Genomic DNA, 68,352 nt, shown 5'->3' with positions numbered 1-68,352 from the left:
TTGGGTAAATCCCTAGCAGTGCTATTGCTGGGTCATAGAGGAATTCTATTGATAGTTTTTTGAGGAACCTCCACACTGTTTTCCAGAGTGGCTGCACCAGTTTACCTTGCCACCAACAGTGTAGGAGGGTGCCCGTCTCTCCACACCCTTGCCAGCATCTATAGTCTCTTGATTTATTCATTTTAGCCACTCTGACTGGCATGAGGTGGTATCTCAGTGTTAAACCACATCTTCTTGATCCATTCGTCAGTTGATGGACATTTAAGCTCTTTCCATGATTTGGCGATTGTTGAAAGTGCTGCTATGAACACTGGGGTACATGTGTCCGTATGCATCAGCACTTCTGTATCCCTTGGATAAATCCCTAGCAGTGCTATTGCTGGGTCATAGGAGAGTTCTATTGTTAATTTTTGAGGAACCTCCACACTGTTTTCTGGAGCAGCTGCACCAGTTTACATTCCCACCAACAGTGTAGGAGGGTGCCCGAGAAAATATATTTTCTATAAATCACCAGACCAAGGTGTAAATGAAATACAGTCTTAGGATAAAAGTATTTTTGGACCATAAATATTCTAGTATAAAGCTCTTGTGACTAGATGGTAAAGAACAGAATCAGAATCTAGGGTTTCTGGAAAAATGTTCTACCTTAACACACTGCCCCTTTAAAATAACCAAATACATCAATAATACAGAAATAAAATAATAAAATACCCACACTCATTAAAGTTTAGAGAAGTGAGTTTTTTAAAAGTCCCATATTCTCTAAACAAAAAGATAAAGACTATAAACAGTTTGATGGTATATTTTTTTATCTCATTTATTTTTCTATTCTAGTTTTAAAGGAAGTCATAATTGTACTAATGTAGCATCATACAATTTGAGAGCTTACTTTTCCATTTAATTTTATAATAAACACATACCATAGTTTTAAAACTTTTGTAAATATGGCTTGGCGTTTCATTGAATTGGATGTTCCATAGTTTAGAAAATGGTTTCTATTTTTGGTCTAATTTTGGAGTGAAATCCTCCAGACTTAAACATTTTATACTGATGTCTGAAAATGAAATAATTTGCCTTGCATTTCTTGTGACTTTAGGAGTGCAGGATTCATTCTACTTAAACTCAGTCCTTTTCAAGAAGAATCTTAAGAAAATCTCAATGGCAAAGTGTGAACAACCAAAAGAACTGCCAATAATGGGGAAAGAACTATCCTTATGATGTTGTAAGTCTCAGAGCCAGGGACTAAGTCTTGGGTATTTAAGGATTGGTTCGTCCAAATATCAGATGTGAAGAAGTCTTCAGATTCACATTTTTCCTGGATTAGCCAGTCTTTGACTCTTTATCCTTATATAGAAATGGCTGGACTGGTCACATTTTAAAAAGAAATGGAGAAAAATTTTTTTCAGGCCAAATCAAATTTTATGTTTCTGTTTCTCCCAAATTATTTTCAGATGCAAGCAAAAGCAAACCACACAGAAGAACTGCACACTGCAATGAAGCTGGAATGCAAGTCTTCATCAGAAGGGAGGGACCAAACTGGATAATTTAACCACAAAATATGTGAACCACAAACAAGTGTAAACACACAGGTAGACACAACACACACACACACACGCACATACACACTAACACAGGTCTGCCCTTCTCCTGCTAATTTTCATCAATGTAGTTTTTTAAAGAAAGCTTATTAACATCCCAGTAAAATTATGTAAAAAATTCATATTTCTCTACATGTTTAAATGCTTGGTTTTACAAATACTGTGAATATTTAAAAAACAGAGCAAAACAAAACAAAAAAAAATACAACCCATAGAATTCAGTTTTTTTAATGGTTGGGCCATAGATAGCCGATTAACATAAAAAATAAGTTCCCATACCTCAAATCTTCCTCTAGGACCCAGGCTCCAAATTTTTTCCCTAAAATATAGGTATTTTTAGCATGAATTGTATATTTTTCACTCTATCTTTTAGGCTCATTTGTGTAGAGGACAGAAAATTTCTACCAAATAAAGTTAGTGGTAAAAACACCCATCAGGTTACCTTGTTCTTGACTGCAAACAAGTTACAACTAGGCAATTAAAGTATAGTGGCCTGATACCAAATTGTAATTTCTGTGCTGGTTGCCATTAATTTTTAAAAATATGCAGTTATGCATAAATTATAGGTTTTTAGCAATATTTTTACTTTTTAATTTTCTCAGATAATTAACATTTTCACTAAGCTATGAAATCTCTTTCAGCCATCTTTATGGTAAAATGAGAAAGGTTAAATGACTTCCAAATCCTTAGGGAAAATAGTAATGCCTTACACTTATGACTTTGTAGTTAGTTTTCAAAGATCTTATGATATAAAATTATATAATTGATTCTGCTCATTTCTTCTTTATTCCTTCATTGCCTTATATGTGCCAGGATGAGATTAGGTTTCAGGGATTTCTACATTCATATCATAGCACATATCCATAAAGAGCTTTCATTTGTCTGCAGGTAAGCAGGTAATTTACAAAGATGATTGGGTATTTTTATTTTTGAAAATATGGTAGGACAGTTGTTCAGAAAAACTCTTTCAGGAAATAATACCAACAATTACTGACTGTTTGTGAAATAATATATTTTTGTATTACTTGTTTAAACTGGTGAGAAAGACAAGAAAATCTTGATGGATAGATAATAAGAGGTTATAAATACAAAGGAGTAGATTAGTTCCAAAATCACTCTTGGCCTTGAGGACATCTGCCACACTTGGTGACCCACAGCTGCATGGGCAAAGTAGAGACAAAGCCTAGAGTCCATGCAAGGGAAGGTATCAGAGGGAAAAAAATCCAAAACCAACAGCCTGCAAATGGTAACATCTCAGTAAATGAACAAGGAAAGAATAGTCTCAGAAGGAGATTAAAGCCATACAAAAAACTGTGAATAAGAATCACCAAAATAATCAAACTCAAAACACTGTAGCTTTTGAAAAGACATATACAGACTATGAAATGAATATCAGCCACATCTTTCAAGAAGCGAGACATCAAGATTATCAAGAAAAATAAATTTTTCAAAAGTCACTAGATGCATGTGAAAAAAAAGAACCAAATAATGAATCTGAAAATAAAGGCATTAGGCAGAATAGAGTACAGAGACAGAGTTTAAAAATATGAACTAGGGGTGCCTGGGTGGCTCAGTCAGTTAAGTGTCTGACTTTGGCTCAGGTCATGATCTCATGGTTCGTGGGTTCAAGTCCTGCATTGGGCTCTGTGCTGACAGCTCAGAACCTGCAGCCTCCCTTCGGATTCTGTGTCTCCCTCTCTCTCTGACCCTCCTCTGCTCATGCTGTCTCTCTCTCAAAATAAATTTAAAAACATTAAAAATAATATTAAAATATGAACTAAAGTTAAGCAAAACAGAAGATAGAGAAGGTGATCGAAGTTTCAGATGGAGAATGATAGATAGAGATAGATAATGATAAGGGGAGATAGAGATAGACAGATCTGACAGATATATAGAGACAAAAGAATGTAAACAAGGAAACATTCAAATTGTTAATGATTTGGAATTTTCAACTATCACTGATGGATATAAACTTTTAGCTTCAGGAAGTCCAAATATAAAAAGTACATCTAGATATACTGTCAAGCATAACACCAAAGACCAAAAGAAGATCTTAAAAGAGAAACAAGATAAAATAATTTCAAACAAATAAAAATTAAACCAAGCAGACTTCTCAATAATAACACTGGAAGCCAAAATAGTATCTTCAAAGCTCTGAAAGTAAAGAAATGTCAGCCTAGAATTTTATACTCAGTAGAACTATCTTTTGATAATAAGGATGAAATGAAAGATTTTTTTAGTATTCCAAAGAATACTTGAAATATAGAATACTGGAATTTGAGACATAATCCAAATTATAAAAATAATCTCCTGCATTTTGTTCTGCTTTATATTTATAATATACTCTCTCATTTCTTTTCTCACTTGAACCATTGTAATATGGTGATACTTCTGCCCCCCAAAGTTATGTTTTCATAAAATTGGAAAACAAGTTTTACTAATTAAGTGTTTATAATGACAAAAAATATATTATCAATCCAGTTGACTTGGAAAACACTGAAAAATGTGTAGAGGGTAAGAAATCAAAATCATACAATATCTCATTCCTTAAAGATAACTACTGTTAGTTAATATTTTGTTCCAAAATCTTCCTAAAATTTTCCACACAGATGTCTTTTTATAGTGTATTTTCCCTTGAAAACAGATCATAAGCATATTACTATGCCAATAATTTTTTCCCTATGACACTTTTATTTTTTTTAAATGATAGATAGCCCTTATCACATGAATCTTGCTTAATCATTAAAACACTACTTAGCTACTGTGATCGTTTAGATTATTAAACAGCAAATATTTGCTTCTCTCCCCTCTGACTGCAGATGACTTTCTAACACTGTTGATGTCAGGTTTGGCCATGGAACTTATTTTGGCCGATGGAAATTAATGAATGTTATGCAGAGATGATAATTGTGCTTGCCCAAGTTGGTTTGGCTCCAATGCCTTAATGACTCACTGCAGATAGATTCTGGTTCTTTCAGCTTGGGCCCCCAAATAAGCACATCTGGAACAGATCTGAACTCAAACTGGACCTTGGAGCCAAATACTGTCACCAGAGAGCAGCCCAGTCAAGCCTAGTCGAAATTAGCCAATCACAGTTGATCTGCAGATACATGAGCATTAGAATAAATGCTTGCTATTGCAGATAGCTGAGTTTGGAGATGCTTTTTTTTACATGCATTACTGTGTCAACATCTGATGAATACAACTGTAATTGAACACTGAGTTTTTTAAATAGTTTTTCTATTTTGAATATTGCTTCAATGAACATGTGACTATAGCTTTTTAAAAAAGTATAATTGTTTCCTTTTCACAGAGAAAGAATCTAGGTTTGGTTTAAGTTTGTACCAATGGTACACAGCTATTAAGTAGCAAAAATATAGTAGGAATCTGGGTTGGCCTGATGTGAAAGCCCATGTTCTTTATAAGATACTACATTGCCTGTCACTGAAATATGTTTACTCTTTTGGATAAATATATATTAAAATAAGTCAGGTGTATTATAGCATAGACTAGCGTTGACTAGCAATGTAAGTATTAGCTGATTTTTGTCTCATTTCATTTAAAATTAAATATTGCACTGACTTCTTATTACACAAAACACTGAAGTCTTTATAACTACCATTTAAAGCAACATTAATTTGGTACAATGTTATTTTATTTTTATTTATTTGTTATTTTTTTTCTTAAAGCAGACATTAAATCAAACATTACTAACAATTACCAGAAAAAACCTTGTAAGGAAATTGTAGGTTCCATATGAGAGTGAATGCCTTGCTAAAACTTTTATTTCTTGGTTCTCCTTTTTAAAATAGATAGTATTTTATTTTTTTATATTAATTTATTAAATACAAGCTAGTTAACATACAGGGTAGTATTGGTCTCAGGACTAGAACCCGGTGATTCATCACTTAAATATATACCCAGTGCTGATCCCAACAAATGCCCTCCTTAATGCCCATACCTCACTTAGCCCATCCCCCCACCCACATTCCTCTAGCAACCTCCAGTTTGTTCCCCATATTTAAGAGTCTCCTATGGTTTTCTTCCCACCCTGTTTTTATCTTTTTCTTCCTTCCCTTCCCCCGTGTTTATCTGTGTTGTTTCTTACTTCCACACATAACTAAAATCATGAGATATTTATTTTTCTCTGATTGGCTTATTTCGCTTAGCAAAATGCACTCTAGTTCCATCCATGTTGTTGCATATGGCAAGAGTTCATTCTTTTTTGATCATGGGGTAATCTTCTTTATCCATTCATCAGTCGATAGACTTTTGGGCTCTTTCCATAATTTGGCTATTATTGATAATGCCGCTATAAACATTGGGCTACAAATCAGCATTTTTGTATCCTTTGGATAAATACTTGGTAGTACAATTGCTGGGTCATAGGGTAGCTCTCCTTTTAACTTTTTGAGGAATCTTCATACTGTTTTTCAGAGTGGCTACACCAGTTTGTGTCCACTCTTGCTACTGCTGTCCAACATTGTACTGTAAGTCATAGTCTCAGCAATCAGACAACAAAAAGAAATAAAAGGCATATAAGTTGGCAAGGAAGAAGACAAATTTTCAGTCTTCACAGATGACATGATACTCTACATGTAAAACCTGGAAGATTCTATCAAAAAACTGCTAGAACTGATACGTGAATTCAGGATATAAAATCAATGTACAGAAATTGATTGCATTTCTAGACACCAATAATGAAGCAATATAAAGAGAAATCAAGAAATTGATCCCATTTACAATTGCACCAAAAACCATAATATACCTAGGAATAAACCTAACCAAAGAGGTAAAAGATCTGTATGCTGAAAACTACAGAAAGCTTATGAAAGAAATTGAAGAAGACACAAAAAACATTCCATGCTCATGGATTGAAAGAACAAATATTGTTAAAATGTCTCTACTACCCAAAGCAATATACACATTCAAAGCAATCTCTATCAAAATAAAACCAGCATCCTTCAAAAAGCAGGAACAATCCTAAGATTTGTATGGAACCACAAAAGACTCCAAATAGTCAAAGTAAATTTGAAAAAGAAAACCAAAGCCAGAGGCATCACAATTCAGGACTTGAAGCTGTATTTCAAAGCTATATAATCATCAAGACAGTATGGTACAGATGCAAAAACAGACACATAGATCAATGGAGCAGAATAGAGAACCCAGAAATGGACCCAAAAATGTATGGCCAACTCATCTTCGACCAAGCTGGAAAGAATATCCAATGGGGGGAAGCAATCTCATCAGCAAACAATGCTGTAAAAACTAGACAGTGGCATGCAGAAGAATGAAACTGAACCACTTTCTTACACCATACACAAAAGTAAATTCAAAATGGATGAAATACTTAAATATGAATCAGGAAACCATCAAAATTTTACAGGAGAAAACAGGCAGCAACCTCTTTGACCTCAGCCACAGTTGCTTCTTACTAGACATGTCGGTGGAGACAAAGAAACAAGAACAAAAATGAACCATTCGGACCTCATCAAGATAAAACATTTCTGCACAGTGAAGAAAACAATCAGCAAAGATAACCGATGGAATGGGAGCAGATATTTGCAAATTACATATCAGATAAAGGGTTAGTGTCCAAAATCTATAAAGAACTTAACAAACTCATTACCTAAAAACAAAAAATCCAGTGAAGATATGGGTAGAAGACACGAATAGACACTTTTCCAAAGACTTCCAGATGGCTAACAGACACATGAAAAGATGTTCAACATCACTCATCATCAGGGAAATACAAATCAAAACCACAATGAGATACACCTCACACCTGTCAGAATTGCCAAAATTAACAATTCAGTAAACAACATGTGTTGGTGATGATGTGGAGAAAGGGGAACCCTCTTACACTGTTGGTGGGACTGCAAAATGGTAAAATAGTCATTGTGTTCTTAGTATCACTGAAAGTTTATTCATATTTTCATAAACACACACAATGAGATAATACTTGAAAGAATATGATAGTGGCTTAATACTTAATACTTTTTATTAGGAATCTGTAATGTTCACATGATTCATGTGGCACAGGGTCATAAGGGAGTAATATACATCTTATGAACAAGCAGACATACATATTAGTAGCTCTCCAAAGAACCCCACGGTCCACTTACATTTGCTAAGTTAAACATGTCTAATATTGAAATGGTCCATTCAGAACTAAAGTTATGTCTACAAGTCAAGAGAATGCCATTCATTATTTATGTTCAGCAAATATCTAACTCGGTATCATGAGCTCAAGAAGTAAAATGAACTTAGAATAATTTCAACAGGCCAAAAAAGCATTTTCCTCATAAGTGCTCTGTACCAGAGATACAGATCTTTTAAACTTGGAGGTCTAGTGATATTATTGCCAAAGGGATTACGGCACTGGGGGTCAATCTGCAAATTCAACCATTTCTGTATGTGGTCCTTTTGTTACCTGACTACAAATATGCACTGACTACAAATATTTTGATTGGTTGGGTTCAGTCATAAAAAGAGAAGTTGAGTTACCTAAGTAAAAAATACAGATCAGCTTTATCTTTCACAAGCAAACCTGCCTAAAATAAAAGCTAACAGATCATTTCCAAAATATAACATGTATTGAAATGTGCACCCCAGTTCTGTGAGCGTGTACCCAAATAATGATGACTCAAGAAGGAATGAAATGCAAAACGAGAGACATGTAAACAAAGTCCTGAAGGCTAACAGAGGACAAAGTCATCGGTTAAAATTTTCAGAGAAACTTATTCATATATTTTCAGTTGTCTTAAAGGAGAATTACAGAGAGAAGTGATACTTAGCTGAGGTAGGAGTAGAAATTCAGAATAAAGGTATGAAGGAAGAAAATAAGCCTAGTTTAGAAACCACGTAGAATCTTGAGAGTTATGAGAGCTAATATAGGAAAAGTAAGTTGAATGTCCATGATGGATAATTCTATATATATCTATATATGAGTATGAACATATATATGTGTATGTATCTGTACCTATATATACTAAACTGAAAGTGTATCTTGACATATAATGCTTAAAATATTATAATCATGAAGGCTTATGCATGCATGTTTAAGAATTTTATGAGTTTCTTTTTTATTCCAGAGCAAGATGGCACTCATCCTTTATGCATGCCAATGCTATGACAGGTCATTAATTGGCACCTATGAGACAAGACATTGGTGTCTTAGCATTCACTCTTCATGCAAACATTTTCCACTAAAGAATTCAGTTCAAGAGAATCTCTTCCATATTAGCTTTATTTACTCTAACTAGTTAGAGACATGTGGGGCCAGTATGGGGCTTGCAGACATATCCAACTCCTCCGCAAGAAAACTCATGCTGAAGGGTGTAGACCTGGGTGATGACCAACTATTTCTCAGGCCTTGGGAACTGCTTAAAAATCATTGTTTACTCACTGAGCATCCAAGACCATGGATGTTTGTGGCATTTCCCATCACCCCAGGGATTCTCAGATCTTCTCGGTCCATGAATTGGCCATAAAGTGATGTCATAATGAATGCATGGGTGATGCACTGTCAGCTGGTGCTCACAAAGATAGGCAAAATCACAGTCCTGTCATATGCTTGCCTGCATTCCCAGAAGCACTTTTGGAGAGTCTCTATCAGCCAGATGTGAACTTAATCCACTGTAGGCAGCTAACTTTGGGCTGACTCTACTCCCACACTGCTGACCATAATCATTTCCTGCTGGGGGAACACTGCTCTCACTGCATGTGACTCTTTCACTGGTTTTCCTGTATTAGCTGCCATGTCAGGTTATAAAATAGTATTTTTACAAGTATAAAATCTGTAAGATCTCTATAAATGTAAGGTATTAATCAGTGTCCCCCAAATCCTTGCTTTACTGGTGTTTGTCTAGAGAAAGACTTCTTTTCAGGATTTATAAAATGGTATTTAAGGTCTCTGTAATAGGCCAACGAAGCTGGTTCCCATGGACAATTAATTTAGCTACAACCACTTGAGTAACCACATCCTACTTCATTTAGCACGTACATGGAGGGCAAGGAAGGTTCCACTCCCAGCAACAATAAACACGTGGTACTCACCTTACCATCCTTTTTAGATACCACTCCCATTCCTCCATCCTCAGCAATCAAATGGTATGGAAGTATATAACAAACAGGTGTCCTCTTGGCTCAAAAAAAGTAAATTCTTTAGTTTGTCAAGAAATTCACACTAGCTCTGGGAAAATGTTTTTGTTTTGTTTTGTTTTGCACTTAAGAGTTCTACCTAAAGATTCGTTAAAATTTCACTTCATTGAAGGAATTTGATGTGTCCCATTACAAATCTAGGTCAATTTGAAACATGATGCTGATGGCCAGTGGTTAAATAACCCATTTTGGGATGAAGTGAATTATTCTGTACTGTTTCTTACTCCAAAACAGTGGCTATCAAATGTCTCTTCTCAGGAACACACCAAGCAACAACATTTATGTGCTCAATGTACTCTCATGGGCATATGTGGATTTTCATATCATCCATAAACTTCCTTTGTCGAGGGCTGCAATGATTCAAGATCTCCACAGTTGTCACTGACCCATCAGTAGCAATCTCTCTCACTTGGTTTTGAGGCTGTGGGGATGTACAGTGTCTGAGTAGCTAGCTGCAACTCTATTCCCTCCTGCAAAGTACACCAGAACGCAACCAAAAGAGAGAGACACTACCACAAAAATCAGCATTAAAGGGTTCTAATTTATATTATAAAAATTAGCTCATTTACAAACTCAGTACTCTAAGATGTCTTTAAGCCAAATGACTTTATAGCAATTGAGCCATACAACTCAGTCCAAGACAGGAAGTTGAAAGTTGCTGCCCTGCACGAGGATGCCTGCCCGTGTTGGGCTTGCTGTTAGGATGCTGGTTGCTAAGAGCTCCATGCACTGTTGTGAAAGTGCTGGCCCCATTGCCGCACTCTGTTAAATCTCCACAGCAAAGTATGTGTGGAGGATGGAGAAGTGAGGAGATACAGCAGATATATTAGTTTCACTCAGGTCCAGTAATGGCATAATATAGATACAAGGTTGGTGAAAACAACAAAGATGAAAGGAAATTGGACCAGTGATTCAGCTCAAGGTGAAAAGTACCCCATATGGCTTTTCAGCCAGTTCCTCTTAAATGGGGGGCATCACAAATGGCAGTGAGAAGTTGAGAAGATCTGTTAGTTGTAGAAATAAATGGGTCATCAACCAGGAGGGGAAGAAACGGTTGATGGTCCCTGTAGATCATCAGAGACACAATAGCTTTGGGACTCCTGAAATTCTTTTGGCCTGAACATAATTTGTACTCTCTCTCTCCCCGCCCCCCCCCACAGCTCCTTCTCCCTCAATAGCTTCAGATCTGGAGATTCATTACATTTATGATCTTTGAATGAATGAGTGCCACTGTGGAATTAAATCATGTGGACTGGACTTGGCAAGCTCCTTCTTCCTCTGCTGCAGATGCCTATAAAGAAGCTGACCAAAGAAGGTGAATGTGGGACTCCAGTTCCAGTCATTTAATCCTGTTAATTCCAAAGAAACTTTTCCACGCCCCTTAATGATATCATACAGTAGATTCTCAGAGAAGTATTTACTCTGAGCAGCCACAACAAAACTTCCGGCTAAAAGTGCACAATCATGCATGCTCCTTCATGATGGCCTTGTCCCAACATAGGAAACAGATGCTGGCGATCTTTACATTGGTCTGAATTTTATAATTTCAATAAAGTATCAGACACCCCAGATTTACTGAAAAAAAAAAAAACTGGCCTAGGGTAAAAACCCAACTGGCTATCATAGCCCAGATAGTTTTGGTGTGTATTTTCTGGTGTCTGTGGAATCTGACTACAGATAGCTTTTAAAAAATAATGTGCAGAGCAACTCTTCATCTCACTTGCATGAAAACACAATGAAATGGCAGTCTGAAAATGTAATAATCTAGTCATAAAATCAATCCCTTCAAGACTCAGTTAAAACAAACAAGAAAAGCCTTTTCTTGTCTCTACACCAAGTCTGATAAGCATCTGAGACTACTCTATAAAATTTTCGTAAAGCACATCCCACATCCCGAGATGCTTTCATGAAACCAGTTCAAATAATTGCAGTCATTTTCCTCTTTTTATTGTTATATTAATACACACAGAAACACATACACAGGCCTGCACACACACAGACACGCACGCACATACTTCTGCACATTGTCCAGAGGTATTTGCTATACAAACATCCCATATCCTCACTTTTCTTTATCTTGGACCTGGGCACACAACATTTTTCAGACTTTTCAATAATATGCTGATAGTGAATTAGGCTTTTATATGATCTATGGATTATGTTCTTCCAGGAACTGCCAATTTTACTCTAAAGTGATTCCAGTACGCTGAAGGAGTTATTTCTACTAGAATGTGCTGAAGAGATGAATGTGGCTTCCATGCAGGGCATATTTCAACTTTTCCCAAATAACATTCTTGTAGAGATTAGAGGATAATCTGGCAGCCAGACCTAGCCAATTAAAACAGTAATTGAAATGTTTGAAAATGTTTTCCTTGGCAAAATTTGGTTATTTTGCTTCATTTTGGGTTTCCTTGAATAACAAAAAAAAAATAGGGTCAATCATAAGACTGCTAATTTATTTTCTTGGTTATCTTTTCTCATCAAACAAAAAAGGGCTGCTGTGTAGCTGAAATGAAAAACTGAACACTGTGGTATGGGGTGGAAAGAGGAGGCATGAGAATGTAGAGAATGATTCTGACACCAGTAACCTCAGCACAGAATATGTGGGAATTTCTGTTGTGGGTGGAAAAGGTAAAATGAGGAACGGGATTCAGTAGGAAATAAAAATACACCAGAGGCATCTTGTAACATGTAGGTTACTTTCCCCCCAGATTAATAGGTGCTTAAAAATCAAGACTTTTAATTTTCAGATATCAGAGATGAAGAACTAAAAAAATCAACTTATATGCCAAAATTCTCTTCCACTGAAGTCAGTTGTGTGATACTAAATGTTTAATAATCATCTCTGAGATCAGAGAGCATTTGATTTTTTAGCATTCACCAGTTTCCATGATGTAAACACTTTTATCGTGGTTAATTTCATTCTACCAGCTCAACATTCCTGAACAAAAGAGTTGGAAAGAGACAAGCAGAGTCCACTTTTGCAAGCACCTTAAGCTGCTCCTGCACACCACTGGGTGAAGTTATTGGTTTACAAAGGTTGCATGAAAATGCAACCTAGACTGAATTCGGGCAAAAATATTGATAAAGGCAATGAGTGAGCAAAAATCATTATCTCATGAATTAATGAATCTAAGTTTGGCTGACTGAAATTGTAAAACTTGAGAAAACACAAATCTCGGAATTGATTTTATAAGTAGAACACTTCGTTAAGCGTCAATCCATGCTTCTGTCCCTCTAAAACCCGATTTGGAAGTTCAAATCCTCTAAAGAATTCTGAAAACAGGCAGTGTATCCATTTTAGCATCCTCTTGGAATTGACAATTTCAAAATGCCAAATACTAGCAGGACTAACCCCACGCCTTAGATTCATGAGGGATGTTTCCATAAAGTATCAGTTCCTTGATCCCACCCCAGACCAACTAAATTAGAAGGCTTTGGATTAAGTTTGGCACTGATTGTTTTAAAAAGTTCCCCAAGTGTCTCTTTTGCCACCAACGTTGAAAACAACTACTCTATATATTTATTTCTCTACATCTCCACTGATAATGCTCTGAAGGGTGGTTATACCCCAGCTCAGTACATTATTATCTCTGGCTGGACTGTATATATAATTCACTCCCCCCCCCCTTTTAATACCTTTTCCCATCTCTATAGCATCAATAAAAGGCACGTTCAGTTTTGGATGGATTAAAAATATGTTAAATTATATATTCTGTTGGGCTCACATTTATTCTTATTTTCACATTTTTTGGTTTCAAACCAAGCTCAGAAATTTCTGAGATGGATCACATTTGACAGAAGCGTGTGCTAGTTAATCATGATTTTCAATTATCCCAGGGCACATGCAGAACAAATCACCTTTTAACTTAGAGGTGGAAACTAATTATAAATTTGACTTACAGAATGGTTACTACATAGGACTTATCTACATATATGCTGGTATGAATATTAGTATGCAAAGCAAAAAAAGGAATAAATGTTCCTACCTTTAAAAAAATATAAAAATATACTAAAAATATGAGTGAGGCTTTTAGGGTTTTTTTCCTGGAAGGACAAACTATATGATGTTATAGCCTAATTTTCTATGATTAATTTGCTTTCACAATTACATGGAGAAAAAAATCAAATTATTCCAAAATGAACCTGGCTTATTTTCCACATGCAGAGTCATCATCCTCAGTGGCGGCATTGAGCAAATTTTAGAATCTTGAAAAGACACACTATCTATGAATCTTGGAAAGACACACCTCATGTGTAGAAGTCTCTGCCACCCCCAGGCATGGCAACAGAGCCAAGAACAGCAAGAAGCACAACAAATAGCAGCTGTACTCTTCGCATGTGTGGTACCATTTAGGCTAATGCCCAGGATATCATATCATTTGTCCAAAGCGTACAGCTGCACCAGCTGGCAGACTGTTGAGAGTGGCAAAAACACAGAAGGCAGACACTAGCATCAATCCTCACCTCCCGCTACACTCCCTCCCTTCCTGCAGCACTACTCTGGGCAATGTTCACAGAGAGAGACAGCCCCAGCCAGCATTTGGGCAAAACATGTAATATAATTCGGCCAGAGAGCTGTGTCTTCACTTGACGCTGTCAGGGGTAGGTCTCCTGTGTGGGTATATCTGAAATGAAGTGTATTTGTTCCTTAGAGCTACACTCCAAGCTACCCCCAAACTCAGAGGTTTCAAATAGTAACCATTTGTTATTATTTACTTGTATGTGAGCAGATTAGGGTTCAGAGGATCTAGGTTGGACTTGGCCAGATGGCTTTGTTACTCACTGCGGTTCTGCAGATTGACCGAGGCAGCTCTGGCCTATGTGTATTCATTCTGGGGCCCAGTTTGCAGAAGCAGGAGCAAACTGGGGCAAAACTAATATTCCAGCAATGGCAGAAGTGCAAGGGTACAAAAGGAAATACAGGGCTTTCAATGTATATACTTAGAATTGGCAAATTGTCACTTTTGCTCATATACTATTGACTGAAACAAGCCATATGACCAAGTTCAAATTCAAGAGGTGAAGAACCATGCTTTGCCCATGAAGAGACCATGGCAAAGGCATAGATGCAGGATGGAGTAAAGAATTAAGTCCAATGGATCAATCCATCACATAAGCCTGTCAGTGTTTCTGGAAAAGAGTCCATGATTATGATGACGGTGATGATGATGATACACCTATATTTTATTATGCACTTACAATGGCTCAGGCACTGTTCCAGACTCTGTCATTTCATCTCTCTCTCTCTCTCTCTCTCTCTCTCTCTCTCACTCTCTCTCTCTCTCTCTTTTTATAAAATATCATTAAATCCTCATGATAATCCTACAAAATGAGTACTACTATATGCTCATTTTACAGACAAGGTAACATTGGTAGTAAAAGGTTTTATAAGCAAATATTGGGCCATTATTTAAGATAACAATGAACACTCATTTTCTTAAACTATTGTACAGGAATATTATATAGATTACGGATGGTACCTTTGGAATTTCCCACCTTGATATTATCTGTCTTGGGAGTAGATGTAGATGGCCTGGACCATCATGCCATGATTATATAGGAACAGGGACAAGAACATGTGTTCATCACTGGGGTTTACTTATGTAGTATGAATGCAATTATAGAGCAATGACTCCAAAATAAACCAGCAAACACCCCTGGCTCAAAAGTTGAAATCCTGCCATTTGCAACAAAATGGATGGAACTGGAGAGTATTATGCTATGTGAAGTACGTCAGTCAGAGAAAGGCAGTATCATATTTTCACTCATAGGTGGAACTTGAACAACTTAACAGAAGACCGCTGGTGAAGGGAAGGCGGAAAAATAGTTATAAACAGAGAGTGAGGGAGGCAAACCATAAGAGATTCTTAAATACAGAGAACAAACTGAGGGTGGATGGGGGAAAGGGGTGGGGGAAAGAGGAAAATGGGTGATGGGTCCTGAGGAGGGCACTTGGGATGAGCGCTGGCTGTTGTACGTAAGCGATGAGTCACAGGAATCTACTCCCAAAGCCAAGAGCAAACTGTACATACTGTATGCTAGCCAACTTGATGATAAGTTATATTAAAAAAATTAAAAAGACATAGTAGGATGAAACTATGATGAATTCAGTATGCTTTCTCTCTTCTTTCTATTGCTTTTAGGTTTGAAGCTTATCGAGATCTGTATATTGAGGGACCCCGCGGAATTGAGACCACTAATCCATTTATATCTCAGAGCATAAAAGTAAAGATTAATTCCGCAGAAAGGGGAGAAGCAGAAGCTACTATTATTCCTCCAGCAGAGGTTGGTGGCATGGAGACTGAACAGAGACACGGTGTTTCACAGCAGCTTCTGGGAATCTCCTGCAAACTGCCCACCTCACTGCCGCCAGCTGCAATGGGATGGTTGCTTATGATTCTGGCAGCTTCCTGGATTACCCTAAAGTCACAGAGGCCTACTCTGGCCCTCAGACCTCCCGTGCCTCCCAGACCTATGATTGCTGGGCAGTGTTTAGATGCTGGAGAAACAGCAGCAAACTAAGCAGACAAATCCTAGTCCTCAAGGAACTTAGTTTTAGTGTTGAGATACAGACAATAAAGATTTTGAATAAATAAAACACACAATACATTAAAGGAACACAGTTACTACCAAAAATAAAGTAGATAAGGAATTCTGAGGTGTAAGCTTGCAATTTTATATTTGTTTAATTTAACTTAATGTGTTTCAAGTTTTTATTTAAATTCCAGGTAGTTAACATATAGTGTCATATTAGTTTCAGGTGTACAACATAGTGATTCAACAATTCCATACATCATCACCCAGTGCTCATCACAAGTGCGCTCCTTAACCTCCGTGACCACCTATTTTAAGCTTGCAATTTTAAACAGGGTGGTCAAGGTAGGCCCTCCTGAGAAAGTGATATCCGAGTCAAGACTTAAAGTAGCAAAGAGCAAGCCATGCAGATAATGGATATGAGAACTTTCCAGTCGCTTCTGGAAACTATTTTTGCAAAGAACCTGAGGCAGGAATATGCCTGAGATGTTCAGTGAAGAACAAGGTCAGTATTACTCTGGGTACACAGTTTCTCTGAAGTAAACATAGGAAAGAAAGAAAGAGGAAATAAGTGATTTAAGAGTTAAATAGAGCAGGTAACTAAATAATAACAGATGATCCAGGTATTTATAGTTACTTGGATTTTTTCTATTTTATTAATTATCTCATTAATCAGATAGGTAGCTAATTTTAAGGAGAAAATATATGCAAATAGTAAATGTTCAATAGTACAGAAGAATGCATTGAGAAGTAAGCATCTGCCTTGCCCTTGCCTACAGCTCCCCACCCCAGAGGAAACAATGTTACCAGGTCATCTATATATCTTTCTAGAGACGTTTAATGACTTTTCTATTAAACGCCCCCAAGTGAGGTAATTTGGAAAAGTAGAATGTACTTTAGAGATCCGGACAGAATTTGATTTCATAGGTGCACCTTCATTTTTGTGCTATAATTATAGGCCCCCAGTGAGGATGGCAGCCCAAGTCATGCTCATCCCAGATGGGTGGGTGGGGCCTATCTCGTGAAGTCACCAAGTCCCCTCATTAAGAAGCTACCTCTTATGGCCAGGATTTATTTTGAGAACTATTTCTGTTCTCACCTCCAGAGGAAGATTCCATGACTGTCATTTCTTTTCTCATTTTCTCCTAAGGATAAGGAGTGATTTCACTTAGCACTTGAAAACAGATGTATTGAAGTAGAATAAAAAAAAAAAAACTGTAAGCAAAGAAAAAAAGTAAAATAAGATAATAATAAAGTAAAAAAGAAATGGAAATTTTCTGTGTTTCACCAAAGGATATGGAAAGGTGACAATAGGTTCTTTGTTTGATAAACGTTAGAAAGTGCAGGGCAAGCCAAGATTTTCCTCTGAGTGCAGCCAAATTATGTGTAATATACTTCAGGCTTTCAGACATTTCTCCTGCAAGTAAACAAACTGGAATCCATAAAACTCTCTGTAGTGTGTCTCCGATATTACAGCCGGTCCACTATTTTATCATGGGCCTCACAGTGTGATTCTGCTCAGTGAGATGTCTTGGGCAATTTTCTAAAAGTATTAAAGAAAGTGTCATATGATCATAATTTCTGCTGCTCTAATCTTAGTAGGATAAAGAAAAAGATGCTTTATTCTTCAGAAGGATTCTTACGATCCTAGCATTGCCAATAATGGCAACAAACCAACTCTTTATAATTACTAGTACATGAGGTTTCTCAATCCAGGTAATTCCAGGAAGATGCTAAATAATCACCACCAACCACGACCACCACCAACACCACCACCACCACCACTACCACCACTACCATCATCATCATCATCTCCTAAAGGTGAGGGTGAGAATGTTACCAACTGAATTTAGCTTCGGGTATTTTTTGTAAAGTCTGTGGCAACATGTCTCAAACTTATAAAAGCCACTAGAATGTGAGCTTCACGAGGTAATGTCTATTTCCATAATAGGAAATAATGGGGCTGTGCCTAGTCTTCATGGCATGGTTAATTTTATGTGCCAACTTGGCTAGGGCATGTTACCCAGATATTGGTCAAACATTATTATAGATGTTTCTGTGAAATGATTTTATTTTTTAATACTTAAGATTCTTTTCAATGTTTATTTATTTTTGAGAGAGAGAGACAGAGTGCAAGTGGGGGAAGGAAAGAGAGAGAGGAAGGCACAGAATCCAAAGCAGGCTCCAGGCTCTGAGGTGTTGGCACAGAGCCCAATGCAGCACTCGAACTCAATGAACTTGAGATCATGACCTGAGCAGAAGTCAGAAGTTAAACTGACTGAGCCACCCAGGCGCCCCAACTGTGAAAGTATTTTAAAAATGAGATTAACACTTAAATCAGAAGACTTTGGAAAAGCAAATGACCCTCCATAATGTGTGTGAACCTTGTCCAATCAATCGAAGGCTTTAACAGAAAAGAGACTGAACTGCCCAATCCAAGAACTCTGCCAGAAAGACTTCCTTCGGACTCAAACTGTAACTCTTCCCTGGGTCTCCAGCCTTGAGGCCTATCCTGCACATCTTGGACTTGCCAAGCTTCTCCATCACCTGAGCCAATTACTTAAAATAAATCTCCCTCTTTTTATAAATGTAACTAACAAGATATATACACGTCTAGGTAGTTCCGTTAAGAATCCTGACTAATACAATTTAGTAGGTACAGAGTAGTTTCAAATAGCATTTGTTTAAAACAAATGAATGAACGAAATACTGATTCATGAGACATGTATGTACATTTCTCCAGTGGATATGTTGTGCATATGTTCAAATTTTGATTTTGAAATAGTCATTAAAACCCGTGCTGCCCTAAATCCAAAATTTAGAAGTAAAATTTAACTGTTACAACTCTTGCTACTGTTTTGTTGATAACCTAAATAGGTGAAATGCAGCTTTCTCTACTGGTAGAGGAGAGGAGTGATAGCTTTATTTGAATTACAACACTCTGTTCTTGACCCCACTCCACAGTGAAGTTGCCAGAATTTAACTAATCTCCAAAACCCCATCTCTAGGAAGATTTTGTTCCCTCAAAATATCACTTTCTGGAAAATAGCAGTTGTGTATCCCTAGATTTTCTCTAATTTGCTGGATACAAACAGCCAATTATCGCAGCCAAATGATTATTTTCCATCAGGTGAATATTAGAAATATAATGCATAGTTCAAACAGTTTATTTGTGTCTTCCAAAATCAACTTCAACACACACACACACACACACGCACGCGCGCGCACGTACACATGCGCATGTGTACACATGCACAGCGCTGATGTACTAAAATGTATTTTGTTGTTTTATCTGAAAAGAACATCAGTGAAAGCAAGACAACAATGGTCTCTTCAGTAGGCTGAGCTGGGACTTGTTTTCTAACAGGCCATCTCTGAAATTAAAATATATCTTTGACTTGTAGTAGTGTTTCCAGTCTTCTTATCCCAACTTCTTAACTTAAAAAAATGACCTAAAGTCCATTTTCTATGCCTTGCTTGCCTCCCCTGACCCATAAAAACCATCATAAAATCTGACTACCAAACTTCTTTTTGCTTTGCAAAGTTTGTACCTACTCCTCTGCACTTACTCCACTGCACAAAGGGCCTCTGGATCTAGCAAACCCTCATGTAATGATATAGTCACTTCACACTCAATCCGAAGATTCAAATCAATTAATAGCAGTGAAAACATTTGAAAAAGAAGGCAGCAGATGTATTAACAATGCTTGAAACATGAGTAATGTAAACACAGCCTCCCAAAACAGGCGAAGAGAAAACTGTGATTGAGTAATGGTCTACTTGGCACCTTCAAATCTTAATCTACCTTAATCTTCCACTGCTATTGTCCAATTTGGGCTTCCTTTCCTGGCATAATTAATCTAGACTATGTATATTTACTATCAAAATATAACCCTCTGTGGATATAACCCTTGGATCTTGTGCTGAGATCCAAGATATAAAACTAATGTACTCATGGGTACTAATGGGTTAATACTTTGACACTGCCAGATGCCAACCCCCACACAGCGTTTTGGAGATAATGTCTTAAGCTGAACAGTGCAATCCCTTCGTTGGAATTTTAGTTTCTGATTGATCAGCAGAAAAAATATTTGGGATAAAAATGGTTTTTGAAACCCCCTAAATTAAGCCAACTGGGAAAGGGCTTACTCAGATTTCATGGAAAGTTTACTAAAATTATGATTTTGTCCGATGCCCAACAAGAATCTAAAAAGACCAAAACAGGGAAGAAGAGAGGTATTATAATGTTAATATCAGCTTTAGGGGAGAATTTTATCATTTAATAATTATTTCATTTCCTGTGTATTAAAAATTCTGGCTCCTAAAGTCACCCATCAGGAAATGCACCTGTGAGCCATGCTTCTGATCCAGGACAGGGTTGAGAAAGCCCTTCAAATGCAGCTTCCATGCAGAAGACCAAAGGGATAATTCAACTGGAATTCAGTGTGAAGTTGATGGGTTTTTGGAGTGATGGTGGGGTTCGAAGCCAATGGGCAAGAAAGAATTCTTGAAGATGTCTTTGCTGCAAAAATGTGATTTTATTAAAGCACAGGGACCTGTGGGCAGAAAGAGCTGTACTAGGGTTGTGTTATATACCTTCAGGTTTGGAGGGAGTTAGGGACAGTGTAAGTCTAAGGAATTTTGGAGGCAAGGTTTTGAGGACGTTGAGGGGTTAGTGGCTGTTAGGAAAATGTCATGTACTACTGTTTAGTAAAACCTCAGTCATGAGACCCTTCAGATGTGTACGAGGGCCATATGCTTGGAGTATGATTGCCAACATACCCTTGAGGGTTAAAGATAAAAGAGTTTTGCAAAGGAATTTTTATGTGTTTAAGGAGACTCAGAGGATCCTGGGGGTCAGGATAATGTAAAGCCAAGATTCCCTTTTGCCCCCAGCAAACTGTCATCAGATGATGCAGCTGAGCTCCTAGCGAAGGTCAGTCTGCCTGTTTCAAGGACTTGTTAATGGACTATAGGCAGTAAGAGAATTTAATTTTTTTCATTTGCCTTTGTAACTATATCACCATGGCAAGCACTTAAACCCCTTCCATCTTGGTGAGGGTGATATTAGGGCTCCAGGAAACAGAGTCTATGGGTTACTGGAGATGAGGCTATGGATAAGATTGTCCTTTTCTTTGTTCTTTTTAAAAAAATGTTTTATTTAATTTTGATACAGAGAGAGACAGCATGAGAGGGAGAGGGGCAGAGAGAGAAATACACAGAATCAGAAGCAGGCTCCAGGCTCTGAGCTGTCAGCACAGAGCCCGATGCAGGACCTGAACCCACAAATGTGAGATCATGACCTGAGCCAGTCAGAGGATTAACCAACTGAGCCACCCAGGTATCTCTCCTTCTCTTTGTTCTTAGGCAGCCAGGAGTGCTTGAGGAATATCATATATATCACACCTGGGTGTGTGTGAGGTGTGTAACTGTGCTAGCTTGTGCTTGGCCTTCAGCTGCCTTGTGCTCCCTCATCAAAATGAACAGATTATCCTCTGAGATAAAGGGAGGTGAGAATTCTACTGAACCACCAAAGCAAGCAGTTCTCAAGATGAAGGAAGGAAGGAAGGAAAGTAGGGAGGGCGGAATTCACATCTTCGACATTAAAGCTGTTGGGTATCTTCTAAACTCAGTCAGCATTATCCATTTAAAGAATTATAATACAAGAGAGAGGTAAAATTAGGTTCAGCTTTGCATTTGTGGAGATGAAACAGAACTTTTTCTAAGAGAAGTTAATAAACTCAAGATTAGATCTTTTTAAAAAGTCCTTAGTTGGAAAGATGAAATATATGAAACAGATTTGTTTGGGGAGTTGCTGTGTAAAGCCTCTGATATTGGGCTAAGTAAAGGAAAATGTTGGATCTTGAGTTTAATTTTTTAATTTTTTTTAGTGAGTAGAAATGAACTCATCTAAATAGCATTTCCTCTTTTGTACTTTGCCTAAACTATTCTTCTAAATTGTAATATTTAGCCATGCCAATTCCCAGAGATTCTCATATTTCTGTCTCAGTGCTGCTCATGAAATAAACAAAATTCCTACAAACTGGAGCTGCAGCTTAAATAGATTTATACTATTAGTAAAACTATGGTGCAGTAAAGCACGTGGCACAGGGAGCAAAGAGTCTGCACTGTAGGCTTTCTCTTCTTCTGGCTATCTGACAATGACCTCTCTGTGCATAGGTTTTCTCCTCACTGAAACAAGAGAGATGTAATAAATAACTCCTCACTTATCTTCCAACCAGTAGAATTTGTCTTTGTTATGTAAACGTAGCCTGATCATGAACAACAATCTCAATAACAGTGAAAAATGCAGAGTCACTTTTCAACCATTCGGAGACACCTGTGTTTTGAAAAAAAAGCTTGAAAATCATATAAATTTGTCCCCCATCTCCAGTCAGCACTGGATCATAACCATTCACATAGGCTCTCCCAGGCTCAGCTTAAAGATTCGCCTCGAGAGGCAAATTTTACAACTTCTTCTGTAACCTTGGGGCCAGAGAGTCTTCCTTGCTTCTGGTCTAACTTGCCTGGCTGGATTTTCATCTTATTGTCATGTGTTCTGTCCTTAGCAGGGAGGGAACACAATTGGACTGACCATTTAAGTGCTATCTATTATTAATCTGAGCCATGGAAAATTTGTCTGTACTAGAGTTTCTGTGGTCTTACGTTGCATGCCAGTGAAAAGATGGAACCTGATCCCCTGATGGAAAGTTCTCCTGTAGGCCGAAAACGACTGGATGATAAAGCCTAACAGGCTGGCAGGAACACCGAGCAGTTCTTGATAGGGGACACAGGGAGGGACATTGTTTCTCTCGCTGATTTGTCTCCTAGAGCTATAATGCACAGTGGTTCTTGACATCATGCATTCTAAAAACCCAAATTTGGAAATATTAAATAAATAAATTCTTCTAAAGTGAAATATGGACTCAGGAAATTGTGTTTTTAAAAGATGGCAGAATTTCTAAGTCCCCAGGGATTAAAAGAGGGAAAAAGTGAGGGGCGCCTAGGTGGCTTAGTCGGTTCAGCGTCTGGCTTTGGCTCAGGTCATGATCTCACAGTTCGTGGGTTCGAGCCCTGCACCGGGCTCTGTGCTGACAGCAGCTCAGAGCCTGGAGCCTGTCTTCAGATTCTATGTCTCCCTCTCTCTCTGACCCTCTCCTGCTCATGCTGTCTCTCTCTCTCTCAAAAATAAATAAAGCATTAAAGAAAAAGAAAAAGTGATGAAAGGGAACATAATGATATTGTGTAGCCCCACCGCCAGCTTTCTAAAAGGTGAACTTCTACAATTCCCATTTTGTAGACATGGCTGACATAACGGAATAGGAACCCTGCCAGAAGTGGATGCACCAAGAAATAGGCAATGTTGACAATATAAGCTGTTTTAAGAAGGAACATCACAAAATGTATCCAGAAAGTGCTTCCTTGTTCAGTTTCCCCCTCCTGTGAGTTGCGTGGCTGCCCTGTGAGAAGTCTGGAGGAGGGAACAGTGGTGTCCCCTAAGATGGGCTTTCCCAGCCTCTTCCAGAGCAGCCCAGGTCTGGGAATCAGTGCCAGGGGTGGGCCCCGGAGAGTTTTCCTTTCCCCATAGAGGCCATGATTAAGAAGGCATCTGTCTGTCAACAGAGGCTTTCAGCTGTATTTCCAGCCCAGCTTCCTCCCAGCTGACTCATCCGGTGATGCCACAATCTAATGTTTATGACCTAACAGTTGATCACCATGGAAGTAGCACAAACCTTAGACTGTTGAGGAGCAAAACCAGCTGTGAGATGCTGGATGGCTTAGGAAAAGAAGAAGACCCTTATTCATCGAGACCGCATGTCAGGACTGAACACCCTATTCCTCATGTGGGTACTTCCACTGGTTGCTAAAACTGATACTTGGATGCCTTCGTGCCTACTGGAGGACCCAAATAAGGATTTGGGGTGACCAAGTACAAACAAATGCCACGGCATTTAGAAATGAAGAGCAAGCAGCAGAAGGGAAAATGTGTATGTAGCAGTTTAATGAGGTCTGGATTACAAATGCTGTTTCCTTACCTTTTTGCCAGCATGTGGCAATGGTTTTCAAAGAGAACGAAAAAGTGCTGGATGCCAGGGACAGACTAAGATCCCCCTAAACTCAACCTTACAAACAGTCCTGTTGGTATAGTCACAAACTGGGAGAGTTAGGATCAATTTTCTGTTTATTTCATGTCCCCCCACCCCCGTAAAAATAAAAGCCAAAAGGAAAAACGAAAGCCAATGGCACAAAATAGCTGCTTTTTAGTAAAGATCATGGTATCAAACACTGGGAGTGGCAGGGAGTCTTGGCACAGATGTGTTAACCAGATGAGGGCAATGGCGTGGTCAAGGTGAAGTGAGTCTGCCTTCCTGGACTGCCCTTCCCAGACTAATAATCAAAAAGAACTGTCCTCCAGCCCCAAACAGCCCTGTACGAACAGTGTCTCCCAGTAGTGCCTGTGGCTTACAAGTAATGTGAGAGTCTTTTTATAACTGTTGAGGTTTAATTTAAAAGGAAGCTCAGAATCAGCGGTGAAGGGAGGGGAATGTTGTGAACTACAGGCCATCTGAAATGGGGAAAATCATAAATACCAGAGTGTCTGATTATTTGAGCGTCTCTTGAAGTCACATAATGAACCTTCTTCATGTTCTGCTTTTCTGGACTTGGCTCTCCCTCTGACAAATTTGCAGGCATCAGGGTCTGTCTGGAATTCATTCCAACTTGGAGGGATATTTTTTCCCTTGACATTTTGCAGCTGAGACAGCCCCGAGCAGGAAGCTGAGGAGCGTAACATTACCAAATATGTCCTTTCTCCTGCCCTTAAATTTTATTTCCACAGGAAAAGAAGGCAGATGAGGGCCAATGAGAGCTGGCCAATGAGAAGGCGGTCACGGTGGTGGCCTCTACTGGCAGTGGGGGGATAGATCCGATGCCATGTTTCACAAAAAAAGAGAAGCTATTCTAGGTCCCACCAGGTGAAATGTGTGCTACGGCTAGAGGAAGAAGTCTGACAGTTTCCTACAAAGTGCCCAGCTATTTCAGGGGGGATTTTTTAAATTATCATGTTGGTCTTATTTTCCCATTTGGCCTTCGTGAAGAAAGCAGGCAGTGTGGTATATTGCCTACATGGCAGTGCCTTTGACCAGATCACTTCACCTCCAGGGGCTTCAGATTCTTTCTTTGTAAAATGAACATTTGGATGTGATGGTTTCCCAGATCTCTTTAGGTTCCCAAGACTAAAGTCTGCAAGCTGGTTTGATCCAATGTCTCAATCACTAAAATAAATTAGACTCTATGCAGTTACATGTGCATGTGTACGTGTGTGTGTGTGTGTGTGTGTGTAGCTAAATGTACTGCTTCATAACTATATTATAAACTTATAAAATATATAAAATGTAAAATACAAATTAAAAAAGAGATCAACCATGTAAATTGTAACATATTCTATCTAAACCTCAGTAGTTTATCTTAAATATTCCGTAGGATATCTATGGAGATCATTGCTTTAAGCCACATTTCAGCTCTGCTTTTCTTTATGGGTGTAAGATATTAAACTATCATTTCCACGGGGGCTAAAAAAGAATATAAGTCAATAAAATGACTGTAGCTTGGATACATTTTGCTTGCATATTAAATACATAAGAAAGCTTTATTTAAAAAAATATAATCTTTTATGGTTAATCTTGTCATACCACTTTTAAAAGGGAATAGTTACAGAGAAATTTCTTTATTGAGAAGAATAGCAACGTAAATTTGCTGTAAATGACAATTGACAATCTTGAGTCAAGGAAATATTTGGGAGCAGTAGAAATTGAGGTAATCTGGAGTGTGTATGTTTTGTCCAAAGTCAGAGGCTGCTTTTCAGCTGTAGTGGGCTTTTGTCATATAGGAATGGAACCCTACTGCTGCCAAATCTGATTTTTCAAAAGAATTGGGAGACCCAGATTTTAATATGAAATGAAGTTAATTTCTCAAATTTGTTAAAAAAATTTCAGAGCCAAGCATATAATGATGAGGTATCCTCATTTAATGGGCAGGCCTGGAATGATCTCTGATCTAATACTCAGATGATTTAGCTCTGTAATTTTTTGTGATACTATTGGCACTGTATTCAGACATCCAAGTTCTGGGCAGGGTGGTTATGTACGTGTTAAGAGAGAAAAACATGAAATGTCATTTTGTTAAGATCATAATGTTTTTCTGTCGCCAGCTTTTCAAAAAGGGCCGCTTCTTGTAAGCTCTCAAGGCTTCCCAACAAATCAGTTATCTCTGTTGTTTAGTCATAAAAATAAGGAAAATATTACATTGCTTTTGATATATGTCACTTTTACATATGGAAATATAATAGAAAAAAAGCATTATCTTCAATCTTGATGTTTTATTATATCAGAGATTGGCAAATGTTTTCATAGATATATTTCAGTAAATATTTAGGCTCTGTGGGCCTAGTTCTGTTGCAACTAAATTCTGTGTTTCTGTGTGGCTGAGCCTGGCTGAGTTCCAATAAAACTTTATTTACACTAACAGACTGTGGGCCAGATTTTGCCAGTGGGCTGCAGTTTGTCAGCTCCCATATTAAGTCATTAGTTCTTCTAGGGTGTAACCTGTGTCTGATTCAACTCTGTATCTTTAGTCCATGCAATCCTGGCACAGGGGAGGCACTCTATGAATATTTGCTAAAATAAATTGAAGGGTGTGGAACTTAGCAGTTTATGTCAATAATAATTAGCTTCCCATTTGGGAGATAGAAAACCCACAGTAGAGTTTATGCGTGGTGTTCACCATGAGGCATACATGGGCATATGAATTCCCTCAGGGAATTTGTGGCTCATCCAAATGTTCTGAACAAGGGAAGGGGGTACTCAACCAGGCTGATGAAGCAACCTAAGTGACTGGTTAGATCCCACACAGACTGAAGGCCAAAGAGCAAGAGTAACAAGAAGACCCTCAGAATTGCATAGACAGGTTTCTTCCAAATCTTGCTTTTTAACAACTTAAATGACCAAATACCAAGCATCTATTGTGCCCTTACGCTATAGGACAATGGTTCGCAGAATTTTGGTCAGGGACACATATGAAAACGTTCCCCCAAACAGTTCTTACCCTTTTCTTCCCATTTCAAAATTTTGTTTTTACAACTTGAGGTATAACTGACATATAATGTTAGTTTCAGTTATAGAACATAATGATTTGATATTCGTATATATTATAAAATGATCACCACAATAAGCCTGGCTAACATCGATCATCGTCAGTTGTCATGTCTGGTTACAATTTCCTTTTCTTGTAATGAGAACCTTTAAGAGCTACTCTCTTTGCAATTTTCAAATAGGCGATATGGGATTATTCATTAGAGTTGCCATGTTGTATATGTTGTATATGACATTTTTCATGACTTAATATATTTTATAACTGGAAGTTTGTGCCTTTTGACCCCCTTTGCCCATTTATTTCATCCCCCAACCCCAACCTCTAGCAACCACCAATCTGTGCTCTGTATTTATGAGCTCGGTTTTTTGTTTTTTTTAGATTCCACATATAAGTGAGATCAGAGAGTATTTGTCTCTCTTTTATTTCACTTAGCATAATGCCTCAAGGTTCATCCATATTGTTATAAACATCAAGACTTCCTTCTTTTTTGTAACTATCATTCCATTATATATATTTTTTTCCCTTTATCGAATATTTTTTATTCATTCACCCATAGATAAACACTTAGAGACTGTATCCACATCTTGGTTAATTATTATTCTTACTATGAGTAATTCACCAAGATATCTATCTTCTCTTTGCTTATATTTGATTAATTTTTAGTGTCAGTCAAACTTTCTAAATGGATTTTATCACCCACTGGGTATGGCATTTGGTTTGATAATCATAGAGCAGACTCAGTTCTCACTCTAAAGGAATTTACACTCTAACTGGAGAGGTAAGAAATGTATATATCAACACCTAGGGAGCAGTATAACAGGAGATAAGTTACAGCAACTGTGGCATTTGGGGCTCTTTGCTGGTGATAGATGGAGTTTTAGAAACCATAGATAAGTGGTGTTATTGGTCTAGGCTGAAGCCTTTAAACATGGAAAATGTATCTGAAAGGAGGGGGAGAAATGAGGGAATTGGGATAGGAAATAAGTCTTCCAAATAAAAATGCAGCCCACAGCAGTTTCTTTTCTCCTGATTCCATTCCCAGGATGCAGGAGGAGAGCCTGAATTAACATTTAGCAGGGACTTGTTTACTGCAACAATATGTGAGAGGATTAAAGAAGAACGAGAGGTCCACATGATTCATTTCCAGAAACCAGATGAAATTATGGAACACAGTGGTCTGAGAAAAGTATGATTTTTCCAAGTGAAGATAGCTCTTTGGAGAAAGGAGAAAACTTTATTGGCTACTAAGATTTTTAAGTTAGGAAAATACAGAAGCACAATTTCCTTTGGTTGGGAGCTCCTCGTTTGTCAAATCTGTGGGTGTTTGGGGTAGATAATGGACAAAAGAATCAGATTGGGAGACTGTGGGTAGTCAAATGGTCAAGTGGATTAATTAACTTTGATAGCCACATTTAAATTATGAATAAAAACACCCAGGGGCACCCGGGTACCTCAGTTAATTAAGCATCTGAGCCTTGATTTTGGCTTAGGTCATGATCTGGCAGTTCATGGGTTCGAGCTGCATTGTGCTGATGGTGTGGAGCTTGCTTGGGATTCTCTGTCTCTGCTTTCTCTCTGCCTCTTCCCTGCTCTCTCTCTCTTTCTCAAAATAAATTAACTTAAAAAGCATGTTAATTACAAGAATGAATAAGCAAGGAGTGGAAGGGATGGAATTGGCAGAAGGGTCCAATAATCAAATATATAAAGCAATTATGTAGATTTTCATCAACATGAGGAAACTAGAAAACAAGGGGTCCTTGTTAGAAGAGTTTGAATGTGGGAACCAAGCCAAGTTGAAAAAAGTAATAAATAGAAATGCCTACAAAATAGTTTGGGACGGATAAATTTATTTGCTCAAGAAAGACAAATATACTTGAGAATCAGAAAACAAAAGACTTTATAGTATAGTTTAAGAGAAAAGAAGACAAGACATAGAGAAAATAGAGGAGGAAATAAATGTAAATGATGTAAATAGATACTGACTTTCATTTTTATATATGATTCTAATTTTATAACAAGAGAAAAAAATCATAACAATAATCAATATTTAAAGATCTCATTTTCACTTGGACAATTCTACAGTGAGGTTTTTACAGTGCATTTCCAGTCCAAAGGGCTTTATGAAATAAACAAACAAGAGAAATATGAAGACAATGAAGTAGAACAGATGATGTTTTATTACACAGATTATGACATCCCGGAAACCAATAGTCTAGTTTATAAGACACTTAAAGGAGGGTGGCTATAATTATCTCCCAATGATGTAAACTGCCTCATTTTCCTAAAAATGTAATTAATTTTAAGCCACTTTTTTAAAGTGGTGGATTATAACATCCATGCTAAATTTATCAGAAACCAGACTTCATTTACTTGGCTGACAGAATATGCTTCACACAACACATGTAGGAAACACCAGTACATTTTTAAAGCCAAATATTATGCTCTCAGAGTTTTTCATTTTCCAAGTGGTTTCATCCCACGTTTCACAGCATGTCAGGAACACGCAGAATCGTTAGCAGTGACAACGCTCAAAGTCGTGGTCTCAAAGTCGGGGCTTATTGAGCTTGGTTTCTTCAAAGAGCCACTCAAGATTCCTTAACTTTCTTTCAGAAGAAAAGGCCCAAAGCTTTACCCCACAACTAGTTAAGAAATAACAAGAAATAAAATCAAGCATCAGGACAGGTCTATATAGTTCGGGGTCTCTGAGAAAAGGAGAAGGTAGGGGCTCCCATTCTGGAACCTGGAAGCTCAGGTGCCTTGTTAGTGGGGACTCATCCTGGAGGATGATTCACTCGAAGAGTAAGTAGTAAAATAAAAAGGAGTAGCAGGAAGCACAGGCTATCCATCCCAGCGGTGGGACTTTTCCTTCAGAGTGGGGTCCCGTCTTTGTCATTTGCACTTGAGGACAAACCACCATCTTCTCTCTACTTTGGGCAACGAACAGATGGTTTTTACTTTTGATTATAGAAAAATTTCAGGGGCACCTGGGTGACTCAGTTGGTTGAGCATCTGACTTTAGCTCAGGTCATGATCTCATGGTTCATGAGTTTGAGCCCCGCGTTGGGCTCTGTGCTGACAGCTCAGGGCCTGGAGGCTGCTTCAGATTCTGTGTCTCCCTCTGTCTCTGCACCCACCCCCCACTTGTGTTTTCTTTCTCTCTCTGTCTGTCTATCTCTCAAAAATAGATAAACATAAAAGAATTGGGAAAATTTTTCTTGGGCTCTACATCAGCTCCCAATGTAGATTTAACATATTTGGTACACATCTCTTTTCTCTCTTTATCATCATTTGTTTACAGAGGTAAATTCATTATGAACATATATATTACATATGTTTGTGTATGGTGTGTGTATACAAGCAGACTAATTTGACATCCTATTTTATTATCCCCACACATAATTCATAAACTATTTCTGAAGTCCCATTAAATGAGGAGTGCAGTTATTATAAGGTGTTGTGGACAGCAAGCAGTGACCTTTGAAAAGTGAAGATTTCCCTAACTGTTTCTCTGGACAAGACCAACATTTACTCTGCATGCGTTCTGTACCAGAACTCATGGCATGAAAATCTCAGCAACAAAACTTTGTAAGATGCAGAACATAAAAATGACTGATTTTCTTCTGGAAAAGAAAATCCTCTTTAGAAAGGAAACGACATCACCAGAACCAAAGGCATGTAACCATATTTTCTGAGTGAATAGTAAGATATTTTCAGGCTAAAACGACATCACTTCCTTTTCTTGTTGAAATGTCACGATTAGTAAGCCAGGTCAACTAACCCTGGTCAAGTGCTGGGTCAACTGTGGTCAGCTGGACCCAGAAGTAAGGGTTGCAGGACTCAAGTTAAGAGTTAAGCTGGAATGTTCACTTCAGCAGCGCACACTAAAATTAGAAAGTACAGAGATTAGCATGACCTGTGCACCAGGATGATACACAAATTTGTGAAGCGTTCCAGGTTTTTTTCATGTTTTTTGCCTATTAAAAAATCTAATTATACCAATTGGTAAACTACTTAATGCCTATAAAACTAAAACAAGTAAAACTGGAGGCCAACATACCATATGCCCTAATATTTGAGTTATAAACCAAGCTAACACACTGTAAAAAATACATTTTGTTCGCTTACATTGACCTATGCAACTGTCATCATGACAAAATTGGTAATGTGTACAAATCTATGGTTCTTGTATGATTGAAGCCAGCGAATTATCAAAGACAATTTTTAGACATCTCAGTGTTCACATCTGACTGTTCTATTGATGGTCTAGTGGTATTTGGATGACTAATGCAATGGGTATAGAACTTTAATATCAATAGAATAGCAATATCAATTTTTTAATCCTGCAAAATGTTCCATAGCCACTATATGCATGTGTGTGCTTTGAATACACTAGTCTAGGAACATCTCTGGAACCATGATTCAGAACACAAACAAGAGCAAGAACAATGGCTGCTCATCACTACTGGAAAAGCACACTTTGGTATGAAAGAATGAATATGCATTTATAGTATCGGCAAGGAGGGATGTGATAATCAATCAATATATATTCTTGTTCTTAAGGGGTTCTGCTGTTAAAAGTCCTGCCTTCATACCAAAGTGGTTTCTCTCTCCACCAGCAGCAGAGACCCAGATACAGTCACTTTTTCTAGGACACAGGGCACAAGAGAGGTATGAACATTTCCCTGGAGCCTCAACAATGTTGGTCACAGCATGAATGTGTATGGGTACAGGTTGTACTGTGCAGGTTCTGAGTACTCCACCCACAGTAAGGGAATTTCCTTACAGAATTCCCACCATGTGTTTGTGATATATGGGGCTTGACGTGCAGGACCAACAGCAGGAACGCTTTCACTGGCATATGAAGTCAGTGCTGGATTCATGTTATTTCCCAAGCTCTTCCATAACGTGCAGAATCTAAACAGGCTTAAGGCACGAACAAGCTTCCACAGAAAGATGTTATTACGGGGTTCCATGAAAGACTAGAATCTGGCAATTGTACATACCACATGCATAGTCAAGGTGGCCACTGCCATGTAGGAGTTTAGTTGTAACTTCACTTCTAGCAAAAGGGCTTCAGTAATTTTTTTTCCTCATGAACATCGTCAAGTCAATTCCAGGGGAAACCAGGTTTTCTCCAGTGTTTTGTTTTCTTATGAGAATTCCTGATCTAACTAAACTTGACAACTCCTTGATCTTGAGTCTGTTTTCTCTACATCCTTTCACCCAAAAAACTCTTCTGTCACCACTGGTTTAGCTCCAGTTTAATTACAAGCATTTCAATTTCTGATCCATCAAAAGTCTGGTCTTCCCTAAGTATGCATTTCCCACTCCAGTCTCATAACACTTTACAGGCTCTGAACAATGGCTATCTGTTCCTTCCTGCGAGGTTTCCAGAAACAGGCTTTAGAGTGCTGCCATGTGTTTATCTTTCTTTACACTCCAACAAGCACCCCTCCGTGACTCACACACAGAGAGAGCCAAAAGCCCTGAATGGTTGTTTATTCTCACCAGCTGGATAACCCTGCACGTGGCTCTCAGCATGGACAAGGATTAGAGACACTGGAGAGGTGTGTCGTGTCGATTTAAGTACACACAAAACGACATCCACTTGTGCTTTGCTTAGACTCTTTCAGGAAGTTCAGAGTTAACCATGAAACTCAATTCAGCTTGTCATCTTTGTTCTTCCTCGTTTATGCCTGAATGGGAAAGGAAGGATCAGGTAGGGTGTCCAAGAGAAATACAAATACACTGGGCAATTGTCATCTTCAAGTGCTTGCAGCATAATATTCAGTCTTTAGGACTGATGCTCTGTGTATATGTAGCACATGATGCTTGATGGCATGATTAGATCAACTCACTACACCTGCGTCAGAGAAGATGCACAATCCTGTACCCTAATCCTGAATATATGTGAGCTCTAGGAATTGCTCATTTTAGAGCCTCCCCAGTCATCTTGTTATCTCCTGCCTCATTTTGTGGAGTTTTGTCCTATGCACACACAGTTTAGTATTCAGCAACAGACACGTGTTGAATTTCAGTTGTTTAAGGTTCATCTAGTGGGATGTCCAATAGGTAACATGGGTATGTGACCCAACGATGAGAAATGTTTGGAGATTTGGAGGTCATCAGGGTACGGCCCTGGAAGCTGTGGTTCTGGGGAATATTGCTCAGGCGAATAAGCAAGGGTCAGGGTGTCAGTTCTAGCAGGGTAAAAAGTGAAAAGTAGCTAACAAAAGAGTCTCAGATGCCATAGTTAGGAAGAGGAGGAGATCGAAAAGAAACTGGTCTCTCAAGATGTCGTTTATTAGAGATACCCATCACCCTCAATCTTAAGGAGAATATACTGCTCTGCTTGTAGAGGTAACAATTTTAACCTGCCCCTTCCTCTCAGACATCTGAAGAAGGCTGGGCAGGATCACAGATAAATCATCAGGACTAGCCTATGAAGAAAAAGGAGCATACACTGGATTAAACTGGAGAAACCTGTGGAAATAGATGGGTCTCAAGAATTTAACACAACCAAGTCATGTTCACTCTTGTTAACCTCAATTATGCAACACTGTTGTTTAGCTTTTTTTTTTTTTTAATTTCCAAAGTAATATGTAAGGGAATCCAAAACAGAGACATAAAGATTACAGCTCTTTAAAATAAAAAGATGTAAGTAGAAATGTATGTAGTTAATCAATAGTACCAATAATTTTTAAATGTACTTCTCTGAGTTTGACAAGTTTATACAATAAAGCAAAAGAGCAACAGTATATTTTTCTCCTGGGAACCAATCCTCTAGGTACTAGAGAAATGTAACCAGAAATTGCCCTTAAAAGACTACTGATTTGGTGTTTCCTTTGTGATTTTTCTTTATAGGATCACAAATGTTTTCAAAACAGCCAGACTCAGAATACTTCAATGCCATTGCACAAAACTTTTAAAGAAATGGAGGTTTTGGGTTGGGTTCAAATAGGCTTAGAGCAGTACTAGTTTCCTACACTAAACAAAAAAGAAAGTTATCTCCTTTGATTATCGAACACAAACTGAAGTTTTAGGCTTTGACATACAATTTGGCAACTGTAGATAGATGCCACCAATCAAATTAAAGCCTAGACAAAGTCAGTATTAATTGCCTTGAAATATACATGTAGGGACAATCAACATTAGAAAGAAATGTATTTGCATATGTAAGTTTGGGGGCTGTTAATCTTTAGAAGTGAAGACTCCTGTAGGAAGGATTACAAGGCTTTAAATGAGAGAATGCACATAAAGTACTTGCCCGAGGGCCTGGCATCTAGAAACACTGAAATGAGAGCTGTCATTATTATGACATCATGATTCCAGCAAGCCAATTCAATTATGTTATCCTTATTATAAATACTGTGAGATCTTATTTTTGCTTTCACTGGTATGATCTAATGAGTTGTTTCTAAAGATGGGTAGTGTCTGTAGTCTATGTGAGTTTAGGAAGGGGTAGATGAAGTTAAGCAAATAGAAAGTCTCTCCTTCAATTGTTTCAGTATTGAGAATGGGTACAGAGACACTGAGGGTAACAACTGAAGAGGGGCTCTATTAAGATGTTGCAATCTCTGTTGCTAAGGGTTCCCAGTCTCCTCAGGCCCACCTCTCTGAACCCCTGTGCCCAGAATGTGTCAGAGGAAGCCAGCTCTCCATGACCGCTACTAACCAGTCTTCTGTCTCTTTCCAAAGAGCAAAATATCTTGTCATCTCTTCAGGCTCATTTTTACTCCCTCTTCTGAACCCTTTGTACTGTTAGCCTCTATCGCCTTCTCTTTATCCTTACTGCTTAATCTCAATTCTAAATAGATGTTCCTTTTTCTGATAAAAGCCTAGAAATACCAAAATAGCTTTAGAATATACATCAATTTGGGTCACAAAAATCCTATAAATTGTGCTCTACTTCATTTTAATTTTCAGGGTTTTTTCCCCCTTGTGAGTCTCCTACAAAGTTTGATGAAGGTTGAATGCTGAGTGATTTACCAATAACATTTATTGAAAGAATGTTGACCATCCTACTTCCATGTTTTTGTGGTCCTAATGAATGTCCATTAAATGTGGACCTGAATGTCCATTAGATTTGGTTGCTTCCATGCTCAGTTCCAGGCTCTATCATCTTTTCCGGCATAGTCTCTCTCTGGACAATGCCATCCTTCCACGTATTTCAGTTATGATCTATATGCTGACGAGTTCAATATATTTCCAGTCTCATCCAATATCTACAGCACAAAGTACATATTATCAATTATCTTACTGCTCTTGGATATCCCACAGATACTTTGACCCTGATCCCATCATCTTCCTCCAATAGCTCAATTCGTTCTGCTTCTTCTATCTTCAGTGGAATCACTGAATTAGTCCATCCAGAGTCCAGACCAGACAGAAAAATGTCACCTGTTTCAACCCACACATCCAGTCCAGGCCTACTGATTTTATCCCAAGTATTTGCTCAGCTTTTCCATCTGTGTGCAACACCATTGCATTCCCTAGTCTTCGCCACTAGGGTTTCTAAACTAGCCTCTTTTAAAGAGCCTCGTAATTGGTCTCACTGACTAGTCTTGCCCTTCTTTCTCTACACTCCAGTTACTATGATCTTTCCAAACAACTGAGACATGTAAAAATTGAGAGTACAAAATGGGATTCATGTCTATTGAGAACTAATACTGAGTGTTTATTAGAGTTGTAATAAGATTCATCAGATCATCTGGAGTCCCGGAGAAAAATTAGCTCAGATTCACTGAGAGTTCTTCTTATAACTACTTATAATATTGACAGAAATTATTAAGATAAGGAGATCTGCAATGTAAAAGTTATTTTCATATTTGAAATAATTTGCTTTTTACATTGTGTTGACATACTCACAGTGCAAAAACTGTAGGGTTAAAGCTTCTTATGCTTTACCATGACTCAAAGGCAGCAGACTCAAACTACGCTAGGAGTGATTCCACACTCACTGCCATGCTCTTGCAGTTTTGTTTTGTTTTTTTGAGAAAGAGGGCCTAAGCCGGGGATGGGTCAAGAGAGAGAGAATCCCAAGCAGGCTCTATGCTTAGTACAGAGTCTGACCCAGGGTGCAATCCCATGACCCTGGAATCATGACCTGAGCTGAAATCAAGAGTTGGGCACTCAACCCACTAAGCTACCCAGGTGCCCCACTCTTGCAGTTTTTTTTAATCCAGTTTTGCTTAATATTTTTAATGAAACAGTAAAAAGAATTAATGTTATTAATTCTAAACCTTTGAATGCATATCTTTTTAATATTGTGTATGATGAAATGGGAAATATGCATAAAGGACTTCCGCTAAAATATGATGGCTGTCTTGAGGAAAAACATTTTGTGATCTTTTTTGAGTCAGAACTGCACTAAGAGCTTTTTTGTCAGGGAACATGATTTTCACTTAAAAAACTGACAGACAAGCTATAGTTATTCACACTTGGGAATTTATCAGACATTTTCTCAAAAATGCATTGAAGTGTTCCTATTACTCCAGGAAAAACAACTGACAGTTTTTGATACCAATGATAAAATCAGAGCGAAAGTGAAGATTAGGATTTTTGGTAAATTTAAATTTGTCATTTTAGTTGGATACTTCCCAATACATTAAGACTTCTGATGGGATGGATGCAAATATATTAACAAATGCAGGATATATATAAAATTTTAAAATAACACTTATAAATAATTTTAAATATATTTATATTTATAAATAAAATAATGAAATGTGTCAATATTTGTAAGATCTATATAACACTATTAACTAATATGTTCCAGAGGATATATGTGCGATTCTATAAAATAAAAGACAGAGTCAAAACATATCACAGAACAGTAGATTTTAAAGTAAGAGTATGAAAGTTAATCCGTATGATTTAAGACTGTCACTCTTCAGAAATTACCACTTCTTGATTTTTGATACAACATCAGAGAATATCCATGACTATGTAAAAGCACTATTAAAATACGCCTCCCTTTTTCCAACCACATATTTGTATGAGGGCAGATTTTCTGCATATGCTGTAATTCAAAGCAACACATCACAACAGATTGAATGCAGATGCAGGTATGACAGTCCAACTCTCTTCTACTGATCCAGATGCTAAAGAGATTTGCAAAAACGTCTAACAATGTCACTCTTCTTACTAATTTTTTGTTTGGAAAATACACTTATTTTTCATCAAGATGTGTTACTTGTATGTAATAGATTCATGATTTTTATTTAAAACTTAAAAAATTTAAGTTTGATTTATTTATTTTGACGGAGAGACAGAGCGAGAACATGAGCACAGGAGGGACAGAGGGAGGGAGAGAGAGAGAATCCCCAGCAGGCTCTGCACTGTCAGTGCAAGGCCCTATGTGGGTCTCAAACTCAGGACACCGGGAGGTCATGACCTAAGCCAAAATCAAGAGTCAGATCTCATCTGACTGACCCATCCAGGCACCTTACGATTTTTTTAAAAAATGAGTCAATCAATAAACACTTTTTCTTTTTTTGTTTTAGCATCTAATATCGATTGATATAATAGCAATAGATAGAAACCCACATAAACAAAAGCTGTTTGGGGTTCTTAACAACTTTTAATATTATAAAGGCATATTGAAGCCAAAGGTGTAATAACCATTACCTTTGGACAGTAAATTTATGAAGGCTAACCAACATGGCAGGTAATAAATAGTGGAATGGCTTAATTTGAACAATATGAACCAATGTAAACAAAATGAAGGAATGACCCCCGGGAGTACTGTTGAAAACTTAAGGACTGTCTCCATAATATGGGAAGTCAGTAGAAAGTGCTCGATCCTCTCATTCTGCTGGTATTACCTCTTTAGCCCCGTCATGTGACAAAGAGCATCAATATGGCACCATTTCCAAGCACAGCAACCACAGATACGTAAACAACTTTCTGCTACTTTCAGGGAAGTCAAAGGATGGGACAGGGCTGTCAATGATGTTTACATGGGGAGAATTCTCTGTCTTTCATGTGGGTAAAAGAGTCTTGATTTTGCCAGTGCTGCCCAGAAGGTGGGAGAGTAGATGCTTTATGTGAAATGGAAACTCTCTTTCAAAGGTTGCAGGACCCAAAGTGGAGTGGGAAAATGGGAAAAGGGGAAATGGAGGCAACAATCCAAGAGGTAATATTTCTGAGCACAGAGATGTAAATTACATTCTCTAAACTCAGTGATACTGTGTTAGGGTTCTATATCATCAGTTTATAACTGCCTAGAGTAGATTTTTAAGTGGGCCATTTGCAACAGTTACCAACATGAGTGAAGGTAATCTTTTTATTTTTATTCGATTTAAATTGTGTATATAAGTGGCACTTCTTGGAGAAAGTTTCAGAAACTACGCCAATCTTTCAAGCCAGATGGCCAGTATTACTATTACCACTTCAATTCCGTATATGTAAACACTAGACACGATGTTTGAAGTGCATCTGCAATAAATCTAAGGAAATAATTCAAGTTTATTGAAGATCAGGCCAATTTATCTTCTATTTGGCTGTCTTGTTTTTCAGCTCATGCATATTAACAGTATGATGTGAGTGTGAATTTACTGAAGCACAAGTCAAACCTGGGATTTGTGTTTTAACTGTGACAACAGACTCGCCCAAACTTGTACTGACTGAAACTCACACCTCTTTCTTTCTAAGCATATCCCGTGGTCCTGGATATTTGAATGTATCTACTTTCAAATTTCTGCAAAGACATTCCCCCATTTATGAATAATTGTGCTTCCCATGCAAGTAAGTGAAAAGTAAGATTGTTTTCTCCAGAACAGCAGGCAAACCATTATAATAATCTAGAAAACCAAGATGTCAAAAATCTGTTGAGATCATGTTTGGTCAGGTCCTATTATGTACCTACCTCCCTGTAAGAGGGATCTTAGCAGCTTATTTTCATTTGGCTCTTAGTTTTCCCACAGGGTATATTCTTTAAAAGCACTTACATTTTGTTTTGTTTTAAGCTATTTTGCTTTTAGTTTTAACACCCTACTCCCATGCCTATTTTCTATGAGTCCTAGGTTCCAATGCTGTCTTGGGTATCTGACAGTAAGAAGAATATTACATTTTAGAATCCAAAGGAACAAAATTCTTACTGTTTTGCAGAATAGGTAAAAACAAAGAATCTAATTTCCAGATCATTTGAATATATATACTTTCAGAGGTATTAGGTTCTCCCAGATAAAGCATTCTCATTTTTATTCATATTAATTTCTGAAACAGAGACTAAAATATCTCAAAAAGCTTTCCAAGAATGTTATCTTTTTACACTCAACTCAAGCATTCTTTGCCAGCTACAAGGCTCACAAAGCTTATTTTATGAAATTAAGTCCTGAATGAATAAGGCATATGAATCAAAGCACTTAGGTAGCATTTAGCCATTTAGCTCACGTATGTGTTTTTCTCATCCCTACTTTAACTCACTTGTCTGCATCAAAAACATGATATATGAAAAGAAAACATAGTTTCCATTGGTGGACCCTTATCATTCTGTCCAAATGATTCACTGATCAGTAGACTTCATTTACCTTCTAATTCTGTTCTAACTCTCCCCCTATAAATCTTTGATATTTCCTTCTATGATTTATTCTCCATGAAAACTTTCTTTACACTCATGTTTTACCAGATCATGTCAATTAGTATCCAGAAGTTCTAAGAAGCTGTATCTACTAGCAAAAATCCTTTTGTAAATCACCAACATTTCTCCCTTTCACCACCTGAATAGCCTGGAGGGCATGTGTAGTGACACATGGTGACGCATTCATCTGTGAGCTTTTAGCTTCCACATTTTAAAGAATTCAGACATGGGGAAATATTTCAAAGAAACTCTGTTGTCTTCTGGAAGAGGCCTAGATCTAATTGTACTCATGGTATTAAAATGTTCTCTGTCACTTTTCTTATCAAAAAATTATTGAGCACCCTCCATATTCTATCCAGGCTTGTAGCTGGACTCCAGGACTGCAAATATAAACAGTTTGAACAAATAAAATCCCTGATCTCAAGATGCTCAGAGATGCAAGGAGACAGAGACACACTGACGATAATCCATGTAGGTTGAGAATACACTGCATTCACTCACACATATTGAGATCCTCCTACTCTAACTTCCATGTTGACCATGACAGCAGAAGGGAGCTCAGAGGAAAAGCCATTAGACCTACTACAGACTTCAAGGATGTCTACCTGGAAGAAATAACATTCGAAATGTTGTTATACAGATGATGACAAGGGCATGGGAATTCTGGACAAGTGAAGATCATAGTCTAAAGCAGAGTCATAGGAAATGTCTTGGACAAGGCAGGAACCTATGCTACTGCTATTTCTAGAACATTAAATGCTAGGATTAGAGAAATGACAGATGAGACTGGAGTTCTGTGAAGGAGAAAGGGCTGGGTTGGAAAGAAAGACCTCATCTCCTCAAAGGCCTCCTGGCTAGAAGACACTTAGAAAGGCTGAAGGTATTCTCTCAGCAGAGTGTTATAAACTCATTTGGCTAATTTATTACTATTGTACAGAATTTGGGTCAAAGCTTCCTATCATTTGGTATAGACAGAAAAAGCAGGTTAGATTTACACAATGGGAAAAAAAAAACCCAGGATTGTTAGCTGGACTGAAGAATGCAGTTTTTCAGACATAAAGCACACAAATTAACATACACATACAAACTCTGGTATAGCATTTATTTGTATTAGTCAAAAAAATTTATTTAAAATGTTGTGTGTCTAAAGCCACTACCTGGATCATGATTACCCTGAAAGTGAGTGAAAACAATCTAACCAGTTTAAACCCAAATCCTGCTCACTTTAGTTCCATATACTCTTCTCAGCGTCCGCAACTTCTAAGACTAGAGATACCCTTACTGTATGCTTCTGTAAGGAGATTAAGGAGAAGACAGAGAAGTATTCTCTCCACATTGCCCACTTTTTCCTAATCCCTTTCTAGCTTTCCTTCAAGGGGCTGGAGAAAAATCTGTCCTGTGATGTGAACTGCATACAAACTATTCACAGTTGACCACATCCGCTGGGCAAGACTCACCAATCCCAAGGAATGTACAAACTCAGGTTCCAAAACACAGGCTGACTGATCATTCTGGCTGACTAAATTGGGAACTAATTAAATGTTTTAACTGGAAGTCTCTCCTCACTGCAGCAGAACAGAGTCATTTTGAAGCAAACATTTCAATGAAACACTTCTTAGGGAGAATCCAATTTAACTACAAGAAACAACTGCTTCTGGTTGGCAGCACAACTTATTCCTACCTGAGTCCCCTCCCTTCCCCACCACCATGTATACACACAGGCTAAACATCACTTATGCTAACAAGTATCACCACAGAGAAAGAAAGATATTGTATCTCATAGGTATCAAAGTCATCAGAAACAGTCTCTTCTTGCCTATGCAAGATTTTAATTCAGTTCACTGAAGCTGAGGAAAGATTATATAAATTATTTACATAAAGGGGATTTCATAGGAGTACTTAAAACATGTTGGGTGTTGTCTGAATGCAGTAATAGTAGGAGGCTGAGTTATTCCTTTCATTTCCATTAGTAATTAGATGTTGGTGGAAGCATTTCTCCTGCTGGCGATTCCTTAAAGAAGTATAATGTTCTGGGGCAGCAGAGCTCTAATCCTCTTCAAGTGGGGAGTCTCCATGTGAACTTACAGTCCAAGCATCTTTAGAGGGGCAGCTGGAATTAGATTAGCCTGTGTGGATCTATGAAGGGAATCTAACCAGAAATCCTGAAGGCCAGAAAGAGGAAGTTGCTAAGTGTCCTGCAATGAGAAGTCTCCATGTGGACTTCGAGCCCAAGCTTCCTTAGAAAATCAGAAACCTTTAGCACAACAAATTCTCAGTTATTATTAGGTATCATCTGCTCAATTTTCTAGACGCAAAAATTAGTGTCAAACATGAAAACTGCTGCAACAGATACACAAATTAAGCCTTCAAGTTGTTCAGCAGCTGCTCTTGGGCAGGAACTGTCTAGGCTGGAGATTGCCATCGATGTTGAGTGACGTGAATACTTAATACGAGTCAGAAATTGTGCAAGGTGATGGTGCACAGATATGAAAAGGATGCATAAAATGGGAAGATACATAAAAAGATAACTTGAGATATTGTAAACTAAAATCTAAGACAGAGACAAGCATAGAGTGCCTTAGAAGCTATGCTAATGGTAGGGCCTCAGGGAAGAAATTCTGAAAGGAAATCAGGTATAAATTAATTTTGCATGATGAGTAGGAGTTGGACAATTTAAGAAAGAAGGGGATGGGTACTGTAGTTAGAGGGAGTGGAATAACCAAAGTAACATCTGTATGGTTTTAATTTAAGCAGTTTAATGTTACCAGACTTCAAACTGAGAAAGGAAGGTTGGTCAGTAATGAGAGAACTACATAAAGACAGATATATGTCTTTACTGAAGAAAAAAGAACTCTTGAAAACCAGAAAAGGCAGATAGTCCCATTTCAAATATGGTCAAAAAACCACGAATAGGCATAGTATAAAAGTGAATATCTGAATATCCAAGAAATTTGAATATCTGATTGCCTCATTAGTTCATGGATATGCAAAATACAACATTTACACTATGATAAGAAACTTAGACTTTATCCTCTGGATAATGGTAAGTCACTGAATAATTTGACAGACAATCAAGGAAAAAAAAAACCCAGACAGTACAAACAGATCCACAGAGACTCCAGATATTGACATACTACTTTATATGGAAATGTAAAGGGTCAAGAATAGCCAGAATATCACTGGAAAAGAAGAAACTGTAAAGTTGGAGGACTCGCCTTATTAGATATTAAGACATTATAAAGCAACAGTAAGAAAAAGTGTAATGACAGACAAAGTAAATCAATGGAACAGACAGAGGGTCCAGAAATAAACACACCTATAGTTTTGGTAAAGGTGACACTGCCAGGCAGAGGGCAATGTACCATATCTCACCAATAAATGATGCTCAGTGATCTGGATGTGCACATAGAAGAAAGTAAAAATTGACTCCTGCTTCATATCACACACTAAGATCAATTCTAGGTATACGAGAGCAAATGTGAGAGGTAAAATAATAAAGCATCTATCAAAAATTTTAATGATTTGGGGGAGAGGTTAAGATTTCTTAAATAGGACTCATAAAGAGCTAGTCTAAAAAGAAACAATTGATAAATTGGATTACATTAAAGTTAGAAACATCTGTTCAAAAGACTATTACAAGAGTGCAGAGGAATATCTATGTGGATAAATTATGTTATATTCACATAGTGAATACCACACAGAGATGAGAAATAGTGTTCTGTAGCTATGTGCCAACAACCAGATGACTTTTACAAACATAATATTAGAGGAACGAACCTAGATCAAAAACAGTATATTTCACATGATGTCATTTTCACAAAATATAAAAGCAGGCAACACTAATGTATGTTGTTGAGATCAGGATAGTAATTATCTTTGCGGGCAAGTAGTGACAAGATGGCAAAAATAAGACCTTTTATGGGCGTTGATAGTATTGTGAGCTTTATCCGAGTGGTTGTTATACAGTCAGTTAAGGAAAATGACTTGCCCATATACTTATGATAAGTGCATCATTCTGTATCGTCTGTATATTTGACTCAACATAAAAAGCACCTATAAAATCAGGTGGATAAAGTAAATGAGAAAATCAAGTTGGATGTAAGCAAAGTGCTGCCTATACTTCTTGCTACGGTTTCTTCTTAAAAGCAACTTAGATTGTCTTCTTTTGACAAACATGTTGGCATATTACATACCTAAGAATATTCTTTACTCAAAAAATCAAATGGGCTATCGGTACACCCAACATCATTGCCAAAGCTAACTAACATAATGTTAAGTGGAAGAAGTCATGTATGTAAAGTTTAAAAACAGGTAAAGCTAATCTGTAGTATTAAAAGGCAGGTGGGGTAGTATTTGGGAATATAGTGGAGAATAATTTTAAGATGCTGATAATGTTCTATTGATTGGGTGGTGATTTCATGTGTTTACTTTGTGATCATTAAGGTATACACTTATAGTTTGGATACTTTTTGTATGCTGTATGTCAATAAAATTATATTAAAACACAAAAATGTAGAATATGCCTTGTAAGAGAGTTGGGGAAGGATATAACATCATTATTTTGACCTGAGAAAAAAGTAGGAAACTGGCAGAAAACAAAGGCAGATCTGACTCTGCTAAAAAGAATACTGTTGGGCTCATATTACATTGGCCATGTCCAAGGTCATCCACGATCCTTGACCAGGCAGATTTGAATAAATGTGCCCCCCCTTTTAGCTGCAGAATATCTGCCTGGAGCATTTTTTCTGAAGGGAATTTCTGAGCTTCAATAATCCCTTTTTGGGAAATATGCACAGAATAACTTTTCACAGGTAGGATTTTTCCCAATTATTTGCAATCTGTTTCAATACACTGACTATATATTAGTGTCTGTCCAAATGCTTTTTTTCCTTGCTGAACTTCCATCTTGAGAATTAGCTCTCTTTATATATAGGAAAAGTTACCAATATATTCTAGACATTTTGCAATACAACTGTAGCCTAGAATTCCAAAGTATTATACATTTCAGCCTGGTTTGGCCAAATTCTTCTTCTTTCCTTTTTAAATTAATGTTTTTATTCTTGTGTGTTTGCTACTATACTTTGAGGGGCTCAGGTAACTTGCCTCCCTATAAGCATCTCCTTTGTGGATTGTTATCTTGAGGTTAGTCTTTATGCTGCAATTGTTTTCCAGCAGTTGTCAGCATGATCGAATCTTTTACTATGCTTCATATAACCACAGATAATTCCTCTTTGTCGCTCTGCATGTCTTCCTTCAGAGCATGACAGATGCTTAGAGTTACCACTAGTCTACATTCTTCATATATCTTTACCCTAGAAGACAGAACAACTAATCTAGAGCAAAGATACAGTTAGAGGCAGGGAATGCGTGGTTTTGCAGTCCAGGGTTGAAGTTGGAGGTGCCCTTACTTAATCAGTTTGTATGTATCACTCCTAATCATTTTGATAAAGCCCTTGCATAAAGCCTTTTAAGTCTAGCAAATCAAGCAATTGCACTGGTGCTATGCTTTGGAGACCCAGTTCTGCTAAGTGCTTGCATCTGATTATTCCTTCCTGGCAGCAGGGGTCCTAAGTACGGGGCAGAAGGGCTGAGAGCAAAGCCAGAATAGTAGAGGTAGCATGAGTCATGTTCTGGAGTGGGGCCAGAGGCTGACACTGGGGTGGCAAATCTGAAAAATGTCATTGATGCAAGTGACAAGACAGGGGAAGCTGAGATAGGTACAGGAATCATAAAACAGGGAAATCAGAACTGAGGAGGAGAATCGACAACAAGAGGTGGTCTAAACTGGTAGTTAACAAACCTGCTCTGAATTCGGATCACCCAAGAATGAAGAAATCATGGATACTGGGTCCCTGCCAATACACACACTGAATGAGAATCTTCAGAATGAGGCCCATGCCTCTGCCTTTTTTGTAGCTCACACATATTTTTTTCTTAATTTATTTTTAGAGACACAGAGAGAGAAAGAGCATGTGAGAGAGCAGGGGAGGGGGAGAGAAAGGGAGACAAAGGATCTGAAGCAGGCTCAGAGAGCCCGATGTGGGGCTCCAACATGCAAGCCCTGAGATCATGACCTGAGCCGGTGGTCCAATGCTTAATGACTGAGACATCCAGGCGCCCCATCTCACACGGATTTCTGATTGCTGATGTCAGTAGAGATGCGTTAGGGAAGCACTGGTCCGGAGAAATCTGAAGACAGAAGTGGGGCTCTCACTAGCTTTTTATAAAACCTCAGCACAGATCATGCAGGGAGTCTAGGGTTGTTTAAAGGGGCTGAGTGAAGTGAATCATTTGTTAGTAATTCAAGAAAATCGCATCGGGAGAGAAAATTGGGTCCACAAGCTAAGAAAGGAAGCCAGTTTAGTATTAAGCTTCTGTCATGGGAATGAACCAAGAATGTTGCTTGTCAGTCAGAGAAAGCTAAATATCATATGATTTCATTCATAGGTGGAATATAAGAAACAAAACAGATGAACATGGGGAAGGGAAGAAATATATAAAATAAAAAGAGAGAGGGAGGCAAATCATGAGACTCTTAAATAGAGAACAAACTGAGGGCTGATTAAGGGGAGTTGGACTGGGAGATAGGTTCTAAGGAGGGCACTTGCTGGGATGAGCTCTGGGCGTTATACGTAAGTGATGAATCACTCAGCTCTACTCCTGAAACTATTAACTATTTGGATTTCAATAAAAATTGCCAAAAAATTGTGGGAAAGTTCCTAGTAGATCATTTCCTTCTGGATGGAAAAGATAACTTTCTATTTCAGGTGAAACATTTAGGAAGCAAAAGGGAATGACAGCATGCACTCTGATCGTAAGCTGAGTATTTGATTCTCTCTGGTTGGTGTCCCAGAGGAGGATGACACTTGCAGTTTCAAACCAAGGAGGGAGGGAAATAAACCCGCGTCAGAGGCAGCTGGACTTGGCTTGGCCTTCGTGGAGCTCCAAAGGGAGCCTCACCAGGCGCTCTGGCGGCCAAAAAGGAGGAGGTTACACAGGAAAGTGTCTCATTCAGGGCAGAAGAAAGCACCAGACTTGGTTACCTAGCGATGAGTGTTCACAAACTGCCTGAGGTGGGACCCCGGGCTTGTTGAGAGAGCTGCCTGCCTGTCCCTGGCTCGCTGTCCCTCTTCCGAGGCTGGCATTGTGTCTGTGTATTGTCCACGCCACTAAAACAGAATTGAGGGAGCTGAGGTAAGCCATTGACCAAAGTGTTTCCGCAGCTCCTGAGGAATGTTTACTGAGGTGTGGTGTTTTTCAAAGCCTTTAATAAGAAGTACGCCATGTCCTCCGTACCTTTATTTTTCTAAATGTGCGGGGAGGACACAGTGTTTTCGCTCCTTTGCCAGCATTCCAAAACATCCTTGTCGCTGTGAGTCCCATGGCATCCTCGGAGAGTGGACAGCATGATGGGAGCTTTGTATTCCAAGAATAGACTCAGGTTTTCCAAATAAGAGAAACCGGACTTTATAGAGACACCCTCAAACCTCTGAGGCTCCTCAAAGGCGTAAGACGGAAATCTTTTTGTAAAAGGCAGTGCGTGTGGGGAAAAAAAAATACAACTCACCTTTGCCTTCAGGATTATAAACCAGAAACAGAAAACAATGTTTTATTTAATATCTTCGTGGCATTTTGATCCCTCCTGAAGTCACTGTTAGTAATTTAGTCAGGCCACAATACTCTCAGAAAGCAAGCTTTAGGTTTAATGATATAAATATTTGTCTTTCTAAAACAAGCACTGAAACTATACTGATTTTACCACTTTCCAGCAACCTCTAAGGCACAGAAAATGTTCTCTCCTTGTAGAATAACTGCCCTGAGATTTTATCTTTGCTGAATAAAAACAATACGGAAGTACATTCACCCATATGACAACAAGTAAAATAGAAGACACAGTAGAGAAGAAAAAACACTTTTTGTCTCTGTCAGTTGAGAGATGGAGGTTTACCAAAAATCCACACGGAAGAAGTTTCTCCACTAAACCAAGAACAGTTTGCAGATGCTACTAAAATGCTCCTGAACTTTGAAGGGCATGGCAAATTTTGAACTCCGTGAACTGAGGGTGCTCCGTGCTTTGGCAGGGACAAGGATGTTTCCCACAGTTACATTCATACATCGTTTTCCAAAATGGGGCAGCATAGAGCACTGTGGTTTAGATGTTAACAAAAATTAATGTCTGAAGAAATGTGAAGGGAAAGCCTGCATACACACAGGCTTTATAGGAACTACCACAATTGAGGGGCTGGAGGCTTCATCATCCAAAGAACTATCTCTTTAGAAGCCAAATTGGAGCCGTAGGATTTGAAAGGAATGGTCCAATAGGTTCATTTTGACATCAGTGGTTCAAAGAATTGGCAATAAATAGTAAATTATAGAAGCTGCCTTAAGATATAACTATACCTTTAGACCTTAAATATCAGAATATGAAAATAGGAGAACTGATATAAAGAAGAAAAGTAATTTTTCAAGAATTAGATAGTTAGGATGGATATAGAAAACTGAGGAGGGTAGTTTGCTATAAAAAACACATATGTTAGAAAGGCAAACTATTATAAAAGGCTCTAGTTTTTCTTTAAAAATTTTTAGTGTTTATTACTTTTTATTTTTGAGAGAGACAGAGCGCTAGTGGGGGAGGGGAAGAGAGAGAGGGAGACACAGAGTCTGAAGCAGGCTCCAGGCCCTGAGCTGTCAGCAGCAAGCCTGATGCAGGGCTTGAACACACAAACCATGAGATCATGACTGGAGCCAAAGTCAGACACTTAACTAACTGAGCCACCCAGGTGCCCTGGCTCCAGTTTTTTAATAAAAGAGTTTTAGAATACACTCCTCTATTAAATTAGCATCATAAAGGTCATTTTACCCATTAGCCATTTCAGCCCAGTGTCAATGCGTTGTGAGAGTTTTAAAGGTTTACAAAAATGATTGAAACTTGAAAAAGAAAGTGTTGGCTCCAAACTACAAAAGGAAAGCTGCAAAATGAAAACTAATTGACTTAATTAAATGTCTATGAAAAAATAACATTACATCAACTAGTCACCTGCAACTCTACTCTCGTAACTGCAGTATAAATTATATTTAATGCAGGGTATGGGTGGATTTTAATTTGTGTGATGTATTATACACGCAGGACAGCCAACAGGAAGATGAGAAGGCCTCAGAGCAACCATGAATAACATTAATATGATCAAAATGGCAGTCTTTATTAAAGGAAAGCAATTTTCTAACTGGAAATTAACCAAGGGAAAGCAGAATTGGAATGCCAACATTAAGTATCGAGAACAGTGGGCCTTAGGAAGAATAATTCTGCCCCTCCCAAGAATAAGCAACACTGGCTGAAATCTTCATCTCATTTCCTCTGAATCCAAGCATTGCTGTATCATAGTGCCTTTTTTTAAATTGAAAACATTTTCTTTTTAATTTTATTTATTTTGAGAGAGAGAAAGAGAGAGGCAGCGCGCACACAAGCGTGAGAGGCGCAGAGAGAAGGAGACACAGAATCACAAGCAGGCTCCACACCATCAGCACAGAGCCCAGTGTGGGGTTCAAACCCAGGAACCATGAGATCATGACCTGAGGTGAGACCAAGAGTCAGATGCTTAACTGCCTTCGCCACCCAGGCACCTGTCTTTGGTTTATTTTTAAAGATCAAGCTTTCCTTAGGAGAGCTAAATATACCATTTACACCTCACTGCACACCATCCCTAGAAAAGTTAGAAAAGTAGTTCAACGCCACTTGCTGAGGGGTGATGTCTAGTGGGTGCACTGCTGGTAAGGGTAGGGGGTAAGTTTTAAAGGTGAAGGAGGGTTTGGTTCTGAGCAAGGTAGTCCTGGCTGAAATGAAGGATTGGTAATATCTGGGTCCAGCAATTTGATTTGGGACTACTCCTAGTTTTGCTATCCTCAACTCATCTTTCTTATTGAAGGAAAGTGATCTGCTTCTTTTATCCTCTTTTACCCAATAAATATAGAAACATATCAGTTGATACCACAGCAATATATTCTACATTCAGTGGAAAAAAAAAACCCCAAAATGGTTCCCATAAAAAGTGATACTTAAATTTTTTTTACATTTATTTATTTTTGGGTGACAGAGAGAGACACAGTACAAGTGGGGGAGGGCAGAGAGAGAAGGAGACACAGAATCCGAAGCAGGCTCCAGGCTCCGAGCTGGCTGTCAGCACAGAGCCCGATGAGGGGCTTAAACCCACAAACTGTGAGATCATGACCCGAGCTGATGTCAGATGCTTAACCGACTGAGCCACCCAGGCGCCCCTAAAAAATTGTATTTTAAAGCTTTTATGAAATCTCTGTCTCTTTCTCTATCTCTCTCTACACACACATGTGCACACACACACACACACACACACACACAGAAATTATGTAAAAATTATGTGCTGGTAATTGCAAAATCAGAAGCTGTTAAACTAAGTAGGGGGGCCTACACAAATAGCTTACAGCTAAAAATCTTGTGATTCAAGGAGTTATAGTATTTTATGCAATTCAAATCATATAGACTATCATGGAATAAATCATTTTTAGGTTTTTTATTTAGTTTTTCATGAAGTGGCTTCTAGACCTCTTAAAACTGTAAAGGGCAAAAATCAAACCAGGCCAGGACATAAAGGAGGACCTGAAGGAGCCAGGTCTACAAAGCAGGGTGGGGGTTACAGGGAAGGAAGTCACTCAGTTTAACAAAATTATTTTGCATCTCCCAATAACGCCTTGTGTTGGGTTTTTTACATAACTGTTCTCAACTTGGAACGGTTTTGTTCATCTGAAGTGAAATCAGGACCGAGGTTCAGAGGTAATTTAAATTTACTTTTCATTTTTGTTTGTTTTAAAAAGCTGATACTTTAGACAAGTTCTTTCCTCTCACCCTAAAGTTTTTGGAAACAGCTTTTTAATTAAACTTTATTGAAACAAACAAACAAACAAAACCAGACCTGTAAGTTTCTTTGGCTGAATGAGGCCTTGTGCTTTTCGCCAAGAGAATAGAGAAAAAAAACTATTGTTTTCTTTGTATATGCCTTTCGAAAATTAATTCTAGAGTTTTTTTTTTTTGAGACAGAAAGAGAAGGAGAAAATGCACATGAAAGGGGGAGGGGCAGAGAGAGAGAGAGAGAGAGAGAGAGAGAGAGAGAGAATTCCAAGCAGGCTCCGCTCAGTCAGCACAGAGCCCAATGTAGGGCTCAAACCCACAAACTATGAGATGATGACCTCATTCAAATAAAGAGTTGGATGCTTAACCGACTGAACCACCCAGGCACCCCTTGAAAATTAATTTTAGGGGCCCCTGGGTGGCTCAGTCAGTTAAGCGTCCGACTTCGGCTCAGGTCATGATCTCATGGTTCGTGGGTTTGGGCTCTGTGTGTGGCTCAGTGCTGACAGCTAGCTCGGAGCCTGGAGCCTGCTTTGGATTCTGTGTCTCCCTCTCTCTCTGCCTTTTCCCCTCTCACTCTCTGTCTCTGTCTCTCAAGATAAAATAACAGACATAAAAAATTTAAAAAAAATTAATTTTAAATAAAATGAATACATACCTTTCATAAACCATTCCAGTGATAACAGGAAGTAGAATCTCTCCTATCACAGTTCCGGTCTTTCTCATCCCACGGCCTCATCCCACGTACAAAATCATTACCTGCATTCTGTGCATTTGTTCTCCAGTGTTAAGACAACAGACATTTCTGTGTCTCATAAAATAGCAATACAGCCCTATCCTGGAGGGTTAGAAGAAGCTATTTTCTCTTTGTACCCTACGCTTTTCCTCTGAGTTCTTTCAGGATGCTGAGGTACATTCTCCCACAGAAACACTCATATCTGTGTAAAAGACGTGTGAGACAATGCATCATTGTGTGTGACACTGCAAATGTTGGAAGCAACCTTAAATGTCTGATCAGTAGGGACAAGACACATCTACACTAATGACTGGCTGTTAGTAAGAGGACGACATCAATTTCTACGGGCTGGTACAGAAATGTATTTTGTTTGATGGCAAAAACAAAGAAAAAACATGATCCATTAAGTACCAAAAGCAAATTACTGAGTATATACTGCAAGATTACATACAACACCCCTGCAAAATGAACCTAGGTTATTATTGTGATTCCAAGCTTTGCTTTGCACTTACCTGTGTGTATAATATAAACACAATATATACTATAAAATGTATGTCATAGAATGACTTAAAAATGGATAGGTAACCTTAGTACTAGAAAATATACTTCACCCTTTTGATGAACCCGAAAGACTGGCTTTCGTTTTATCCCCTTGTAGAAATGAGACAGGATTTCTATCTCTGTTATTACTGCTGATCTCTGCATCTGGAGCATGGGGGGCTCTCAATAAAAATGAATAGAATGAACAAATCTTCCTGCTCCCATATTAGGAAAACTGCACATGACAAATGATTGGTAGATTAGGCCCAAAGTAAAGACAGAAAAAAATAGGACTCAATAAAAAGAACTCTATAAAAAGAAGCTGGAAGGGATCAGAATGGTGAAGAGATAGAGGAGAATCCTGCAGGCCTTCACCATCCTTTCCCAAAGGCAAGACTTACTGTTGATGGACTCTCCATTCATACTTCTAATTATGAAGAACAGCATAAAGGGGATGCAGTAGGCCTAGTGATTAGATTCAGAAAGCGACTTTGGCCTTGCAGAACAATGTCAATATTGGGAGGAAGAGGAAAGGTGGCCCAGGGAACCACGGTTTATATTTGCCTGACTACAGCCTTTGGTTCTAGTTGTTGGTGAATACAAATTAAACACTCTCTTTCTTTGCTATTTTAATGCTCATTGACTTTTTTTTTAGTTTTTGAATAAAAAACTTACATTTGAGTTATAACTAATAATTTAAACGTTAAATAGGCTTAATGAATATCTATTCAAAAGCGCAGACATATTATGAATAAACTCAACATAATGTATTTCTATTTTCTCTGATGGTTATTGATTTAAAGTAGAATCTGTTTTTTATAAATAGATTATTTATCCTTCAGGAAGTGCTTAGCTCCCTGTAGGATACTTTCTCCTATGACTAATTAAATATATACAGTAGAAATTGGAATGTGTGTGATCTTTTAGAAATTTGGGGGGACACTTAATTTTACAATTATTTACAGTTAACCCTTGCACAATTTAGGGGTTAAGAGTGCCAATCCCCCACGCAGATGAAAATCCAGATGTAACTTTTGACTGCCCCAAGAACTTAACGACTAATAGCTTGCTATTGACCAGAGGCCTTGCCACCAACATAAATAGTTGATTAACATATATTTTGTATGTTATATGTATTATTCACTGTATTCTTAGAGTACAGTAAGCTGGAGAAAAGAAACTTATTAAGAAAATCATAAAGAGAAAATATGCTTGCACTTTAATTAGGTGTGAGGCATATATGTTTATAGTACTATGCCGTAGCCAAAAAAAATCCTGTTTGAAACCCATGTTGTTCAAGGGTCAACTGTACTTTGGTTCTTTTTCCAAAGAATGAAGTTTTTATTCCCAATAAGATCAGCGGTATAGGGCCTATCAACACCAAATATTTCCACAATGGTATGTGGTATTGAAGAATAAGAACTTATATTTTATGAAGCCCTAGATATGTTTTAGTTATCTTAGCTATTATGAACTAAAGAAACAATATATTACACTTAGAAATTTGATCCTCTGTGGCTAAACTAATTATATGACCTATCTGCCTAAGACAGTTACTACTTATCACCATGGTCTTGGTAAAAGTAATAATAAAATCTCCTTTCGAATCTATCCAGGTTTGAAAATAAGTTACACAGCTACCTTATACTATGAAAAAAATGGTTGGCCTTATTTTAAATTTCTGTCTTTACTCTCTTCAACTCCATATCACATCTCCAAAACACAGGACATTGGAGGACATTGGTGGGATAAGGATTGAAGGATGATGATATCTGAACCTCCCCCAGGATGTTGAGAAGAAAACCGTTAAGTTGAACTACAACAGGGTCACAGCTGTGTCCTGGCAGAACTTCAGAGCAACTATTTCAGATTGTACTGTTGCAGGAAGTAAGTTGCTGGCTTTTGGGCCTTCTTATTGAAATGAGAGAGTCTGTGCTTCTCCCTGTCTCTGCCACCCCAAATTCCTCTGGTTAGGACCGACAGCATTGTAACAAGGATACTGCTACTCTACTCCCTGCAAATATAACAGATAAACTCAAGTTCGAATACAGTGAAATAATTTGGGCTTTTTCTTGGGATAGATTTTAACCTGTACAACAGAATCAGTTCAATACTACTCTGATAAACTTAGAGCCTAACTAACTCAGTCCTATGTAGCTTTCTGAGCTCATCATTCTACCATTTCTTATTGTCATTAAATGAACTCACTTATCTGATATTCTTAAGAAGCCCTTAGCATTCCCAGGATTTTTTTTTTCTACTTCATAATCACTTTCTAGTTCCAGTCTTTTATTCGGATGCTAATTTAGCTGACTGGAATATTTTAATTAGGTTGGAGGCATGTATTATTCAAGACAAGAAAGAAGTTAACTAAATTGGAAGGCACCATAAATGGAGCTTCTGTGTTTTTTAAGAAATGGTAGTAGTGATGGAGGTGGTTTCTAATTTTGTTTGCTTGTTTGTTTGTTTTTAAGCTGTGTCTCAGATCTGATATGGTGCTGGAAAACAATGTCTTCCTGTTCATAAGCATTCAGTAAGCAGTTAACTTTTTTTTTTAAGAGAGACTGTGAGCCAGAGAGAGGGGCAGAGGGAGAGGGAGAGACAGAGACAGAGAGAGATAGAGAGAGATAGACAGATTGAGAGAGAGAAAATCTTAAAACAGGCTCCATGCTTATCCTAGGATCAAGATTCTGGGATCTTGATCATTGGCTGAAATCAAGAGTCAGACACTCAACTGACAGAGCCACCCAGGTGCTGAGTTGATATTCTTGTACGAATATTTAAAATGAAATATTCTTTGAGTTAAAATGGCATTGTTGTATTAATACCTCTGTAGAATGTTTATTTCGGCATTTTAGATTCTAATCATCAATAGTAAAAAAAAAAATCATTGACTCCTACTTTATTTCCCTTTCCAAATATGTTTTGCATTTTATTTGATTATAAGTGTCTGTAGATGTAATTCTTCAAATAGACCCAATCCGCCCCCTGCGCATGTTCTCACAGGCATCTTGCCTTTGCAGTGGTAGTAGGGTTATCTTTCATACTTTCATCTCTACAGCAAGCTGGGCTGCTGGTCGTCACGTCTGAGCTTCTCCTACATGCCCTTTGCCTCTGTTCTATTTTATGGTAAGACACAGGTTGATAAGACCATCAAAGCTGCAATGACAAGATGTCCAGATATGATCCAGCTCGACTCAAAATACTTTCTTTGTTTGTTTTTTAAATTTCTTAAATGTTTATTTATCTTTGAGATAGAGGGAGAGACAGGGCACACATGGGGGAGGGGCAGAAGAGAGGGAGACACAGAATTTGAAGCAGGCTCCAGGCTCTTAGCAGAGCCCAACATGGGGCTTGAACTCACGATCGTGACCTGAGCTGAAGTCTGATGCTTAAATGAATGAGCTGCTCAGATGCCCTGCAAAAAGACGTTGTTTTAATGGGAAGTCTTCTCAGAAGAACTTCCCATACTTTCTTATGCTTTTAAACCACACCACAAATGCTGACCTAAAAGCGAGGGAGAGATGTTGGCAGCCTAGAACAATTGTCATAACCCAGTTGAGCTATTGGGTGGGACTACCCTCTCAATCCAGATCCGCAGACACATTTCCCAGGTTTCTGTCTTCATTCTAATTTTGTTGGCTTCTTTTCTCATGAATCTGAGATGGGAAACTTAATCCATGACTATATCCCCAAATTCTACTCTGGACTCACTTCAAGGCTTAATGTCACAGCGAGCCACCTCTTCACACTCAAGACTATTGAGTTGTCTCTATTTTGCCTTGATATTATAGACCTCTGATCTCCATTCGTATTCAAGACTCAGATCATTTAAAAGAATTCTCATTTCTAGAACCCTCCATCAGCAGCAATCTCTAACTTAATCTACTCAAGCTATTCATGACTGTGGAAACTCTCAAACTTGCTCTTCTGATACAGGCTTCTTCCATGGTAAGCACAAACATAGGGAAAAAATAGAAAAATCCATGATGTCTCAATTCTCATTATTCACTTCTCTGCTTAGTCACCTCTGGTGGTTCTTTGTAAATGATAAGCAAATGGCTTGCTTTAGTAGTTAAATTGCTTAATATCTTATATCTTATTCCAGACAACCTTTCATCTCTAACCATCAGCATTTTATAACTACCCCTATGTGCCAATACACCTTGAATCCTAATTAAGCAGGACAACTAACACTATCCCCCCAACCTATCATGTATTTCAATATCTCATTCAATTACTCTTTCTCTTTGATTGGTCTGAAAATTCTACTCATCTTCTTCCCAGTGGTCTCTACTCACTCTCTACAGACCCAGTGCATTGTCACCTTGTCTAGAAAGCCTTCCTCAATCCACCCAGAAGGTAAACTCTGCATACCACTTACTAGAGTGTGATACTAGTGTCATTATGATTTCTCGAGCCATTATTACTCAAGGGAAAATATTGTGACCATAAGAGGTATCTAAATTTGCCAAACTAGAAAGAGCAAGTTAAAATACTGGCTTATAGAATAATATACAGAGTTGTCAAATCACTGTGTTGTACACCTGAAACTAATGTATGTGCGTCAACTATTTTTTAATTAAAAAAATAATATTGTCTTTTAAGCTTGCAAAGACTGCATGATGTGAGCTTATCTCTAGTTCTACTCTGAAAAATCAAGACACCAGACAGCAGCAAATGCTTGCAATACAGAAGAGGCATTATTGGAACTTGCTGACCTCCTCAAGAGAATTAGCCTTTTCTTGAAATCCTAGTACCTTAAAAATCCTTTATCCAAAACCCTTTTTCTACCTTCCATCAAGAAGACTGACTATAGTTAATCAGAACCCATCTTCTATGAGATCAACAACCATGCCTCTACTCTGATATTTTTAGAGAACTGTCTGTCCATTTTCTGAGGAGTTGTTCCTAGGGTTCTATATAGTAATTCATTTATTCAATAAATAGATCACTGATCAATGGCTAGGCATTGTTAAAAAAAAATACCACAGGCCCCAAATGGAGTCACTTATGCTTGGCTACATAACCAAACTAGGGCTTAATACCTGACATAATTTCACTTTCAGCCTCTAAGCTAGCTAAGAAATGTAGTCTTAGCCAGTCAGTCAGGAATTTTCTGGTCAGCACCAATGAGGTAATCTGTCACATGGGCTCTCTCCATCCCCTCAAAGGAAGGTAAACTCACCAGAAATAATCCTCTTTTTCTCTTTATCACTTCCTTGTCCTACCTTTAAAAATCTTTCCCTTTCTGTAGCCCTTTGGAGCTCCCTTCTCCTTGCAAGATGCAATGCTGCCTGATTCAGGAAGCAATAAATAAATAAAGCCAAATAGATCTTTAAAATTTATTGGGCTGAGTTTTTGTTACTTAATAGTTTTGGTGGCAGCAACAGGATCCAAGGTGAACTCCTGATGGCATTCGGGGATAATGAGAAACACAGGTGTGGCACTCCATGAACCCTTTTGAGTTCATGTCTTTATCACCACTTTCAAGGACCACTGGTGAGCTCCTCTTTCAATTGAGCTTTGCAATTTTTGCATTAGAGCTCTCGACCTAATTGTCTTTCTCATCCTGTGTTAACAGGTCAGTCTAACTAAATGTAGGCTCTAATGGAGTGCCATTCCTTAGCCCTTGGTTCAGTCTGCAATTCCACATTGGAGCCCTTTCCTCAGTTCCAGTTTCAGTCTCTGTAGAGTCTTCTGGCTTAGTCCACATTGGAAATTGGTGGTAGTGTGTCTTCTCTAGGCCAGTCCACAGTGACATTTTTTGGTTACTGCTGGTGTGTTGAGGTGCATATTTGTTTGTCCTGATTGTGTAAATAAAGGCTATTGCTTGTGGGGATCACAGAGGTTTGAAGAAGCTGCAAAAATTGGTGGGCATGAGTCAAGGGGTTGGAGTGCCTGCCACCTCACTCAAAGACTCCCGTGTTAGGATAAGTTGGTCACAGAGCAGGTTAGACAGACACTAATCACCTTTCATCCTCAAGAAAACTTGAGTGCCTTGAGGCACATTGCAAAACATGCACAATCTCCAATCCTTTTTAAGTATGGGTCTGAGAGACCCAAAGCCTTAATTAATAGGATCCTGAAATTCCAAAGGGTTGAGTGTGCTACCTCCCGGTACACCTGCTTCTCTTATTTCTAAGGACGAAAGTCCCCAAAGTTGTAGATAACTAGTAACATGGCAAAATCTTACTAAAAGCAACTAGAATTACAATGGCCATTATAAAAAATGTTACAATTAGATAATATGTAAGAAGTGCACTCGAAGACAAGGGTTTCTAAAGGAAACGGAATTCGATAACTGTTTAATCAACATGCAGAAGTCATCAAAGGTTTCAAAATTCCAAAATAGTTTGCATTGTAAGATTTGTTACAAAAGGCTAAGGAAAAAGTAAAGATGTAAGAGCCCTAAACAAAAGACACTAAGACTGACATGACTCTTGTTTTTTCTCTCTACCTTAATAATCCTCTTTCTCAATTGTTTTTCCACTGTGAAAAATAAAAGTGACGCAACCATAAACAAAAATCCATTAAGTTAATGGTTTTTCAGACACCCCATAGCTACCTTTAGAGAAGGGTCCTCATATGAAACCCTTCCAGAGTTGACGAAAGTGAGGCATTTTCTGTTAAAATGCTGTATTAGTCCCTTATATAGCCAATGGAAAACTCTGGTGGATATCATCAGTCTGCAGAGGGGATTCTGGAAAAACTGGCAGGAGCCAGAAAATGGTAAAAATTCTTTCCAGAATCAGTTCTTCCAAATCTGTCTGTAGTACCCAGTTGAGTGAGGAAAATATAAATTCACACTGTCCCTTCCTTTCTAAATACAGACTCATTGCTTACTGACCCTTTTTCTCCCAGGGACAGCTGCTGATTTCTTTTTTGTTCTCATTTTGCATCCTAAGAACTGGGCTTGGCTTTCTGCCTACCAGGTCATAGAGATTGTTCTTTCTTTGGCTGTCTTTGGGGAGTGACACTGGAACTTGGGAGGGTAGTATCTTTTGCACCCTCTTTAAGGACCCCTCTTACACCCAAAAAGGCTTAGTCAGTACTGCCAGAAATAATTACTGTTTGTGTTGGCTGAAGACTGACAACATATATAGGCAAATTTTTTGAAAACTAGTTCTGTAGTCAAAAAGTTGGTCAGATTGGAAGCTGATATTCAGAGCCTGATGGAAATTTTTTTAAAAGGCTTTTCCCCCTGAGTTAAAATTAGAGCTATGTGCCAGAAAGAAAGAAGCAAACTAGGGTAAAGTTGCTGGATAGGTGGATCAACCTATGAGGTCATTTATATTACAACCCAATTCTCTGAAGAAATGAGAACAACTGTCCTTATCTTACACATCTTTTGCAAAAGCAGAAATGTAGCTCTAGAAGAAGTTCAAATTCTACTCATTCCAGTCCACCAATACCAAAACCTTATCTCAAAAGGTTTGCAATCTCTCCAGAAACTAGCTCATCCCCAATTCCTAAGACTGAAGAAAGAAACCAAGGAAATAGAGGTCTTTTAAAAAATACAAATGATGGGGCACTTGGGTAACTCAGTTGGTTAAGCGTCTGACTCTTGATTCAGCTTAGGTCATGATCTCACAGTTTGTGAGATTGAGCCCCAAGTTTGGCTCTGTGCTCTGACAGCATAGAGCCTGGTTGGGATTCTCTCTGTTTCCACCCCCCCCTCCTCCCCACCCTGGTAGGCTGACTCTCTCTCTCTCTCTCTCTCTCTCTCTCTCTCTCTCTCTCTCAAATAGTAAGTAAGTAAACTTTAAAATAAGTAAACTTAAAAAAATACAAATGCCTATAGATGCACCCTTGCCCCAAATCTAGCCCACAGCTTCTATAAGATTTCTTGTCAAGGAAAAATATAATTCTTAAGTGTCTTCTCTACCAATATTAGTGGAAAAAGCTTTAGCTTTTCTGAGTGGGTAGGCTAAACTTATTCCATCTGCCAGAAAAGCAGTTTGGACTCCACTGTTCTGTTATGAACTAGTGAGTTTTGTATTATTATACTTGTCATGGATAAAAATTTTAAAGCAATAAGGTCCTTTCATTTGCATTTGCTCATGTGTGTGTCTCTCTTTATATATATGTTTTATAGATGTGGGTGGTATTTTCTACCTCTGGATGGTATTACCAACATTCAATTGTAAAAGAACTCTGTTTAATTGTTTTTAAAAATTCATTGTCATTGTTTATACAACTTAGAGTCTCAAAAACGGAAACTGAGCCCAAATGTTTTCCAAGTCCATGTGATCTAGGCTTAATATTTAATAAACAAAAGTTAATTTAAGTTTGGTGGTTTAACTAAAATAGGTATGTTTTTAGAATTTTCAGCCTTAAATATAACACTTTTTGTCCAACGAGGTTCACTATAAACCAAATAAGCTCATGTTCTCTCTATCACAGAATTTGTCAGCAAGAAAGGTAACTTAAAAATGGTGCCTAGCTATTTAATGTCCTGTGACATTTTAATGACTAATCTAAATAATGCAAACAAATGAATTAAATAGATATGATAAAAGTTTATATATAAACTTTTCAACAAAATTTATGCCTTCTTAGTTTCTCCAGATCTTACTGGTAAGTTAAAACCTTAGAGTTTTGCTAAGTGAAATTAGATAATAGAGAGTCGTTTAATATCCAGATCATTTCCAAATAAGACAAAACACTAAAACTAATTACTGAACATGGGTTTATATACTTTGGCTTCTTATTACAGATGACCAGAAAATTGGAAAAGGAATATGCATCTAGAAATTATAAAATGTATTCATAAATTTGCAAAGCTAAAGAATGCTAGTATAACAGGCCATACTTGCTTATACTTAGCTTTCACTCTAAAGTAAGTTTTCTAATGGCTAAAAAATAACTCAAATGCATGTAATTAAAACCACTAAGGCCTGTAGAAAACGGCTCTTCAGAAAGAACTTTTAATATGTAATCAAGCTGGCTTTCATGCAGAAACAGTGGCAATAGAATCTATAAAAATTGTGGTGCACGTGGGTGAGATCCATTCTGCTTCTTCAGAAAAAGACCTCCTGCTGCTAGACTTTTGTCATCTTAATGTCCTTGCAACATGGAAATAGTATGCTCTTGAATCAGAGAAAGATGGGGAAGCAATAGCTGTAAATTAAACAACTGAGGCTACGGGAAACCCAAGGGAGCCACTTGCTTCTCCCTGGATCCCTGGAAAATCTCACTCTTCAGTGTTTGCACTCCTTCGCCCACCACAGTACATTTAGGATGAGTCAAATTATGAATAGATGTTGGTGGGGAAACTTTTATAAAACTACAAAAACAGTCTACCAGCAATACCTGACGTGTTGGTCCATATTCCTGGAACAACTATTTTAATCCCCACAGGTCTCCAGCCTCCTCCCTCTGAAACCTCTAGTGTATATATACAATGGAAGACTACTTGGCAATTAGAAAGCATGAAATCATGCCATTTGCAGCAATGTGGGTGGAACTGGAAGGTGTTATGCTGAATGAAATAAGTCCGTTAGAGAAAGACAGGTATCATATGTTTTCACTCATATGTGGATCTTGAGAAACTTAACAGAAGACCATGGGAGAAGGGAAGGGGAAGATAGAGTTACAAACAAAGAGTGAGGGAGGCAAACTATAAAGACTCTTAAATACAGAGAATAATCTGAGGGTTGATGGGGGTTCGAGGAGAGAAGAAAATAGGTGATGGGCATTGAGGAGGGCACTTGTTGGGATGAGCATTGGATGTTGTATGTAAGCGATGAGCTATGGGAATCTAACCTAAAAACCAAGAGCATACTTTACACACTGTATGTTAGCCAATTTGACAATAAATTACTTTTAAAAAAGAAACTCAGGCATATATGCGGGGGGGTGGGGGGGGATCCTGCTTGATGTTGTTGCATTCTTTAGAAGCTGAGTCCTGAAAAAACAAAATCAAAATCCTGCAGCTGGGCCTAGCATGGGTTATCAATATGTTCTAGTAATTGTAAATATGGGTTCTAGATTGGTTGAAGCTTTCCCCTGCCCCACGGCTGATGCCCTCACAGTAGCAAAGAAAATGTGTTTCCCACTTGGGGTATACCTTCCACCATTTCCAGTAATCAAGGAACCTACTTCACTGGGCAAAAAATATGATGCTCAAACCTATCACCAACAAGTTAAAGAAGACTTTCCATATCCCAATTCAAAAGATCTTGGTGGTCACAGTTTAGTGACTGAGTATTCTGGAAATACTACCAGAGGAAGACAGCCATCCAGTCCCATTTGAAGGGATCTTACCAAGTGTTCCTGACTACCAATGTTATTGCAAACCTAAAAAATATTGAGCCTTGGGTACACATCACACAGCTAAAGAACACTCCACCTGACACCTGGTCCTGTTTAGGCACTGGAGACCTCTGAATCAAAGTGATGGGCAAGAGAAGTAATTGACATTGAGGTAGACTGCTTCCCAGACAACAGATCAAGACTTCCTGCTTAAACAGAACATGAAACCCTTTCTCCTTTTCCTTCCTTCACTCTGGCATTAGCCTACAAAGATCACACCCTCATCTGTGTCTCTCAGCCCATTGCTAAGGGAGGTAACATCTAGAATTTAGAAGAATCTTTTATTTCAGGTTAGGAGAAAATCTAACTGAGCCCCTCACTTTTCACAAGCAACATAAAATATCTCATTGGCTGACTCTTCTGAATTTATACCATCAAATTAGAAGGGACCTACCAGGATGCTGTCATGATTCTGATTCACATCTTTCACCTGGTTAGTGATAAATGTAAATGAGATCATGACCAGGAATTACTCCTGAAATCTTGAATGTATTGAAAAATCCACTGCTAAAGCAATAACTCTCCAGAAAAGATCCTTAGACTCTCTGGTCAAAGTTGTTCTTGATAATAGCCCTTGATTATGTTTTGTCTGAGCAAGTAAGGTGTCTGTGCTGTGGTCAATTACATGGATTAATACCTCTGGGGAAGCTGAAACTCAAATACATAAGATGATTGACTAAGCTACTTGGCTTATAAAGGTGACTCCTTCAACAAGATCTTTCTTTGACTTATTTGATTTTGATTGGTTTGGGTCTTGGGGACCATGGCTTCCAAAGTGCATTTTAAACATTGGGATTTGTTCTGCTCATAGTAATCATAATAATGTCCCTGGTGGGCTGTATTCTCTCAAATCTTTAAGAACATGTTTGCAGCCACCAAGTAAATGATCTCCCTAAGACTGGAACATCAGAAAAGGAACAAAGAAAATGACCAAATTAAAAAATGTAAACCTGAAGCCATGACCTGTGAGCATCACAGATTAAGCAAAAACATCATGACTATAGACACCACACAAAAGAAACAACAGGAGCTGCAAGAACTTCAGAGCCAGAGCTGAGAATGGCACAATGCCTTAAACTTTTTTTTTCACACATCTCAATTAAGATTTATGTGATCAAGGTTGGAGGGAGGATTGTTAAAAGGAAAATGACACAGCCAGGGGCATCTGGGTGGCTCAGTCAGTTAAGCGCCTGACTCCTGATTTCAGCTCAGGTCATGATCTTATGGTTTGTAAGTTCGAGCCCCACATAGGGCTCTGCACTCAGTGTGGGGCCTGCTTCTGATTCTCTCACTCTCTCTCTCTCTCTGTGCCCCTCCCTAGTTCATACTCGATCTATCTCAAAATAAATAAATAAAGTTAAAAAATTTTTAAAAAAGAAAATGACACACCCAAAATGGAGTCAACATACTTGGCCATGTCACCAAATCAGGGCTTAATATCTAATATAATTGTACATTGAACATTCCCCAGAAATGTAGTCTTAACTAGTCAGTCAGGTATTTTCTGGTCGGCACCAATGAACTAATCTGTCACATGGGTCACCTTCATTCCCTGAAGGAAGGTATACTCTCCTAAAAGAATCCCTCCCCGTTTTTTTTCTTCTGTTTATGACTTCCTTGTCCTGCCTTTAAAAATCTTCCTTTTTTGGAGCCTTTTGGGGCTCCCCTTTAGTTCCCAGATGGGATGCTGTCTGATTTATGAATCAATAAAGCCAATTAACACTTAAAAACTTACTTGACTAAATTTTTGTTACTTAACAGCATTAAATAAGATATATCTGGGGGCACCTGGGTGGCTCAGTCAGTTAAGCATCTAACTTGGGCTAAGGTCATGATCTCATGGTTCCTAAGTTTGAGCCTCACGTCGAGCTCTGTGCTGACAGCTCAGAGCCTGGAGACTGCTTTGGACTGTGTGACTCCCTCTCTCTCTGCTCCTCCCCTGCTCACGCTCTGTCTCTCTCTCTCAAAAATAAATAAACATTAAAAAATTTAAAAAAATAAGACAGATCTGCTCTTTGCCCTCAGGGAGTTTTAATTTGAGGCAGAAGGAAAATGTTATCCAACCAATTATTTTAAAATTTTCATATTATATATTAACATTATAAGTGCAGCAGAAAGAAGAGGCAGCTATGGCCTTGTATATTAATATCACCAACTGATCCCTATGAAGAGCAGAGAAAGCTTCCTGAGTAAGTGAGCATTTATTTAATATTTGAACAGTTTTTCCAAACTGAATACTAGATGTTGGCCCATACCTTCATGCTTGTTAGTTCCTCAAAGCTTTACCTAATAAAGCACAGAGGAAAATAATTCAGACCCTCATTTATAAAGTTCAGGCATAACTTGAAGTTTCTTGTTATCAATTCCTCATCTCCTGTTCCATTATGAATTGTGTCTTTCCCTCTTTCAAATTTTGTTATGTTTTTGCTACTCTAATTTCATACTAATAAGCCAATAAGTTCAAAAAATCAATTAACTATGAGGCATTATTATAAGGGAAGAAGCACCATGAAGGAGCAGACGTGTGGATGCTCAATTTCTGTAGTTTGTACTATTGTTCAGCTAATAGTTTTATGAAGAAAATCTCATTCTACCAACATGATGCAATAGCCAGGGTTAGGGTCATGTAAAGTCTGCTCTTTTTCTTGAGTGTTAAAGGGTATCTTATAGAATATTATTTTTATAAAAAAAATGTGTAGGTCCTAATGTGAGAGGGGTCTGTATCACAAACCATGCAGCCTAGGAAAGAAAGTTGTGTCAAGTGATAAGGTGGCTGGTTGGGGTAGAGAAACATTCACTCTAGCATAGCTATTATATTTAAACCACACAGAACCTTAATCGATCACAGTGAAAGCCAACACTAACTTCAGGGCTAACTGGCTCCTCTCATCCTATGTCCTGGTAAGCTTTTCACCTTCCAGTTAACTTTGGTGGGGGTAAAGAGAATTATGGCCAAATTTACCTTCTGAGTATAAGATGACAGGAATATTTGGTCTCTGATTGTAAGGATATGAAATGTGTGCCCAGGGTCTCAAATATTTTATTTTGCTTTGGTTGTTTTCAGTGAATTTGTGAGGACGATGTTTTTTTTAATCTTTAAGTTGGTCACATAAAAATATTTCTTATAAATAAAGAGCCTTTTGGCTGAGTGGCCATAACTATTGGCTTAGCTACTTTATCCCTTAAATAAACTTTTAGGAAATTATCAGGTTACTCAGTAAAGGACAGTTTCTATCTGTATCAGTCCTGATTAGTTTATGCACACGTATGCACATACATATTTATACACAATATGTGTACACACAAGTGATATATAGATTTTTTTAAAGTTTACTCAGTTCCCTTAATACATTCTTTAGTCTAAAACTGGAACAATCCTGAGCCAAAAAGAGGTAGACACACTTTTAATTTAAAAAAAAATTAAGCAGTCATCTGCCTTCAGGCACTATGTCCCTAAGGCATCCTGGAAAACTGCTCCTATGTACTGTGAAATGTACCCTGCTTTATTTAAGACTAGCATATGACTAACTTGAAGTTTGATCTTTGAGTTAGTCACCTGGCTTCCAAGGAAGTATGACTTGAAAGCTCTCTGTGTAAATATAAGACGCAACCGTGTGTCTTTCCTATGTAAAACTAGACTTCATTCCACTTGGAATGACAGTGATCATGATTCACAGTTTCTACTTCAGTTACAACATCCACTTATTGTTTTTCAGAAGTCCAGCATTTTCAAATGGACACTGCTCCACTTACAACAACACTATCTGAATTTCTTTCTCTAAAAATAAACTACTTTATTTATATATTTAACCTGTCCTGATTTTTTTATCCCATTGGGAAATTGGATGTCCTAGGTAAGTTCTGTAAATATGATTGCTTGTACCCCAGGGTGTTATGACTTCATTCTGGGGATAACTAAACGTAAGGGAAAAGGACTGAAAAGTTTGTTTTTTGTATGCCATCTTCACAACTAGGTATAAAAATGTGTACGTCATTTGGAACATATTCTTGAAGAGGGAGGGGTTAAAAAGAAGACATTGTATTAGTTAACTATTGCTGCGTAAGATAACACTCCAAACCTAAGTAGCTTAAAACAATAAGGATTTGTTATATTTATAACAACATCATTCTGAGTGTTGGCTTGGTGGTTCACCTGTGGCTGTGTTCCACTGGAGGGATGGCTGGGGCACAACTGGAGAGGCTATGAATCCTGATAACATGGGTCCTGATCAGGCCAGCCCTAATGCACAAGTGTGGACTAAGCTGCTACTATGGTACATTTGTGGATGTCCAGTTAGATGAAGCGAGGCACAAGGTTAAGCCCAGAGTCAATGAGGAAGGCACCACGGAGGGCATGACTGCTCAGAGGCATCCATTCATTGAGGCCATGTTTCTAACAACCACATCACAAATGGTGGTAACATGAGAGCACATTTTATACTCACACTGAGACAGAACCCTAAAGAATAATGACTTGTATTCTTAGATTTAGCACCATTGCATATCGGGAAAGAAACACACATTAATCAATGGGTTGTCAATATGAGAGCCAGGATTACTGATATAACACTAGATAAAAAGACATAGGTAATGAGATTGAAAGAGTACATCGAGTAAAATGTAGGAACCATAGGGATAAATTCACACCTAAATACATTATAAAGAAACTACATATATCAAGGATAAATGTAAAAATCACTTAAAAAAAGGAAAAAAGAGATTAACTCTGGATGAATAACATTCAGAAAGACAAAACAAATGTTATCAGTAAAATGGATTTTGTAACAAAGTGGGGTAGTATCTTCCAGGTACTGAGATTAAATAACTTGCAATTAGATTTCTATACTTAATTCAACATTCGAGAAGAAGGGCAAATTTTATAAAAATTTAGACCAGAAAAAAGTTTAAGGGTATTTGCTACTCTCAAATGATAATAAAATTCAATATAATAGATGATAAAAATGATATGTGATTGGGTGTTGTGTGATTAGTTAATGCATACTGAGATCCATATCATACATGAAATAAGTGTAGACATTTTGAATAACTTTGAACTTTGTTAAAAATGTATACTTAAGTAATTAGTATAAACTTAATAGGTGTCCACTAAATGAAAATAAATATAATCTATAGGTTCCAAATCAGCAAAAGAAATAAAGGTAAATTTTCTAAGATTTTTTTAATGAAACAAAATGCAGAAAAGAGGAAAAATAAGCAAAATGTATGGAATGAAAAACCAAAGTAAGATGTTATAATCAGTAAACATAACAAATACAAATGTATTAAACTAATATATTAAAAGAAATTATTAAATTGATTTTATAGAAACCCAACTAACTCTATTTTAAGAAATATACCTCAAACTAAGAACACAGAACCTGACAATAAAGGGATACAAAAATAGATTACAGGCAAATGAAGGTCCAAAGCCAATTTAGCAATATTAATGAGAGATACATTAGAAGTTAAAGTAAAAATTAACAGAAAAATTAACATAGATGATATTATCAATAAATAAATGTGAATAAAGACAAATATAGGAAAAAACTTCAGGAAAAATGGACAAGCCCACAATTAATAAAAAATTTTAACATGTTTTAATTAGAAATATGCAGAAATAAAGCAGAAGAAGCAGATAAAAATTAGCACCTATATGGAAGAGTTCAGTGACATAACTAATAATCTTGATCAACAGAACTCTTGGATCCAGGAAATAGAGAAAACACATTTCTCTCCAGCAGAAAAGGGACAGCTGAAAGATGTGACCACATATTAAATGACAAGGCAATCTCAATAAACATTAAAGAATCAGCAGTGTATATTTCATGTTCACTGGGCAATTATATAA

The 68,352-nt window shown here is 37.9% G+C and overlaps 1 long non-coding RNA gene and 1 pseudogene across 1 annotated transcript; both read left to right on the top strand.

Annotated features, from left to right (window-relative positions):
* The first annotated feature begins 24,047 nt into the window (after positions 1-24,047).
* Positions 24,048-28,738, top strand: LOC115297159. Its single transcript, XR_003911314.1, has 2 exons — positions 24,048-24,142; positions 28,492-28,738. It is a non-coding gene; the product is annotated as an uncharacterized LOC115297159 (long non-coding RNA).
* Positions 28,739-31,310: 2,572 nt separating this feature from the next.
* On the top strand, positions 31,311-31,409 carry LOC115297300 (annotated as a pseudogene).
* Positions 31,410-68,352: the final 36,943 nt, after the last annotated feature.

Source organism: Suricata suricatta, chromosome 7 (assembly GCF_006229205.1).
Source record: "Suricata suricatta isolate VVHF042 chromosome 7, meerkat_22Aug2017_6uvM2_HiC, whole genome shotgun sequence".
Lineage (NCBI taxonomy): Eukaryota > Metazoa > Chordata > Mammalia > Carnivora > Herpestidae > Suricata > Suricata suricatta.
Note: the sequence above shows the minus strand (reverse complement) of the source record. Positions and strands in the feature narration are given on the sequence as shown.